This window comes from Phaseolus vulgaris, chromosome 10 (assembly GCF_051622355.1).
Source record: "Phaseolus vulgaris cultivar YP4 chromosome 10, ASM5162235v1, whole genome shotgun sequence".
Taxonomy (NCBI): domain Eukaryota; kingdom Viridiplantae; phylum Streptophyta; class Magnoliopsida; order Fabales; family Fabaceae; genus Phaseolus; species Phaseolus vulgaris.
Window position 1 is genome coordinate 37871414 of NC_143507.1, and position 72089 is coordinate 37943502.

Genomic DNA, 72089 nt, shown 5'->3' on the forward strand with positions numbered 1-72089 from the left:
AATACACTTGTTATAACTAATGAATTTCTAGAGAAGGTGAAGGAGAAGCAGTTGGAAGATTCAAAATTAAAGAACATCATGGGCTTATTAAATACTGACAAAGCTAAAGACTTCTCTTTAGGAGTGGATGGTATTTTGAGATTCAAAAATAGAATATGCATACCAGAGGATAATGAAATAAAGCAAACAGTATTATCAGAAGGTCATAAAAGCAAACTCAGTTTACATCCAGGAATGACCAAGATGTATCAAGATCTCAAGAAGTCTTATTGGTGGCATGGCATGAAGAATGATGTAGCTAAGTTTGTAGCTGCTTGCTTGACTTGTCAGAAATCAAAGATTGAGCATCAACGACCTAAATGCATATTAACTCAGTTAGACATTCCAGTGTGGAAGTGGGACAGTATCTCAATGGATTTTTTTACCCACTTACCACGTACTTTGCGGAAGCATGACTCTGTTTGGGTCATAAAGAACAGGTTGACAAAGACGGCATACTTCCTACCTATAGACTTGAGAATCTCTATGCGGAAGTTGGCCCAGATTTACATAGATGAAATAGTTAGATTGCATGGTGTACTCTCCAGCATAGTTTCAGATAGAGATCCCAGATTCACCTCCAGATTCTGGCAAACACTTCAAGAAGCTTTGGAGACTAAACTCGGACTTAGTTCAACATACCATCCTCAAACTGATGGACAATCAGAGAGAACTATCTAGTCCTTAGAGGATTTGCTTAGGACTTGTGTGTTAGATCATTTGGGCAGTTAGGATGAAATTCTACCTTTGATGGAGTTTACTTACAATAACAGCTACCAAGCAAGCATAGGAATGGCTCCTTTTGAGGCATTGTACGGAAGAAAGTGCATGACACCTTTGTGCTGGTTTCGGGATGGTGAGAGTGTGTTAATTGGACCAGAATTAATACAACAAACCAATGAGAAAGTCAAAATAATTCAGGAAAGATTGAAAACATCTCTCAGCAGGCAAAAATCTTATGCAAATCAAAGAAGAAGACCTTTAGAGTTCTCTGTGGGTGAGCACGTTTTTTTGAGAGTTACACCGTTCACTGGTGTAGGAAGAGCACTCAAATCCAAGAAATTGACTCCTAAGTTCATAGGACCTTATCAAATTCTTAGGAGAATAGGCCCTGTGGCTTATGAAATTGCTTTGCCTCCTCCTTTAGCTAATATTCACAATATTTTTCATGTATCTCAGCTAAGAAAGTACGTACCTGATCTCAACCACATTCTAGAGTCTGATTCAATCCAGGTGAAAGAAAATCTGTCATTTGAAGTGAAGCCAATCAGAATTTTAGATTCACAAGTGAAACAACTTCGTGGAAGAAGTATTCCCATGGTGAAAGTATTGTGGGATCTCATCTTTGGAGATTCCACTTGGGAAATTGAAAAGGAGATACGAGCATCATACCCTAATCTCTTTCTTGGTAAGTTCATTTTCGAGGACGAAAATTTTTGTAGTTGGAGATAATGTAACGATACTTTCTTTAAAAAAAAAAAGAAACAGAACCCTCCCCTGCACGTTTTTTTTCTTTCTTCCTTCCTTATCTCCCTTTTCTCTCTCTCTCTCTCCATATTCTATTCTCTCCCTTCTCTCTTAATTTCTCACTCCATACGTCATCTATTTTAGAATCTGATCGGACCACGTTGTAGCAAAGGAGTTAAGGAACATTTCTACCCGATCAGATTTTTAAACAGAGTAAGTTCATTTTTGCTCTAAAGATCCTTTGTTCTCTGTTTTTCCTTAGGATTTAGTCATCAATCTTGGTGGGGTTAGTTGAGAAGATTAATCCTCTCAACTTATTCTGCTATATACTGAATTTTTGTTCTGTTTGGATAACTTGCATTAGGCCTGTAAATTTTGAAGCTTATCTAGACGGTGAGGAATAAAATTCTAGAAGTTGCTTGGAAAGCAAGCAATTAAGGTAAGGAAAGCTAAATTTAATTTTTAATAACACCCTAGGATAGAAGATCTAAATTGGAAGGGACGTGGACCCAATATTCAATTTCTCTTGTAGGGATGTTGTTTGTTTATATATTGTGTATTTGTTTATATATTATTTAAACTTTATAAATATTATATTTTGATAGTTTGAAAGTTAAATATTGTTTTGATGTTGGAAAAGTCCTTGAATGGTATAATTTTTTAAAATGTTCCAATTGAATGATATGTATTATGAATGATGAAAATTGTATGAAATTGATGTCATACATTTAGGATAATGTATGAGTTGTTGTTTGATGGTACGTTAAGTATGAAAAGCCTATGTTTAACGGAGATCCTCTGGCTTCACTAATGATCTAAGTCATGTAGATTAAGATATTAGGTGGTGAGAAGCTGAGAAGGAGTTCATACACACTGGGTTTCACTGTAGACACTCGGTATTGGATGTTTGAACTTACCCTAATCTTTTCTATTGGATTCGCTGGTAATCTTTGGATCAGGTGTTAGTCTCTGGTAGGGGCATACTTAATGAGTCTTCCGGAAGATAAAGTGGGATTGAAATGAAATCCAATGATTGTGATTGAAAATAGATCCATGTGTGGTCTATATGAATGATGAAATTGATATTGAAATTTTACATGACAACATTTAAAGAAATGTTTATAAATGATTTGTTTGGTTGGTTGGTTCTTTTTGCAAGAATTAAATATGATATGCAATTTCTTTCACTAGCTTACCGTTGCTTTTCTTGCTGTGTTTGAACTACGATGACTGTACTACGTACATGAGATGATATTACAGGTGTCGGAGGGTCTGAAGAGCTTTAGGGTGTTGACTTTGAAACTTATATTGTAAATATTTATATTTCTATATGTCCTAATCATGTATTAGGAATGTTTTGAAAAACTCTAATTTTGTATAGAAATACGTAGAGCGTTTTAAATAGTTAGATGTATTTTCGGGGTGTTACAATTCTTAATATTATTTTTTTTAACTATATTTTAATTTAATGAATAATTTTTTTTCATTATATTTGAGGTAAGTTTGGAGTTCTGTCACGATTTTATATTTTATCTTTAGAAGGTGTTTCAGCATATTAAGAGAGAAGAAAATTGTCATTGACCTCGACTCTTAAATTATATAAGACTATTGAGCGTATCAGAACAAACTCTTTTAAAAAAAAATGAATATTCGCCTTTCAAATCTCGTTGTGTTTCCATAAACCATTTCAATAATAAATTGACTTATCAATAATATCTTAACAGACTTAAAATTAAAACAAATTTTAATTTTTTTTTTCTGTGTATTATGTTTTTGTTGCTTCATCTTTTAAGGTAGTTAAGATGAATCTTTAAGTTTAGCTAAGATGTGGTAGAGTTATAAAAAAATATTATCACTTTAGTTGAATATTTTGTATCCTAACTTTTTTATAATAACCTTTAAAGAGAACAATTTTAAAGAGTGAGATTTTTAAGTCTACCAAAATAAAATTTTAAAAGAACTATCTCAAACATTTTATTTATTTATTTCCACATGTAATATTAATGTTTCGATATTATGTATGATAAGATTATCACATATAAATATATTATCAATTTAATGTCAATTTACTATACCATATATTATCAAAAAAGTTGTTTCACTAAATTATGAGAGGATAATGTTTATAAATTACCTTTGATTTTAATATTTAGTAAAAGGGTTTAAATAATTCGATCACGTAGACAATGTTTTTCATAAAGTACAAACAAATGCAAGGATAAAAAAATTACTATACAATAATCACTTTATATTTTGCAATAAAATAAGTGTATACTTGATGGTAGTTTTATCCATATTTAATTGTTAAACTTAATTATTTTGAATTTAATTAATCATTAGGCATGTCGAGTCTAAGATCTGGTATACACTGAGATGCAACTCTTTTTATTTTTAATTTATTATAAAGTAATCACTTTATATTTTACACTAAAAACTAAAATGATTGTATATGTTTGTTGGTAGCTTTTATCTACTTTTAATTGCTAAACGTAATTATTTAAAATTGAGATAATAAGATGCAACTTTATTTATCTTTTTTTATTTTAGTGAATAGATTTAGTGGTTGTTATTCTCATATTTTTTTTACTATATGGGTTTTTATTTATGAGACTTTTAATTTATAATTTTCCCATTTAAAGCACAACATTATGTGTAGAAAAACATTTCTCATATTCTACTCTTTATTTCTTTCATGTCAACAATAATTTAGGAATTAAACTTTTTTTTCAGCAGAAATAGTGAGTGAAAAATCATTTATGCAACTAATAATTTATAGTTCTAATGGTTAATGTGACCATCTATATATATTAGAAGGAAATTTTTCTTAGATCAGCAAATAATTAAAAATATATGCTTAAAAGTATTGTGGTGAAAGATAAACAAAGGGAAATAGAGAGATAATATTTATTTAAAGTAATTGATTAATCTAATAATTGAAATCATTATCAAAATAAACACGTGGCAGATATTTGAAACCTGTTTGAAATAAAGGATTACAATAATGTTAGTGTTGAAATTACATGTGACAAAAAACCATGTAAAGATCCTGATGAAAAGAAAAATGAAACACATTATAAATGAACTAAGATGCAATTTGCTTTATTTATTTTGACTCTATATTATACCTGGTTAATTATTGTCATGTTTTGGAGTGTACACATCTTATATTTTAGGATATTTTTAGTTTGTAATTTGTCAAGGCCAAAACATTACCAATAGCACAAGAAAAAATTGATTTCGTATTTTCTGTAAATGGACAAAATTATTATTTTTTATTTTGGAATTGGGCAAAACATATAATAGAGAGTACTAATCGATTTGAAAGAAATCACAATTTATATTTAAAAAATCGTATATGGTGAAACAAGTTTTTTGTAAATTTTATGCGTAAATTATTATTTTTTTAAAAAATTATTTGAGAAATATGATTTTAATTAGTAGATAATCATGTTAGAATTTTACATGTGAAAAACAATTTTTACAAAAATGTTGTATAATTGAATTTGTACTTGTCATCAGTTATATCCGAGTTGTACTCAACTCTAGAGTTCAGTGATTTTTATTTTTATTTTTGAAAAAAAAACTTGCTATTTTTTAAAATTATGGAATAATTTAAAAAAGATTTTTTTTTTGTGTTATTTTGATTGAAAAGATTGTTTGAAAATTAATAAAGATGATAAAACTTTAATTTTGAGATGCTAAAAATAAACTAGAAAACTTAATCGAAAAATCTTTTACTTTAATAGATTTTTGGATTTATGTTTAGAGGTTTATGCTTTGCAGTTAAGGACTACGGTTACATGTGTCTCTATGAGTTAGATTTCTTTGATTTCAAGGTTTACGTTATCAATTTTATCACTACTATGAATTTTCATATATTCTTTTCAATCAAAATAACAGAATTAAATCTTTCTTAATTTATGTTGTCATGATAAATACGAGTTCGGAACAATATGATATAACTGAAGTTGTATATAATACGAAAGAGTTCAATTATACAATATTTTTTCAAAAATTATTTTTCACATGTACTATTTTAACATAATTATCCACTAATTAAAATCATACTTGTCAAATACAAATATAATTTCTTTAAAAATAATTTACCCATAAAATCTACATATAACTCGTATTTCCCACATACAATTTTCTTGAAAATTTTAAAAATCCTTAATGTAAGTGATGATTTCTTTCAAATTGATTTGTACTCTCTATAAACGAATTGTTCAATTTTAAAATAAATAAAAAATATTTTGTTTATCGAGAATACAAATTCAAATTACTTGAAGAAGAAAAAAAACATTTATCCATGTATAATAATACTAAGTATATAATGTTACAAATAATAATGAAAAGACATGAGCTAATAATTTATAGTAATAACTTATTTTTCAAAAGAAATTGAACTTTTTTACATTAGTTTTACTGCCCATATAGGAAAAAATTTAATAATTTACATGTAAAAAACCAAACATAAAATAATCACACAACAAATTTAATTTGGATATTTTTTTCAAAATCACAATTTTTTTTCTGAGTTAAATAAATTATTATGGACAATTAAATTTTTAAATATTATATACATATTTAAAATTTAATTTTAATATTAAGAATAACTTTGTATAATTATTTTATAATTACTTATTTAACAATTTGTCTTATAATATACTTTATGAATTTCAGTAGAAAAAAAATCAACACATAGGAATAAAGTGGTTTGGTTGAAATGTTAATAAAGTTTTATTTAATTTAATGACATGATTTGTTATCACAAAATTATAACTTAAAGTTTTTCTCTTTGAATAAACTCTTATTCAACTCACCCTCTCAGTATAACAATGCTTAGAAACTCAACTCAAATGCCACTGTAGACACTTCAATTTCAGTTAACACTACAAGAACTAAACATACTATTAAAATATATTTTTTTATAGTTTTTACGAGACAAATGTTAGATAATTTTTTAAAAAATCTGATGAAAAGCAATATTTATAACATAAAAATAGTTAAAATTAAAAAGATCGAATCACAACACAAAAGTTAGATAAAAAAAAATGGTGAGAGCTAAAAATGCAAAGAATGAATGAGAACAGAGAACATGGCAGCATGGTGGTGGTCACACTCATCAGCTCTAGAATAATCAACATGGCAAGCAAGTTCTAGTTCAACAGTTCCACGCACTTTTTTATTTTAATTTTTCTTTTCGAAATTCCACAAACGACAAAACAAAAATTAATTCAATAAAATCTACTACACTTTTCTTCTCTCTCTCCTTTCTTCCCACCTCCACTTATTCCTCTCCATTTTCCTCTGTCTGTTCCTCATTTTCTCTCCAAAAAACAGAAAAAAAAAACATTTTTTTGGCTTTCACTGATACCCCTTTTTTGTTTCTCCTTGAATTTTGCATCAAGGGACTTGGCTCTAAGCATGGTTTCACTTGGGGCTGTACATAGTGTGGTCTATGTGCTCCTGCTTTCGGTCACTTTGGTTTTGGGTGGGGACATAGTTCACCATGATGATGTTGCCCCCATAAGGCCTGGTTGTGACAACAACTTTGTTTTGGTACCAATTTTTCTCCTTTGTGTGTTCTTCTCATGAATTGTAAAATTGGTTGTGGAATGTGATACTCGTTGGTTTTCAACGTTTGTTCTTGGTCTTGATGCTTGCTTAGTGGGAAAGTTATAGAGAAGGATTTGGAAACATGGGAAAATCCCTTTGTTTTTAGGGAAATGAAAATTGGAGAGTTGGGTGGGATTTGTTTAAAAAATTCAGAAGTGTATGTACGTTTGGTATTTGATTTGAGTTTTCATTGTGGAAAGATGATCTGTTCCTTCAATGGTGCTTTGGTGTTTGCTCAATGCTTGCTTAAGTTTTAGAGGTTGCGTGCTGAGTTGTTTTGAGTTTCCTTTTTTAGATTCCATGCCATAGTGCTTAGTTGGGTACTGTAGTAATTATTTTTTTGCCTCGTAAACATCCATAGATGGTGGGTTTCTAGCTTTTCCTTAGAGATCTAAGTTTATTATGTGGTGAGAGATTGAGAGTTGCTAATTGAGTAATACACTAGCATCTTTTATTTGATACGTATGATTTTTTTATCGTTTTTTTTTTCTGCTTAATAATTTTTGTCATGCAAACTTGCATCTTCACACATGAAATTGATGCAGGTGTTGTTTATTAGATAATACTGAAAGAACTGAATTTGTCTCTGTTCTTCTCCAAAAGCTTTTATCCTGTAAAATTTCTGCAATTCAGTGCCCTTTTTTACTTACCTTCTTTGGTGGTTAGCTTAACGGTGAAGATAGGGATTTTTTATTTGAGTGTACCCAAAATTTAAATAAGAAAATTTTTTGACGGTAGCCAGCAGATTGGGAGCTATATTTTAATATTTGACTAAGAACGAACTGATTCTGAAAAATCTTTTAGCTTTACGATTCTAGCAACTGCTATCCAACCTATTTCTATTTTCTTGAATTTGGTACTGCCTTATATACATATATATGCATTCTTTCAACAGCTTTGATTAATTGCTTCTTTTTTGTCTAGGTAAAAGTCCCCACTTGGATTGATGGTGTGGAAAAAAGTGAGTATGTTGGTGTTGGTGCAAGATTTGGCCCTACATTGGAATCAAAAGAAAAACGTGCCAATCTTACCAGAGTTGTCATGGCTGATCCTCCTGATTGTTGTACAAAGCCTAAGAATAAAGTATTGGAATTCATTATTAAGTTGTTTATCCTGCCAAATGCAACTTTACTTGCATTTGAAATATAACTGCTCAGATTGAAAGCTCTATTTATACATTTACTGATTAGTATTTTGTATTACTTTCCACCATTAGCTCACCAGCGAGATAATTTTGGTGCACCGAGGAAAATGCAGTTTCACTACAAAGGCAAATATTGCTGATGAAGCTGGTGCTTCAGCCATCCTCATTATAAACTACCGTACAGGTGTTTGCATTTTCTTTTCAATGCTTTTTGAGATCATATAGCGTATTTTGTTCATTACTTGTCCATTAAAGTATAAAAGCAAGTTGCAATGAGCAGTTTAAGTCAATATTTCTTTCATAAATATAAAAGTATTATTTTGTGCTTGTTTTGATAAACTGTTGTCTTTTCTTGCTGTACAGAACTTTTCAAGATGGTTTGTGAAGAAAATGAAACTGATGTTGATATAGGAATACCTGCTGTCATGCTTCCCCAAGATGCTGGATTGACTTTGGAAAGGCATATTAAAAATAACTCCAATGGTATGATTGACTTTCTTTGAGCTGTTTCTTATTATGTAACTAGTGATTGCTTTTCTTTTGGCACAGGACAACAACTTTTAAAATGATGACTTTATATTTTATACCTGATCTGGTGATGTGTCTTATTTGATGCCATTTGCACTGCTGCATGTACAATTCCTGCTCTTTAGTGTCCATACAGTTATACTCTCCATTGCGTCCATTGGTTGATGTTGCGGAAGTGTTTTTGTGGCTTATGGCTGTTGGTACCATTTTATGTGCTTCATATTGGTCTGCCTGGAGTGCTAGAGAAGCAGCTATTGAGCAAGAGAAGCTTTTAAAGGTTACCTAGTTCCATTTTGTGTCAACTTTACTATGTCTCTATAGTGAAAAAAACAGGAATACTAAGATGTGGAGGATAAGATTCTACTAAGCCAAATAGAGCCAAACAAAAAAGTGCAGAAAAGACAAACATTAAAACAATAAAGCTTTTGCTTTATTTGCTACCTGTCAAGGAGGCTATATAAAACAGGACTTTATTCTCTTTTAATGTCAGCATGTTTTTCCTCCTTTATAACAAATTATTTTCCCGCATATTTGAAAATTCATTGATCTAGTTCCTAATATATGCTTAAACTTATATACTTGCAGGATGCTTCAGATGACTATATTAATACCGAAAATGTTGGTTCCAGTGGTTATGTGGAAATTAGTACCACAGCAGCAATTTTATTCGTCGTGATTGCTTCATGTTTCTTGGTTATGCTGTATAAATTAATGTCATTCTGGTTTGTTGAAGTTCTGGTGGTTCTGTTTTGCATTGGCGGGGTTGAGGTGAGTTGTTCTTGTTCCAGGCTTAGTTTTTGTTTATCTAAGTATTCTTTCCTCTGATCTAGATTATAATCACTATACTCATCGACCATATTTCCATACTTTTCTTATCATTATTTTGCATCTTCTTTAAGGCAGCTGCAATGTCTTAAATTTTAAGTGGGGGGGATCACTTGTGCTGAACTTTTAGTGACAAATTTCTTTCTATCGGAAAAGCAAGTGGTAGAATGCTCTTTGTATAATGGAAAATATATTTAGTAAGCTACTTTATGAGCATTGGTTGAGCATTTTCTACCCTATGCTTAAGGCTCATATTTTAACTGAACAAGATATAACAGATCATACTGAACTCATTTGCTCTTTAGCTCAACTTATTAATCCAAACAAGTGAGTTCAGCTGTAGAGGCATATTTCATTGCAATCATGTTCTTCCTGCCAGGGACCTGTTAATGTATAGGTCTGAAAGTTACTGAGCTTGAATGTCAATGCTTCAATCATTCTATTTGCTCCTTTAAGCTAATATGGGAAAAGTGGGTTTGATTATTTCATGTCCTTGAATTTATTTTGGTATGACTGGACAATTTACTTCTAGCTTCTTTCTCCAATTGTGTGGACGATGTCCTTTCGGAATTCAATATCCTAACATTCACTTCTAGCTTTGTGTGCTTGAATTCAAGCTTTCAAACTTCTCATCAATGGATGCAAATGAATTGCGGCTTGAAAATATGGAAGGGGATGAAAATAGTTGTTTAACTTCTAATGGCCCACCTTCACAATCCTAATTTCTACGGTTTCTATGATTTCTACGGTTGTGGTTATATCGAGTCCTAAATAAGTCATATAACATTTTCAATAACAAAATATGATATACAATTAATTATGAATTCCCTTTGATTGGTGGACATTATTATTTTTGTTATGTAGATTAGAACTTCAATATTTTTTCAGTCGTGAATTTTTAGTAATTTTTGCTTTAGTTATTACTTGGAGTTATAGTGGTACTGCAATAACAGCATGATTTACCTGTCAAACAAGCTAAATCTTTATATTCTTCATGTGCTTTCAGGGACTGCAAACTTGTTTGGTGGCCCTGCTATCATGGTAAGTCTTTTTTACACAAATGAAGGTGGTTGGACGAGAGTAGGACAGGATAACTAATCTGCCGAGTTTTCTTTTGTTATGAATTTTAGACTTCAGTAATCAATATTTTTAACGTAACTGAAAGAGGATATAACTACAGATGTTTATGGCCGAAAGATCATATTGTGGAGCATACTGTATTTGTGTTGTTAAATTGTGATTAATTGGTTTGATTATTGTTTATATAAATGGTGGCAAATAAGAGTAATAGATTGACTTAGTCAGTAATTCTTTTTCCATATACCTATTTCCTCTAAAGTATGAGCCATGAAGTGGTAAGGAATTGAATTTCATAACCAAATGTAGCAAGACAGACATATATACCTCTGACTGAACATTGCTCAAAGATGTATTTTATGTAATTTTTGCATCGGCAAGGATTTTCTGCTTTCTTTTAGTATTAAAATTTCATAAATCAATATTGCCTGAAAAAGAAATTAGTTCAGCTTGAAGCTTGTGGCTGTAGAGTACATGGTTCATTTTCATTGTATTACATTCTTTAGTTATGGTATGGAATTGACGGTAAAATGCTTATAGTTTTAGATGGTTTCGTCAACCTGCCCAGACATTTGTGAAGATACCCTTCTTTGGAGCTGTCTCATATCTGACACTTGCCATTACTCCATTCTGCATAGTGTTTGCCGTGGTTTGGGCAGTTTATCGCCGTGCATCATGGGCTTGGATTGGTCAGGATATTCTCGTAAGAATAGTTTTATCACTTTTGCTAATAAAAAAAACTACTTACTTTCACTTCGCCTCCTGGTTAATTTTTTTCTTTACATTTTCTAGTGTTTTGGACTGAACTGGTTGGCATTTCTGATTCATGGTTAAAATAAAGAAAATTATCATACAATCATAAAAAATTCACTTGCCGCTGACTTAGACATTGCTTTCTAACATTGGAACATTACTAGTATAAAACTGAAAATGTTAGCATTGAATCCGATAGTCTTCCTTTGGCTGCAGCTGTGACTAAAACAATGACTGTAGGATACCACATTTGTGTCTTGAAATGTATTGTTTTTGTTTATATATGATATAGATCCAAAAATAATTATTTATTTCATTAACACTATGTGCTGGTATGGAGTCATGAACTAAGTATCAAGAAGTGCATTCTTTTGCTATTGGTCAATGAAAAAGATATGAAGAACAGTATCAGTTTCCTAATCTCTGCTTTTTATATATGAAATTTGGCTGTCACTAGTCATTAAAATGCAACATGGTCAGAGATTATTCTTTGTCCATCCATTAATAGAGGAAAAACGAATAAAAAATAGGATGTTGAACTGATATTTGCTTAATTTCTTTCTGGATCCTATAGCACAAAATATTAATAGTAAATATGTTTTTCAAACTTGTTCCCACTCAAATGTAGTTTTGGATAGAAATTTAAGTTCTGCCATTCAGAATTATAAGCATTTATAAATCAAGAGGCTGATTGATATTTATTTAGCGTGTTTACTTATCTCTGTCTACCACCTATCATTCAGGGTATCACGTTGATAATTACAGTTCTTCAGATTGTTCGCATACCAAATCTAAAGGTATTCATTGTTGCTGTTTTCTTCCCACTACTTTTGGTTTTTAAAAGGCTTGGAAGGTATTATCTCCTTATTTACTTGTTTGTGATGCTTAGTTTAAGAATAGGAGTCATAAATGGGGCATTTCGAAGAGATAGCTTTGCAAGATCTTACTGAAGTTTTACTATGAACAAAAACACCTTCATACCTTTTTTCTGTATCAGGTTGGAACTGTTCTTCTCAGCTGTGCATTCCTATATGACATCTTTTGGGTGTTTGTCTCTAAATGGTGGTTCCATGAGAGTGTTATGATAGTGGTAAGTGTTTTAACGAAAGCTTTCTCTCTCTACCATTCTTTGCAAAGCTTGATTTTGGCTTCATTCGTGATTCTGTTTTCCCCTTCAAATTAATACAACTTTTCTCTACACAGGTAGCTCGTGGTGATAAGAGTGGAGAAGATGGCATTCCCATGCTTCTCAAGATACCTCGTCTATTTGACCCTTGGGGTGGTTACAGTATCATTGGATTTGGGGACATAATCTTACCAGGACTTTTAGTGGCATTTTCACTAAGGTTGAATTGGAATTCTTACGTTGATCATACTATACATACCTCTCCTACTCATCTTGTTTTACAGAATTCTTTTTTTTATAGCATCCACATTGTTCCCTTGCAAAAATGATTTAGATAGATGGAAAGGAGAGTGGTCTTTTATTATGTAACAATTTCAGAAACTTAATTATTCTATTGATAACTAATGTTACAGGTATGATTGGTTGGCAAAGAAGAACCTTCGTGCTGGATACTTCTTGTGGGCAATGACTGCTTATGGTTTAGGTATAGAATGTTTTATCTGGGAATAATAATAAAATGTGAAAATATTTAGACCTGTTAACTGTTATGCAAGATTCCGCAAATATTATTGTACACTTGGCTAATCTTTGATAGTATTATATTAATTTAACTCCGGAAAATTCTAGGCAACTGGTTAAAATTGCTTAACATTCTAAGTGCATCAACTTAACAAAAGAGTTCATATGAAAATTTAATGGTGACACTTACAAAACTTTTGACTTTCTCTCCGTTGAAATAGATGACATGTTGCTAACATGTGAGTTAGACATGGCTATGGAATTTGGTTTATAGAATAATCGAAAAAAGGGTTTAAAGAAGAGGTTTATCTCTACTTAATTCATTATAATGCATTTACTAGGCCTGTGCATGCACTGCTTCAATCTAAAATGTTTTTAATTTACTAATTAGAAGTAATAAAGAGCAATGATACGACCCTTTAGCAACATTAAGAGTTCTTCTACAAATCTGTTTGCTTGCTTCTTCTGTATATTCTTATCTTCAAAAATGAAAAATCACTGTTCGCTTTGTTCATCATACCTTCAATTTTGATCTGCAGGTCTTCTCATCACATATGTGGCTTTGAACTTGATGGATGGGCATGGTCAGCCAGCTTTGCTTTATATAGTTCCATTTACACTTGGTAAGTACAATCATCAGATTCATTTAAATCTAAAGTACAAGATCCAATGATTGCATGTTGGTATGTAATCTTTTACATTTTATACTTCCCTCAACATCCCCAAAAATGCTCCTTGGTGTTACATTTCAACCTATTCTATTAGCTTTTGAAGTTTTTTTGCTTAAATCATGATAATTAGTATCATTTTATTTTTTGAGTCCCAAACCAAGTGAAAATGGAATTATGTTTTAATTTGAGTTTTATGTTGACTGCTAAAGGCCTATCACAAGGTCTTTAACCAAGCTGAATGACATCCTGTCTTCCATGTAGTCAACCTCACCTAGCTTGGTTGTTGATCTATTTTAGAGCAAAATTTCATATATGGATTGGACAAAGAAGTAAAATGATTTTACTGAGAATTGAATTGTGACAGACTGCAATAACATCAATTGTTACTTAATGATAAAATCTGGTCCTTTTTCTGTAACCTTATTCTGGAATCACAAATGCAGGCACCTTTTTGTCATTGGGAAAAAAGAGAGGTGAGCTCAAGATATTATGGACAAGAGGGAAACCAGAAAGGCCTTGCTGTCATATCCAAGAGGATAATCAATCAATTAACAGCCACCATTGAACAGCAGCAGGCTTGTATCCTACTTGGTATATTAATCTATAGGAGAGTGATTTGGAACTCCAAGGACATTGTGTAACATCTGTAACTTTGTTGTAACTATTTCAGCCAAATGGTATGATAGCATGCACTTAAATCCTGAGAGAGATATCACCCAATTGTTCTGATATTGAAGAGGACCATGAATCTGTGTACTGTAACCTTATTTTTTGTGAGATAGCATAGAGGAATCCATGAGGGCCTGATCAAAACAATGCCTTTTCCAAGAAAATGTCAAGAAGCAAAGATACATGCATAGAAAATTCCGATCCAAGAGGGAAGGACTGTTGGAAAGGCTGCTAACACTGAGAAGCTGCTGTTTACTATAAGCATAAATTATGTTGTATTATTATCATCATTGCTATTGTTAATGTTGTATTGTATGGGATTTGAACTTGAAGTTAGCTAAATTTTAATTTCTGTAAGATTCTTCACGTTACCTATTTCCTTAAATCTTTCGAGATGAAGAGGAAAAACATTGATCTGTCTAGTCTTTGGTGTTTTGTATATTCTAGTTCTTGCATGAAAAGCTGGTTAGACTCCCAATAAAGACGTGCCAGTTATGAAAGTTGAATTAGTTCAATTTGAAGCAAAGTTTAAGACATGTTACATAATACTTTAAAAATTACATTTTCAGAATAATAGTTAAAATTCAGCTTCTGAGTTGAATTGAGTTAAGTTAAATTCAGACCATAAAAAATCTCATCACCAAATATTTGTAATGTCTAATCCTTTTATTTATCAACTTCACCAGTCATGGATTAAGACAGGTTTAGTTTATTCAAGATTTATTTGAATTTAAATCCTATTTCCAGTTAGATCCCATAATATATAAGCGAATGGATTTATTGACATAATATATTAAATTTTAACATTGTATGTAATTAAGTTATATAAATAAAGAAGCTATGAGTGTATAATAAACTAAAGATATGAATAAAATGTAGTTATAAAAAGTTTTATTTATTAAATTAAATTAAATAATGAAATTGTTACAAAATGTTGGAAGTAAAAATATATTTTTAGAAAAACATATTAATATGCTTTCAGAAGAGTATATTATTAGTTGTGTAATAAGTATTTCCATAGTAGAAAAATAAAATAAGATTATCACAAGTTAATTTTATAGACAACTTATCGTTTGTCTAAAATTTGATTTTAAACTTTGCATAAGTTGATTTTAGTAGAGAAAAAAAAACTAATTTTATTTTGTATATTTGTTCTTCTAAAATTACTTATAAAAAAAGTGTATAAACACCAAAGTGAGCTCTCACAAATCAACAAATAACTTGATTCCACTCACAAAATATATTGAATCTAATTTCCAAAAGTCAAATATATTAAAATTAACTTCAAAACTGTGGTGTTAGAGAAAAATAGTGGATCATACACACATCATACGCAAAATTCTTCTTCCTTCATCTTAGTTTCTTCTAGCACCGCATATTTTAGAAAATACCAAGATATGAAAGAATATTTTCTGTTTTATTCAATATGTCTTTCATCTATAGCAATGATACATATATATAACCATAGCATTAGAACCGTACAGATTCTTTTTCTAACATAACATCTGTAATTAAGACTAATTATAGACCCATTAATAGTGATTATATTCCTATAATTAAGTCTAATTATAGACTCATTAATAGTGATTATATTCCTGTAATTAAGTCTAATAATAATTACAGGAATATAATGATTTTGTCCGGTAATACGGAGGCCATATAGAGACTTTTGAAGCTTGCACACTGCCCCTGGTTGAGATTCTTGGAAGCCAGGAGGGAGTTTCATATAAACCTCATCATCAAGATCACCATGGAGAAACGCATTGTGAACGTCCATCTGATGAAGCTCCCAATCTTTTGCGGCTGCTACTGCTAGAGTTGTGCGAATGGTTACCGTCTTTACGACAGGAGAAAACGTCTCGTTGTAATCCAAACCCTCCACTTGATGATTGCCAAGAATTACCAATCGAGCCTTGAATCTTTCAATTGTTCCATCCGAGTTGTATTTGATTTTGTAGATCCATTTACACCCAAGTGCCTTCTTTCCAGGAGGGAGAGCGGTGAGTTTCCAGGTGTCATTGAGTTCGAGAGCATGAATCTCCTGTGCCATAGCATCACGCCACCGGGGTTCTCGAACCGCTTGAGAAAAGAACAGGGGTTCCTGCTCGGTATGTAAAGAGGCAAGAAAACTTTGATGATGTTTAGAAAAGGAATCACAATTCACAAAATCATGTATAGGATACGAAACACCTGAGGATTCTGTTGAAGAAGGTGACGGAACAGAGGGGCTTGACGGTATCGTGGTGGCTGCGAAAAAATCGCGTAACCGTACGGAAGGCAGCTTCGCGCGATGCCATCGCCCAAGGGGAACCGCGGCCGTCAGCGGTGGTGAAGAAACCGACGGCGCCGTCTCCGTCGAACGCGGCGGTGGATCCGCGGGTAGCGTCGAGGCTTCTATACACAGATCGGAGTCGTTGATAGTGTGGTCGAAGTCATCTATGAGGGTAGCATCCTCCTTGGCTGGGATGGGAGATGCAATGGGTTGGTTGACGATGCATTCATCTAGGTTTGAGGAGGCAACTTCATGAAGAAAATGTGGGTCCGTTCCAGTTTCTAAAGAGTTGGCAATAATTGGGTTTTGCAATGGTGGTGCAGTGTCCATCTTTTTGGCTTCAAAATATGGAAATTTATTTTTGAAAAAATGTACATCACGAGAGACAAAGAAAGTTTCTGTTTCCAAATCAAATAATTTCCATCCTTTTTGGCCATATGGATACCCGACAAACACACATTTTCGGCTACGACTATCAAATTTATCCCGCTGCCTATGTTGATTATGAGCATAACATAATGAACCAAATACTCGTAAGTGCACGTAACTGGGTACACATCCATGGATCACTTCATAAGGGGGTTTTCCTTTTAGAATGGAGGATGGTGTGAGATTGATTAAGTAGCCTGCAGTCAAAACGCATTCCCCTCAAAATTTAATGGGAAGATTGCCTTGAAACCGTAATGACCGAGCAACATTCAGAATATGCCGATGCTTGCGTTCGACGCGTCCATTTTGTTGCGGGGTCCCGACACAGGAAGTTTGGTGAAAGATACCTTGTTGAATGAAATATTGTTTTAGACACATGAATTCGGTTCCATTGTCAGAGCGAACCATTTTAACACATTTGTTGTATTGCCTCTCAACGAGTGTGAAATTTTTTTTCAAAATCACTGATACCTCTGTTTTTTCTTTTAACAAATAGATCCAAACTGCCCGTGAACAATCATCCACAATTGTCAAAAAATATGAAGCACCACAAGATGAAGGAGTTTTATAAGGACCCCATAAGTCACAATGAATTAAATCAAAAATATTCAAAGCTTGATGCGCACTTAAGAAAAACTTATCTCTCATTTGTTTCGATTTTTCACAAACTTTATTCAACTCATCACGAGTACATTTCCCACTTATATCAGGAAGCATTTGCACAATCTTAAATGACGGATGTCCTAATCTTTGGTGCCAAAGTGCTAGTTGATTTTCCATCTTGACATGACATGCTTGAGTCTTCCGTACCCCACGATACCAATAAAACCCATCTTTCCGTTCACCTGCTCCAATCAGCGTCCTCGAAGTGCGATCATGTATAATACACAATTTATCAGTGAATGTTACAACACAATTTTCTTCATCCGTCAATTGAGGTACTAAAAGTAAATTGCATTTTAATTTGGGAACATAAAGGACATTTTTCAATTCAAGTCCTTCTTCAAGAGTCACTGTTCCCTGTTCGCAAGCTAGAACACGTTCACCATCGGGTAACCCTACGGGGCACCCTTGTATAGTTTCCTTTTCACTCAAATTTTCCAGTGACCCGGTCATATGGTTTGATGCCCCACTGTCAATAATCCACAAACCCCAAATGCTCTTACCAGTCATTTTCTCTGATTCATTTGATTTTTGTTTGCTGATCATATCAACCAGTACCTTCCATTGTTCATTGGTTAGACCTGCCATCTCAAGTTTCTTGTCGTCATTGTTGGCTTGATTGTTGCTTCCACTAGCGTGTGCCACATTTGCACGTGTCGGGTTACCTTTGTTTCGCATCCCTTGACGTCCCCTGCCGTTCCATTTGTCTTCACTTTTTGGTCTGTCACCCCACCATTCGGGATATCCGATCAATTGGAAGCATCCCTTCATGTCGTGACCATTTTTACCGCAATGACTGCACGTCATTAATTTTTCTACCATATCTCCACGCCCTTTTTCTTTGTAGTTGGCCTGCATCGCGAGACCCACGACCAACCCCTTTCTTCCGTTGATTTGGCCATCATTCTCACTCTTTCTTCTTGTACCAACATAGCATATACGCGGTTCAAAGACGACAATGGGTCTGAGGCCAGAATGTTTGATCTTACTGTCCCGTAGCTTGCGTCATCCAACCCCATAAGGAGTTGATGAACCTTCTCCTCCTCCCTTCGTTTTTTCAACTGAGCACCAATCCCACACTTGCATCCACCACACGTACAAGATGGAATTTTGTCACTGTTAGCAAGCTCATCCCAAAGGACCTTCAATTTTCCAAAGTAAGTTGCCACCACCATTCCCTCCTGCTTGCATCTTGACAAGTCCGACCTTAGTTGTTGAATTCTAGGTCCATTCACGACCGAGAATCTTTCTTTAATGTCTTCCCACAAGTTATGTGCAGTCTCAGCATATGGTTCAATGGTGTTTAGAATCCAAGAGACAATCATGGACTGCACGGTCCACCAATCTTCAAGGTCGGGTGCCTCATCCTCTGGTTGGATATGTGTTCCATCAATGAAGCCCCATTTTCTCCGGGCACGAAGCGAGATCTTTACTGCTCTTGCCCATTCGTCGTAATTTTATCCGCGCAATTGGACTTGCGTGATTATGTTTTCGGGATTGTCACTCGCGTTGAGATCATAAGCACCTCCTCCTTCGTGCTCTGCTTTGTTGGCATTCTTTTCTGGTGCATCTGTCATGGTTGTGCACCGTTGCCTTTGCTTTGTGTTTGTCGGGTATCAGAGTTTTGTGCTCTGATACATGAAAGAATATTTTCTGTTTTATTCAATCTGTCTTTCATCTATAGCAATGATATATATATATATATATATATATATATATATATATATATATATATATAACCATAGCATTAGAACGTACAGAACTGTACAGATTCTTTTTCTAACATAACATCTGTAATTAAGACTAATTATAGACCCATTAATAGTGATTATATTCCTATAATTAAGTCTAATTATAGACTCATTAATAGTGATTATATTCCTGTAATTAAGTCTAATAATAATTACAGGAATATAATGATTTTGTCCGATAATATTCCTTCATCTCTTAGTTTCTTCTGGCACCGCATATTTTAGAAAATACCCAAATTATCCATTTTGAATTCTATACTTCAGGAAATTTTACGTTTTAAATTGTAGAATTTAAAATATAAAATTTGTATTTTAATTTGTTCAATCTAAAATACAAATTTATATTTCAAATTATACAATTTAGAATATAAATTCTGATGTGTATTCCAAATTCAAAATACAAGATATTTCAGATTATATAATATATTTCAGATTATACAATTATGAATTTTCAAATTCTAGAATTCAAAATACAAATATAAGGGAAAGATGAATGCTGATGAAGAGCCTAAAATTATCTTTATCGATGGAGGTGTAGGAAGAATTTCCCCACATCATAACTTCATTTTGTTCATAGTTCACCCTAGAGCTTTTTCTTCCTGCGCCCTTAGAATTACTAACTACAGTCTCACATTTAGAGAAAATATATATTTTTCTGATATAAATCATAACTTAAAATATTACCTAGATAACACTCTTTTAACTTTATTTAACAAAATGAACCTAATTATTGTATACTTATAAAATTTGTCTTCTCATGAATTAATTTTCTACCTGTTAACATTTTCGTTTGTAACATCCATCCTTCTGAAAATCGGTCCCTCCCTTATAAGCCAATTTCCGGGCAAGTTTTTTTTTATATATATATTTAGTAAATTTAATAAAAATATAGAAATAAAATTATAAAATTAATAATAATAATTTTATAAATATTTAATAATATATTGAAAAAGTAAAATTACTTAAATTAAATATGAAAAAAAAGAATGTTATAAAATCAATTATAAAATTTTCAAATGATTAAACATTTCTATATAAAGGTAAAATTAAAATTTAAAAAATATATAATTATTTATAGTTTTTATCTAATAATTATTTAATATAATATTTATTTTAAATATTTATTGAAGTATAATAATACATTTATGACAAAATATTTGGATAACTAATTTAAATGATACATGTACCATTTGTATTTGATTAAAAAAATTAAATATTTTGTGAACATTAATTGAAATTAAATTTATTTTACATTGTGCATGGAGAGAAAGCACATGAAATTGACACATAAAAAATATAATCTAAATCAAACACATTATGTCACGGATCATCTTCTTAGGTGTTCCCTGACTAAATCTTTGGTTTAGATAATCCAGAATAATATTCTTAATTAAGTAATGTAAAATAAGGTAATTTTTAATCTTAAATTACATAATTTAGAATGAGTTATCTAAAATATATTGTATAATACGAAAATGTAGTTAATCATGTATTCTGAAATTTAGTTTTAAAATGTGATAACAGGATTAGGGGTGGTCATTTCTTATTATGGGATGGAAGAAGAAATTATGAAATTAAAGGAGAAAAAACTTATTTTGATATAGGGTACCCTAAAAATCCGCAGATTAAACCATTTAATGGGACCTAGAATAAAAAAACTCATACTAAAAAATGCAACCATGCATTTCACAGCCAAAATAATTCAAATTTAAATTCAAATTTTGAATTGTACTTTTCCAATTCCTAAACTTTATATTGTAATTCAGATTGTATCTTTTTAGAAAGTGTAGGGATTTTAAGGTTATTGTAAAGTAGACACTTTTAAATTTCCAAAAATATTCTTCATTCTGTTATAGAAAAGCATAAGAGATTATTGTGATCCGAAAATAAAACTCAGAATAAAGTTCAAAAATCAAAATTCCATTACTAAAAATTGTTCCAGAAAAAAAATCCGGAATGTATTTTTTTCTGCAGCCCCATTTTACTTAAAAGTAATTGCCTTTTATATTTTGGATTGTCTTTTCAAAATAGACATTCTTGGAAAGAAGCTTTCCAAACAGTCCATTCCAAAAATCTTCTGAAAACACCATTTCAGAGAATCTGTGAACATATTCCATATTGAAACTAAAAAACTAACCAAAATAGAGATACATAACACTCTTCCAATGAAACACAGTGGCCAGTAAAACTTTGCTTATCATCTGATGAGAAGGATGTTGGAGATGAAGGAAGAAGTCAAACTGGAAAAGGGTTTTCTGATCTTGGAGATGAGGATGCAGGCTGAGGAATCAACTGCCATTTGTATGTCATGAACAAAAAATAAAGGATTTGGTTACTTTAAAATTTCTTGCTCAATCTACAAGAATGCATAAAAGAGTATCTCCACAAATAAAACTGGTGGACAAGTAAACATTTTACTTTTGGCAGGTTAATTCTTACCTTCTGTATTCCTTTTTCCCTCTGTAAACACATTCTTACTTCTGATTGTAGGTTTTTAATGGAAAACAGACACAGTGGTGGCCAAATAATTCTATTATGTCAAGTATCAACAAATTCACTGCCTTATTTCAACTAAGCAATGTGTTCAATGTAACAACAAATAGAAAGGAAAATGGATAGCACATACATAAACTACACAACCAAGAGAGTAAACCCAGATTCAGTGTTTGAGATGAGAGATTGAGAATGAGTAATCTAATTATCTTCCAAGTTTCTCTACTTTTTACTGTCCCAAACATTGCATTATTTGCAGGGTAGTTAAAACAATAGTTATAAATCATATTTCAATATTTTCTCACTAACTGGATAAAAAGTATTAAATGTTTTTTCATTTAATTCTTTCTAAAGATTAACAAGATAACATTATTTGCAAATTACAATGAACATTTAAAAATCACATGGTTTAAGTTGCTAAACCGAGTTTCATGTAAGTGAATTTTACTCACAATGAAGTTAAGATTAATTCTTATCCCACACCAAATATCTTGACAGAAAATCAATGTATTCATACAAATGAAAGTGCAAAACTGCGAAGGCACAAAAATAAAGATATACTATTCCATACAAACTAAGAGATTGTTTTTATTTGACCTTAAAGTACAAGAGAGTCCCCAGAATAAAATTACCACCAAAAATGAACTGCAAAGAATAGAATAAAACAAAGGAAATGCAAAAAAGAAAAACAACTGACATGCAAAACTTTTCTTGCGCTTGCCAGCATCTCTCAAAATTGTTGAAGCCTCTGGTAAGGATTCATTTCCATAATTCCATTCTAAGTTCAGTCCTGAAGAGAGAAAGAGAGATTCAGTGAGTTGTGAATAATACTACAAGAGTTGAAAAATGAATGAATTTGGAGTAAATTTTCTTTTTCTTTTACGAAAAGAAATAAACTAGCTTAACAAGTGGATTTTTTTAAATAAATTACAGCATTTAATGTATCACTTAGGAATGCATCCCCGCCATGAATTCTAACAAAAGCTTTTGTTTATTGATTTCTTAATCATTAGCAAAACCCATCACAAACATTGAATGAATTCAAGCACAATTCATATAAAAACAAAACATACAAAACTACTAAACTATCTAAAGTTGAGATCAATATTAATTGTTAGGATATGGCACCTACAATTGACACCCTGCCCATTGATTAGCTAACAGACAAACAAGCATCACCAAGTATATAGAACAAGAAAATAAATATTGGAAAACAGTAAAACTAAAATCATGTCATCACACTAATAAAAAATGATGAAGATGTAAAAAAGAAACAAGAGTGAGATTCAAAATCAAAGGGAAATAGTGAACTGAAGACCCAAAATATATATAAATGACCTAACTTTCCAAGCAATACTAAATAAAAGTGGACAAAGGAAAATAAAAGAAAATGTTTTAGCACAAATTATTTTTGAAGTTCAGCTTGAAAACTATAGTGGATGAGAGAAAATACTGCAACAAAGGGTGAAAACATACAAGCATGTCGCCTTAAAAACCCATCTGTAGTGAAAAGCATCGTCTTCCGTTCTTGCCCTGAAGATAAAAGTTCTTGCATTCTTTCTGGCCAGTCAGAATTTAATCTTCGGGCAAAATCTTCCACTTCCCTGCATCAGATGATACGATGCAGATAAAATTTTAGTGTGCATCATGTCATCATCTTAAAAGAAATCTAGTGTAACAACCACACAAACATATCTTTATATTAAAGAGATATCTTAGGTTACTAAAATGGAATGTTAAAAAATACGGAAGGTAAATAAAGAGTGTCATAAACATTGCCAAATAGGACTAAAGTGTTCAGATATCATAGGTTTCACTCTGTTATGATAATTTCTAACAGGGGGAGGTATGATTTGTATTCAAAAAGCAAAGAAGAAAAATCCAGGAGCAAAACTCCCCGAAGTCACAGAAGATCTTTGGACTCCAATTTATCATATTTGCCCCCTGTAACAGAATTCTCTCTTCTCTAACTATCTCTCCAAAAAATAGGTAATTCTAAATAGACAAAATTGTCATTTTGGGCCTGAGTATAGACCTTAAAAGACTTCTCCAAATTGTGCTGATTCCTATAAATACCACCTTCTCTAAAATCCGCCTTGTTCTCAAGGCAGAAAGTGGGAAATTTATTTTGAATGCAAGTAGCAAGCTACCTTGATGCTTCTTCCACTGGCAGGGACGACCAAAAGATCAGCCATTCCACCACTGTGGAACCGTGGCGTCGAATCTCTCTAGTTGCTAAGAATAAGATAGCCTTTTGTGTGGAAGGTTCCACTTCACCAATCTCTACCCATTTGGGGAAAAAAAAGTCTGCAAAACCACTCTTCAAGGAATTTTGAGCTGAGAAAATGGAAAATGGTATGAATTCGAGCTGTGATGGTGATGACTGTAACTTATAGGCCACATTTCCAATGCAGAACACCATCTGGAAGGGGCCAGATTAGTGTGGAATAGCTTGGGACAGATATGGCAAACAAAAGATTGTTGCCTTTGGGGTCTGACTTTGCATACTTAATAGTTTGCTTGCTAGGAGAATGCTGCAAATGAAATTTCAATTGACTAAGAGCTTCGTCTCAGTAAAGCAACACCACACTTGTAGATTCCTATTTTGCCCTCTTGTTACTGTATCATGAAATTTAGTTAACACTGAAATAAAAAAAGTAGGAAGACAACGTGAGATGCCTGTTAAAAACAATCAACCCTCACAATAAACATAACTCGGCATGGAAGTTGGATAGGGCTGTATCTCATTAAAGATGTATCTCAACCTAGGATGTTCTATACCTCATCCCGTAGTTTCGGAAATGGACGCAATACAGACTAATGGAAATGGTATTAAGCGATAGAGGATAAGCTACTTTATTTTCTAGCCCTGGTTTATAACCTAGAGTTGGAAGTCTATTAGTTTGGGTAACCAACTATGAAGCACAAACACAAACACAACATGGCAACACTATTGATCTCCCAAATGCAGGACACGACAACACAGGTATACATGTACATATACATGCATACATAGTGGCAGATCTTCAGTAAATATTTTGCTGGTGCCAAAATAGATGTACAAAATTTTTGGAGTGCCAAATATATAAAAATACTAAAACTAAAAATATATTTTTATTCATATATTAATTTATATATGAGCAAAAAAAATTGGGAGGCCGAGGCCCACCTCACTCCCAACAAAGCTCCACCACTACACACACACACTCATATATATATTGATCATCATCGTGAATTATTTAATACATTCAAAATCATCTAAAAAATACCTAGTCAAATATAACAAATTGTTGCCTAAAACAAAAAGGATATAATTCATTCATCTAACATGCAAAAAAGTGAGAAGAGGATCTAATTCATTTAAGACATTTCACCCTTTTGTCATCTCTAAAAAAAACACCCTCTAGATTAGGTTCATCTAAAGACAAGTTAACCAAAATCATCTCCACCTACATCCACACTTTTGTCTCCTCTTCATGATATTGTGAAGTATTCCTTGAAAGAAGTTAAAGATTGTCACAAACAACTACCAAATCTTCCACTCTATGTGGTGCCATCTTGTTTCTCTTGAGAAAATGGATAAATGAATAAGTACTCTAATTTCTTTCATAGCGTGAAGATGAACAAGGTTGTTCAAGTAACTAAAGGGCAACCTTTTCAAGTATTGGAGCACTAATACCATGAACAAGACACCATGTTTTCGGATTCATGTTATGCCTATATCACTCAATGAATCAAGATCATCTAAACATTCTCTTCCATATGATAAGTTAGCAAACTCTATATTCACTCGTCTCCTGCATTCATATCAAGAAATAATCTCCTAAAGCATTTAGCAAGTTCAATGTCTCGATGTGGAGGAACTCAATTACAATCTTAACTAAGCCACAGACGACTATAATACATATAATTAAAAAAAAAACAAATATATATATAGCATAGCCTTATCCTCCATTACGTAATCCTAAAAAATATATAAATAAAAGTTAATCACCTTGGATTTAAAGAATAAGCTAAACAATGAAGAGGCATGTCACTCTTAGACTAACAAATATGGAATTAACCACTTCATAAAAGATTGAACCTTCACTTTCTTCCTCTTTCACAATCATATATGGCCTTCTTCACCTTTCCATTCATTGAAACTCACATTTCATACACTAGGTGAAGAGAAGATGCTTCCTTATCAGTTCGGCGAAGAACATCATAGATTGGTGTAATAAAAAAAACGTCTGTAATCCACCTTATCCCACCAATTATCATCTTGGTAAACAACATTTTCTTTTTAATTCTTAGTTGCACATATGTTCCTCAAAGTAAGATTTAGTATATGAACAACACATGGAATCCAATAAATAGATTGAAATTTGGCTTCAATCTGCTACTTTACAAACAACAACAATATTTGTCGCCACTTGCACGGCATTTGATGATCCAAAATCCATAGTTTTCTCTGTTTGTATGCTTGGCAATGAATCCCTTGTGTTTACCTAATTTGGACAATCTATAACTTTTAGAAACATGTGTCCGTTCTCCATGATAGCCATGAAATTAATGAGGGATCTTCTTTGAGGATAACTCCATCCATCACAAGCAATGCTCACACCCTTTTGGCTCCATGAATTTTTAATTGGCTGTAACAATTTCTCTACAAGATTCATCTCATTTTGAAGTAATATTGTCCTCCATTTATTATAATGGGAAGGTTGGTAACCACTAAGATAATTGTTGGCAAAGAATAGTAAATGCTTTCCTTATAGCAAGGATTTCTTGCTAAATGAAATGGCAAGCCTAAGAAGACTAAAATGTTCTAGAAATTTCATAGTCAAGGTGTTCTCTACCTTGCATATTAAATGCAACATTTATAGTCTTACTCTTACCGAGATAAACCACCATTTATAGGCAAATTATATAAGGCCCTCTAAATTCCGCATTAATCTTCAGTAAGTAACCTTTAATTCCCACTAATGTTGTCTTTATATCCCACAAAATGCATCATTATTACAAGATTGACCTTCTTGTAGTGTTTTTTTATCTTTCCATGTGACCATTCAACCACCCCTTAATTAAAAACATAATAAAAATTACAAAGAAAACCCAAAATTATACTGACCCCCTAAATATCATATCATTCCCTCCTTCAAGGACATTTGTCATCAAATGCCATAAGTATACTTCCTCCAAGAGAAACATAATCCCAGGATCAAAGATCATCCTTTTATTAGTTTTTCACTCCATAACTGGAATCCTTGCAAACATTATTGATTGATTGATAGCAAATGATGTGTTGTTGAGACATCTCATGAAAAATTCTTCTTCACATTGTTGAATGGACAAAACAATATTTGCATGATCATAAAAAGTATATTTATTACTATTTTTCCCCTTTTGTTGGCAATTTCTTTTTTGTTTCTTTCTCCTTTTCTCTTTTCTTCTATATTTTTTTCTTGAATTTCTTTTTCAACTTTTTTTCTTTTATTTCTTTTTCTCTCAACTCCTTCTCTTTAATTTATTTTTCTCTCAACTCCTCTTTTATTTATTTTTCTCTCAACTCCTTGTCTACTATTTCTTTTTTCTCTCAACTCCTCTTTTATTTCTTTTCCTTCACTAATTTTCTTTCTTACCAACTCTCTCCTTTTCTTTTTCTCCATCTCTCTCTCATCAAAATTACAACATGTCTTTTCCAATACTTACCAAACATTTTCTCTTTATCTCTATATCTTTGCTTTTTCTTTTTTGTCCTTGTCTCCTCAAAGTTCTCTGTCAATTTTCTCTCCATTTGTGAAACAAAAATTATCAACAAACAATTTGTGATATGCATTGAGTTGAGAAGAAACTTTAGCACTAGGACCTGTCATAAGTCCCAAAAATAATGAAAAGTAAAATAAAATCTCACTAAATATTGAGATCCACGAAGAACGGAGATTATAAACGACGACACACCACCACGGTCGAAACAGAGACGAGAACAATCAGAGCAGAGACGCAAGAGGCGACCATGAAAGAGAGAAAGCGACCACTAATGCCACCATGATCGAAACAGAGATGCACCACCACGAAGAACAACAAACCCTAATGTGAGAAAGGTGAGTTTGTTTGATTTTGGGTTCAGAAACGGGTCACTTTGGGTTTAAAGAAAAAACCCTTTGAACTCGCCAACTCAATTGGAGACTCGCGAGTTCAACCAAGTTTAGTGTGAATTTACTGAGTTTACTCCACAAACGAGTTTGCTTCCAAGTTAACTCGTCTAGGGCAAGTGGGAATGTAAAGTAAAACAAGTTAACAAGTTAACTTGCGAGTTTGATAACCATGTGTATATGCAATAGTTCATATTAGACATTCAGCAATGTGGCTGACTAGGCAGAATAAAAGTTATTGACTTGCAAGAGCAAGAACAAATATGCCAAGGACAATAATACCAACCATAAAAATACAATAGATTTTAAAAATAATACAGTAGTATAAAACATTCCGTCAGAAAATAATGCCACCTGTCAATCTTTTCTTTTAAAGCAGGATCAATCTCATCATCCATATCACCATCATCAAACTCAGGCTTAGAAGTAAAAGCATCATCCTCTGCATCATGTAAATGGGAGGTCTCACTTATTCTCTCAGCTTCAGAACTTTGGTGTCTGATATCATGACCATTTGCCTCCTATTGTATGAAAAAATTAAGGCAATAAACACTTCAACATTTGGTTGAGCAGACCATAACCTTGTTTGTTCAAAAATTGATCTAGTGCTAAATAATTCAATGATGTATACGTTATACAGCAGAACATTTAAAACAACCTTCTTGTTCAGTTCAGATGCCTCCTTCAAAGAAGAGTTCTTCTGTTGCTCTTTTTTCCTCCGGTTCTTTTTTTTATTCTTTGAAGTTTTAACTCCCTTTGGATCTGTGACAAAATTCTTCACCTCCAGTAAGAAATTCAAAAGGGGACAGAAGAAAAATATAAAAGGGCTATAGCTCTCAAACAAATACTCCCTAAAAGCATCTCAAAAAATAATTTCAAAAAGTAATTAGTAACTAACTACAACACAAATACCAAAAATCATAAAAAAATCTCGTCCTAAATGATGTGACAAAATAGTGCACTTTCACAACATTAACGAAATGTGGCACTAAGAAAATAAAAAAATACACCTATAAAGACAAAAGGAAATTCTATCTGTAGATAACTTTACTTATTTGTTTTTCTGATTAAAATGATTTAAAAACAATATTCACAGCAATTCCATAAACTTAAGAAGTCAAAGTTTGAATCCATGTTTAAGTATTTCTTATATCAATTTACATGAAATTTAGTTGAAGGGTAAAAGAAGCTAGTCAAGCTCATACAGAGAAGGAGACAGATGTAGTAGTCTTCTTGTCAATACTACTTCAGTTTGGCTAACACTACTTCAGTTTGGCTGTCATAAACTTTGTTGGAGTAGCAAGAATTTATCATCTAAAAATGCTGCCCAGATATTCTCAAATATAGAGTGTCATCATATTTACCTACACCACAGACCACCATACTTAACATCTGTGCATCCTAGCATTCAGAATTACATTGTCAATATGAAGAAACATATGCCCAATTGGATAATGGCCCAAACCAATCCATAAGCTCATCTAATGGTTCACAAGGGCCTTCTTATGACCAATGAGGTGCAAACCAATTAGGAATGAGATAAGTATACATTTAATCAATCAATAGACAAAAAAAATGAAGTGAAAACAAAAGATAAGGAGGATTAATATGTTTAATTTACCTCCATCCTTTCCATTGATAAAAGACAATAGGTCGTCAACTGAACGATCATCCACATGTTCTTCTTCAACTTCAACATTCTGAAACATGAAAACAGATTATTTAAATCAAGCTTATCTACAATTTAGGAATAAAAATTAAGCAAGAACACAAGCACCAGTGTTGTCAAAGGTTGGTGGTGCATCTTTGAAATAGAAGAAACAAATAACACGTTATCTTTCATAGCTTTAGTAGAGGCAAAAAATTTGTCACACTATGCAACCTATGCTCACTTCTATGGATTTGTTTGGAGAGAAACAACAATATTTTTAAATTTTAATCTATTATGGCACAACACTAGGTATAGGGCAAGATAAGGCAAGTGGTGTGGTTTGAGCATCGCAGCAGATTTTCCTTTTTCTTCCTTTTTTTTCATTTTTAGCTGATGATGATTGTTTATTGTCCTTTCTCTTTACAACTTTGGGTTTAAATACAACTTTAATCCCTATAACTTACTTCAGTTTTGGTTTAAGTCCCTATACTTCGAAAGTGTAGTTTTAGGTCTATAGTTTCAAAATTTAGGTTACAAATACAGTTCATACTAATAGCAATACGCCAAAACACCTGCCCTACAAGATGCACCATTTCAATCAATGTTTGTTATATTAGATGAAGTAACACCTAAAGATAAAGTCATAGGAACCAAAACCTAAACTAGTAAAACTATAAGGATCAAAAACCAAACTTTTAAACTATAAGGATCATACCCAAATCAAGGTAAAGTATAAGAACCAAAAATGTTTTAAAACATAAATTTTCTCTTCACATTTATGAAACTCTTTCAACAAAATAAATTTACATTTCTCCAACATTGCTAGCTTTGTTTCAAAAATGATACAATGCAATCTCATAAAACTATGCAAGCTAATGCAATAAAATAAACCACTAGCAACGCTGATCAGCACAGTTCTGAAATAGAAGTTCAAACACATCTACCTAATTAAAAATTATGGTTAAACAAGTTTTTAGTGCTTCCAAAACTTTTTTTTATGCCTTACATTCAATAAATATGTTAATTAGGTCCCGAGATCAGTTTTGTTACTTTTAAATTAACACTAATGGCATGTAATCACCCAATCAATCATTTGCAGGTATGTTGACATATGACATTGCCAAAATTAACATATTAACACCATTAATTTGAAAGTAACACAGTAACTGTTCGGACCAAACTAAAATATTCACTAAATGTTGGGTCTCGAAAACACTGCAAATTTTGGAGCACTACTCTCAATAGGGGCCAATTTTGGAGGTACCAAAAACTTATTTAACCCTAAGGAACAAGGGCTACAAGTGACATTGACAGAATGGCATAAAATTTGTCAAAGATAAAGAAACAATTTGGAGGCACCTTTAACCTTTCGCGCTCTCTTAGTTCTTTTCTCTTTTTGGCATACAAACGATTCAAAAGCCTGATCCTTGGATCAGCAGTTATATTTCTCAATGGCTCCAACTTTTCTTCCTGGGTCAAAAGAATGAGTGAGAAATGAAAATAGAAAATCCAAGATAATATAATTGGCATACAGAGTTCTCACAAGCACCAGACACCTCTGTAAGATCATCAGGCAAATGAAATATATCACGTATCTCCTCTGGCGTCTTCCCTTCAATTATTCGAGCAAGTGCACGGCTGGTTAGATCAACCAACGGTTTTAACTGAAGGCTGTCTGCAGCAGATGTCAATTCACAAAGCCTCTCTGTGTCTATCCTAACAAACTTCTCGTCATAAGATTTACGTTCCTATATAAAAGAACAATCCCTAAGTCAAACACTTCACACATTTATAGTTCAGACTGGGAATTGTCTTGTCAGGTATAAAGATAGTAACTAAGTAAGAGCATTGAAAAAAAAAGAAGTCAAACCTTGTTTGACCGGCCTGGTACTTGATGAAAACGACAATAATCAAGAATTAAGCTCAACATGGAAGGACTGACTTGTTGAGGAAGACATATTGCACAATTCTTGGAAGATCCCATGCCTTTTTGTATTATTTCTTGACATATAAGTGGGCAAAACATTGCAATTTCTTGTTCCACTTGTTGGATTGAATCGTCTGAAGTCTGAAGCCAGACATAAGGCTTCATCATCTGAAAATACAAAAAAGCATCAGAATAGTTTCAGTCTCAACTTAAGAAAGTAACCAATGCCAGGTTTTGATTCTCTGGTAGGGAAGTTTAACTGGAGTAAATTAAAGAATAACATTTTTTATTCTCCAGAAAAAATAGAAAAATTGGAATACAAAAGCTATTAAAGAGACTATCTGTCTAAGCTAAATGAATTCAGTGATTCAAGGAGAAGATCATGCACAGAATTTAATGAGCCACATGCAAGACTAATGCTTTCAAAGAATATCTAATGGTTTAAAAGAATATCTAGAAAGAGAGATTCACCCCTGAAACTCCCTGGTATTTAATTGATGGGTGATGCATGCACACACTGTTCAATTTTGAATCCGCAACCCCTTCCCAACAATCTCCATTGTCAGAGATTGAGGAGAAAACTACACCAGAGAGTCATTTCAATGCTAAAACAACTCATTAAAACTGAAAACTCAAAGGCAGCTTCTATTCACATAATCAAAATTTCACATCAAATAAACACAGTTTCAAATGCAATATTTGAGAGGGTGCTGGGATTCAGCAATGTACAGAAAAAAATGGCAGTTAACTTATAAAAAGGACATGTATGTTTTGCACACACAAAAAAACTTAAAAGGGAAAAGAACCTCCGTATTGATTATTTTGAAAGAGTTACGAGCTTCTCTTTACAGCATCCATATATAGACTACAGAAAATCAGTTACTAAAACCTATCGAAATTATTGAACATAGAGTAATTCCAATAATGTATTGAATATTACAGGAAAATTAGAAATGGATTAACAGATGGTATAGAAGATAGCTGGTAAATAAAGGTCAAAGCAATAGGTTAACAATTCAACCAAAAGCAAACAGGCAACAGCACAACTCAAATGAAACATTGGGCCATAACTTAAATGGTTGAAGAAAAAATAAATATTCCTTTATACAAAAGGTAGCATACCTCAGGTTTAATAACTGCCAAGTCAGTTTCTGACATCTGACAACAATTTGAAAAGAAAACAGGGACACTTGAAGTTTATTAATGGTGCAAGGGATTCCTGATTTTAAAAATAAACTTCAAACCCAAACAAGCACTTAATATTTCCACCGGTCAAAGGAATTCTTCAATCAGGATGTTGTTACTCGAGCTACATGATTCAAATGCACAAGATCCATGGGAGAATTTGCAGTGTTACACAGATCTCTATCACAAAATTTCAACCAGTATGTAAAATAGGTGTGAACTTTCCAAATAGCACAACGCGGATTGATTTGGTATGTCTCAAATTCAAAATGAGAGCTGCAAAGTTAAGGATAAGAAATCAATAACTGCAGCAGATGACAAAATAGACATGAAGGGCAAACAAATATATACTATTCCAATATTAAGCATGGCCAAAATACAAGCATTAGCATATTGTATATGTTAAGACTACATAAATTGAAGGAAATGATAGACTTTCTACAACTTTCTACTTAAAATTTTGTGATCGAAGTAAGTCAACACCATAGCTTTGTGTAGATACACCAAATGCATACATAATACAATTGTTTAATTTCATAAACTTGTAATAGTGTAGAATTGTTTAATTCTTCCTAAGAAGTGCTTTCTAAGTTACTTGTTTCACTCAAGCTCTATTATTAATATCTACGGACAATTGAACATTAAGAATTAGTGAACCATCATCACAGAAACGTCCTATATTTAAAGTTTATAGTAAAAACTAGCGTATGATGCCCACCCACCCTTTTATTTTCAGACAACCAAACAAATATTAAATAGCTATTTACACCTATCTTCGCCTGAATTGTTGTAGGAAGATTTACAGGATTATGCTAAAAAACTCATACTTGAAACTTCGACACCAGACATCACTATCAAACCTATAGTTAACATACATTAGCTAGGCTCAAGCAGCATCTTGAACCAATATCAAAGAATCAGCCTCTCAAGTAAGGTTTTCACTTCTCAGAACACCTCTAGCAAACTACTTAAAACTAAATGGCTAGTTCTTACTTTAAAGAATTCAACAAATGTTAGATTAAAATTAAAAGTTTTTCTTTACCTTGCCTATAAACCCACTTCACTGATGACACTCAGTACCAAACCAGCTCTAATGCATACTTTCATGGCCTTATCCAACAAATATTCTTTTAAATTCACAACCAAGAAGAGAAAGGAAGTTAAGAAAATCAGCAGATAAATCATCTGTAACTCTATTACAATTTTTCAAAACAGAACTTACTAACCTAAAAATTGAGTGTTTTTATCAATATTTTTCAGAGCAAATCAGAAAACAAAAATATATCCTTTGGGGGAAGAAGGACATCCCAGCACACCACAGTACCACAACAAGACATGCGCATTCCCAAGCTCATCTTGAGGTGAGAAAGAACTTAACGTTATCATTTCAGAAACCTCCCAATCATCACACAAACTTCACAGCTAAGCAGAACAAATTAAAGGGATAAGAAAAAAACAACATAAGAGTGTGAAAGCATGCTTTTTTATTGAGAAAGAACACATTTTCAAGAAAACCCACAATTCTCTAAAACGAACTTAGGGGAATGAAACGCTCAAATCAAATGCAAGAAAGAAACCGTGTGTACCTGGGAAATGGATTTGCAGAGTGACAAAACGAAGGGAAAAAGAGACAAGGAGAAAAGAGAGGTAAGAAATTTTGTGACTGAGAAATTTTTCACTTTAGTGGTCTGTAGTTGGAATCGTTGTCAGTGTCAAAGGCAAAGTGAATCCGAACGATAGGGGCAAGCAAACGACACCGTTCGCAACTGAACCCGATTAGGTTTGGTTTTGGTATGTCAGGTTAAGGCCCCTTTCTAACAAGAAGTAGCTTCTTTCTTCCTGCACCCCGATGATTTTCCTATGCACCCTCTTTTGTTTTTAAAGAACACATAGTGCCCCTCTTTGTTTTATACTAATTAGAGCTTCTTCCTTCCTTCTCCATTTCTTGTGGCTTGTTTGAAGCATTGGTGGCATGAGTATTCGTGGAGTCAAAATTCACTATGGATTACATATCTATGTGTAGGTAAGTGTTTTTTTTATATATTTCAAAAAAAAAATGGAGAATTATAAAAGGTTAGTTTGAATAAGTACATTCATAATGTATTTTTTATTTATAAACTATATGATATAAAATAGAAAATTATGGTTTCAATTGTATAATTTGTAATTATATGTAAGATATTTTTTAAATTATATGATTAGATAGAAGCGTTCATTATTATAATTATGAATCACACAATTCAAAAATTATAATTAAACAATTCAAAAATTATAATTAATCAATTCTATAACACGTGATCAAATGTTATGATTAGCAATAAAATGATGAGTAGCAATTGTGGAACACATATAATTTTAAAGTGTTAAATTTAAATTTATTTTTTATGAATTTCAAAAATATTCTTTAGTAGTTATGGATGACATGTTCCAATATATATTGTAAATTACAGTTTGTATTTCAAATTTTGTTAGGGGAGGATGCATAATTGTCTTGATATTAACGTGTTATAATTTGTATGACAAAGTTGCAAATGAATGGGAGTTCTCAAATAAATTATTTGACGAAGTTGGTATATTTTATGATGTTGAGGGAATGACTAATTGTCAATTGTGATTCAATTATTGAAATAATTAAAAGGGATTGCATTCATGCATTTACAACATGAGGTAATACACATTTTTTCTATATTTATTTTCAAAATGAGAAAAAGTTATAGATAGTTATATTTAAATGTATTTGTGTAACTTTTTACTACACATGATGACTTACTGGAATACGTCAAATGGGTTACCTTTAAGTTTGAGTTTGTCATTGTCATAATGAGATCATATATAAAAAATGGTCAACCAGAAATAAAAACACGTGTTGTTAGGTTGTGAAAGAGCTGAACAAATATATACAATACAAACAGGATTTACAAATAGTTGTTATTGGATTAAGATAATGTGATTGTCCCTTAGAATTTGAGGAAAACTAGGGAACGACAATGGAGGATAGAGTGTGAAGTTATTTTATGGATGTCATGATCACGACTTGAAAGATATGTTAGTAGGTCATCCATATATGGACATGTTAACAACTAATGAGAAATTCATGCATGTGGAATGACGAAAAATTTGTTATAGCCTACAAGTATTATTTTGACATTGAAAGAGCACAATGAACAAAGTGTGACCACCATAAAGTTAGTATACAATACAATGTATGCATATCGAAGAAAAAAAATGGTCATAGTATCAAAATGGAACATCTAGTGAAGTTACTTGAGCATGACATGTATATTCATATTATAGGTCAATTGAAGGTTCGGGACATATCTGGATTTAATTTAATTACTCAATGCATTTAACATAGTATTGTTGATAGATAATACATACAAAACTAACACATATAGGTTGTCTTTACTTAAGATTATTGGTGTGACATCCATTATGATGACTTTTTTCACCGTGCTTTGTGTTATTGGGATGTGAATGTGAAAATAGTTTTACATAGGCTCTTGAAGGACTTAGAGGTGTATTTTTAAAAGTCAATTCACTCTCATATGTTTTGGTAACTAATAGGGGTCTAGTTTAATGAATTTAATTACAATTGTGTTTCCTGAAGCGTGCAATATTCTACCTTGATTTTACACAAACAAGAATGTTAAAGTAAAATATAAAATGATTAAAAACTCATGGTATTGTGTTATAGATTGTCCTATATGTGATGTATTTGAAGATCGTGTTATTACTATTAGAGTTGTTTGTTCATTGTGACTTGTATTTGTTAAATATGTGAGTGATAGATGGGTAATCCTACACAAAGAAATGTGTTAACGCATAAATTGATAAGGTGATGCATTAGGGAACATAACAAGTAACAAATATGTTAGTTTACATATTTCAATTAATTTTGTTCGTTGAAGTTTGTGGTATTCCAAAATGAAAGCCTCTTATTTCTTTAATATGTAAAGTTGATGTTTTCCAATAGAACCTTAAGAGGTTGTTTCAAAATAGTTTGTGAGACTTGTATAATTGTTGGGATGCAATGAATAGCCTGATAACATTGTAACATTATGGAAAAAAAAAACATGTTGGGTATCATACCTATAACATCACCTTGTACAAAAGATTGTTGGTTTTTTGTCAAATATATTGAAGTTGGCACTTAATGTTATGGTTGCACACTTAAATGTGTTAATGGTCTTTTATGTGATTGTGAATAAGCTAAATATGGCCTTGGTAACATACCACTAAACTAAGTACATGTAATATGAACAAGACTTAGCTTTTATAATATCTCATTAGATGTCCTACCCACAAGGTTTTATATTCAATAATAATTTAATCTAATTTTAAATTGTTTCAAGAAAGTTGACATTGTGGGTAATCTAAAAATGTTCCATTGTCTATTGTCTCATAGTTGGAATGTAAAGTGGTAACAATCCACATTATTTGACTGCAACCTCTATGTGGTACATGGGGCCCATAACTCATTCGTTCTAAGTCCATACAATACTAACTTTAACTTTGAAGAATCCTAAAAATAAAAAGGAAATGATAATAATAATAATAAATCATCTTAATAAGTTATTTTATTCCATTATTATGATTTTTTTTTAATTTTATCACACTATTTTAAAAATTATTAATTTAATTTTTAGATGATAAATTAATGCAATACAAATATAACATTGACCTGACTCGTTTTGACCTTTATGAGTGGATATTATTCTTTTTTTACAACTCAATTAAAAGACACATGAGTACTTTCGAAAATCCATGAGATCATTATTGTCATCTTCTTGCATGCTTTATCTTCCTCATATGCCCCATGCCTGAACAATTTTGCAATACATTTCTTCGCTATGCAAAGATGGTTGAATGTGTAAATTCATTCTCCCACTTGCACCTTCAAATCCTTACCCAACTAAAAAAAACTTTTTTTCTCTCAACACAAGTTTGTCAAATCCAAACTAATCATTATCTATGCTAAAACATGCACCACATCTAATGTTGCAATGCACCTCTTTAGCAATTCACAATGCTAAAACAATTTTTTTTCTGAATCTCCATTATTAATTTGTACATGTGAACAAGATATTGTGAAAAAAGCTTTTGGATTATATAGAAATGCAAAATTGTGGGTTCTTACCAAAATTAGGGATGACAACGAGTTGGAATGGTGTGAGTTTGACTATGTTCATTTTTGTTCTTAAAGTAAAAACTCATCATGTATTTTGTCTCTAATATTCGACGGGTGTAAAACTTGTGTCTCGCTTTCACTTCCATCGAATAATGATTGTATTGCATCTAATATTTGTATTGCATTGGTATCCTCCTAAATATTGACTGGATAATTATTTAAAAATCAAAGGAAATGAAAGATAATATTATCAATAATTGAATCCAAAAGGATGCATGGAGAATTCATGGTTGCATACAAAATTTGAAATAGAGTACCAAGTAAACTAAAGGTATTTTAGTAATTCAAAATAGGGACGAATGTAGGAATCTGAAAGCGGCGGATTTGATACTCATCATCATACTAGTTTAAAGAGTTGGGTATTACCCATGCTTATATTTACATTCAGTCAATCCATATATCCTTATTAACACTAGGAGGAGTTTGGACAATACTCGAGAGTACAAGTTTATTTCTCATCCCTACTAACAACTTTGTTCTCCCCAATTATTTGAAGGCTTGCAAGTTTCTTCATTATGTTGGATTTAGTAAAGGGGTTCACGCATCCCTCCTTTACAATCCATCTAGATAAATATGACAAAGTTCTCTTTCTCTTTTGTCATGACTTCCAATCTTTAAGCCGTTTAGAAAAGGGGTAAGGATAACACGGGATAGATGGGGTATGAGATTGACTATACATGTCCATTTTTTGAAGTAAAAATTTATACTCATCATCATCGGGTATAAAATTAATGTCTCATCTTTATCCCCATTTGGCAGCGAATATACTCATACCCGCTTTTGTAGTGTCCTAAATATTAATTAAATAGTTTTTTCACGCACAAAAATAAAAGCAAAAAATGGTATTATAAAAAATTTAATGTCAAAATGACACATTTTCTTTTCTTCAATATAAAGTTTCAAGGAAAAAATTACAATTGCACAAATATTAAAATAGAGTATAAAACAACAATTTCATAAATATCAAATAATTATTAAAAAGTAATTAATCACATGTAATTGAAATTTCATAACAAATACAACATATAGTATATTTTATTTTCAGATGTTGACATGGAAAGTATCTCAGGGATTTAAATGAACACAATGAATATTGAATGAGTTAAACAATTGAGAGAAAGAGGATGAAAAATTGTGTAGAAAAAAAGAGTTTATCAAATGAAGTGAATCTAAGAACCAAAGGAAAAAGAATAAGATAAATTTTGTAGGCTACTTGATAAACTAAAAGGGGTTTACACAATTTGATACTCAAAATTAATATTCATACATTCTCACATGACAAAGAATAAAAAACAAATAAATATATTAAAAATAAGCATGCATGATCAAGGGTGTGCCCTAAAACTAATTTAATTCGATAAAATTAAAATTTATATCTTTTGAAATGCATTACATCCTCTAAAGGAAATCGTACAAAAGAAAAAAAAATGTGTATTTTAAGTTATGATGAAAGGAAAAGTACATTGTGGATCTTAGTGAACTTGGTGAATAACGAATAAGTCGAGTAATTGAGAGAGAAAATGAAAAATTGTTTACCAAAAAGAATGGTTTTTTAAGTGAAAAGAAATAAATGATCAAATAGAATGAAAATAATGTTTATAGGTTACTTAATAAACTGAATGTGTTTTAATAGTTTAAAATAAGGATATGTATCATAATAGGGATGAGACAATATATATATATATATATACTCATCTCACCCTCATGTCGAAATTAAAAAATCGGTATGCCAGTCAATTTGGGATTCCCCATCAAAATTATAACAAATTCAAACAATATTCACAATTGCTAATTTATCTGTCATCCCTAACAAGGGGTGATCGGTGATTATGAAAATGAAAAATAAATAGTAAAATAGGGTTAAGGGTTGGTTTGGGTGAGAGATAAGGTAATGATGGTACCAATATCAAGGACAAAATAAATAAAATAATTCATTAAATTAAGATAATGTTTACATATAAGAGAGGACTAAATATAATAGCAATATAGTAACAACCTTGAAGAGTAAAAAAATAAAATAATTGATAATATATCATGTTTATAATATCTAGGAAACAAAATAACTAATAATATAAAATATCTAATTATATTTGATTTTAATATCCCTCAAATTGGAGAATATATATTTATGATTCCCAACTTGTTAATGAAACTATTAAAGCAATAGTAAGAAGAGTCATTTTGAATATATTAGTTATTTGATTCTCAATTTTGACATGAATAAAAGTGAATAGTTGTTTTAGAACAAGCTTACGAGTAAAAAGGACATTCAATATTTATATGTTTGGATCTCTTATAATGGGAGGAATTATAAGCAAGGTGCATGAAAAAATGTTATAACAAAATAGCATAATTGTGTCAATTGAAACATCAAAATGTTTGAGTAATTATTGAATTCAAACCACTTCACTAGCCATTAATAATAAGGCATAATATTCTTATTTTGCCGAAGATTTGGGCAGAGTACTTTGTTTGGCTTACTTTCGAGAAATCACATAATCATTAAGGAAAATACAACACAAAAACCAATGGTTGATTTTTTGGCGTTTAAACAATTGTTCCAGTTTGCATCAACATAGGTTGAAAGGTGAAATTTGTTGTTGGTCAGGAAAAAGAGACACTGACCTAAAGTAAGCTTCAAGTGTTGTAACAAATGATGGACTTTGGTAAAATGTGTAGTCAATGGATTTTTCACTATTGACTTAGTTTGTGAAATACAAATAATGTTTGGTCTGAAAATGGTTAAGTACATAAGTCTTTCAATGAAATTTTTTATATGTAGTGTAATTGGTTTGCTAACTAAGAAACCAATATCATCAAGCAAATATAAGTATGTTCTTTTCGACTCAGGGAAATACCCTTGTTGGATGGCAATTTCCAAGCCTGAAAAGTATTGGAGAGAACCAAAGATCTTTAGGTTGAGCAAGAAATTCAATAGCAATTGTAAATTGTTAACACAATAAAATTTAGGGCATGCTAATATAATGTCATCCACGTAAACAAGCAAAATGACCAATGAAAAACAAGAACTAATCATAAGTGAATAAAAAATATTTTAGATTGTAAAACCATGTTGCAGTAATGTTGAGGAGTGAACTAACAGGACCATTATTTAGAGGTTTGTCCATATATAAATTTATTTAACTAGCAAATTAATCCTTTTGTTTTTGTTTTGTAGTCTTAGGAAATATATATGTATACTGTTGATTTTGGCTTAATCTCAAGTCTCACATCGGTGGGTTCATTGTTTGGGAAGGAGGTTTGAGGGCTATAAATTAAACTCTCCTCTTTCACTGTTATATATCCCAATTTGTAATATCTTATCCCATAATAATAAAAGTGAGCTGTTTTTGTTGTGCTCGGAGATTAGGCTAAATTGGCCGAACTCTGTTAACAATTTTCTGGTGTGTTTTTTCCTCTTTATCTCTTTTATTATTCCGCTCTGTTTATTCAATATTATTTGTCGGGTAGCTATGTTAGGGTTTTGTTTTAGTGGGGAAATTACCCGTTTTTTCCAACAAGTGGTATCAAGAGCCGAAGGTTTGCCTTGGGTTGTTTAAATTATTTGTAATATTGAATACTATATTTTGATTTTGTAATGGCAAATCAAGAAGAAGAAGCGAAGGATGTATCCAGAGTGTCGAGCTCCTCGTCATCATGGTCGAGGTTCCCGGTGTCCACTTTGAAATTGGCGGTGGAAATATTTGATGGCACTGGACATTTTGGTATGTGGCAAGGAGAGGTCTTGGACTCTCTTTTTCAGCAGGGTCTTGATATTGCTATTGAAGGAGAGAAACCAGAAGAGGTAGAGGAGAAAGACTGGAGCATCATCAACCGGTTGGCATGCGAAACTATTCGATCCTGTCTGTCCAGAGAGCAGAAGTATGCTGTAAAAAACGAGACTTCTGCACACAAACTGTGGAAGGCATTGGAGGACAAGTTTCTGAAGAAGAGTGGTCAGAACAAGCTCCTGATGAAGAAAAGGTTGTTCCGATTTGACTACCAACAAGGTACTACTATGAATGCACACATCACTATGTTTAATCAATTAATAGCAGACCTGTTGAATTTAGATGTGAAGTTTGAGGATGAGGATTTGGCTTTGATGTTGTTATCATCTCTTCCTAATGAATTTGAACATTTGGAGACTACGCTCCTTCACGAGAAGGAGAATGTGTCGTTAGATGCTGTTTGTTCTGCTTTATATAGTCATGAATTGAGAAAGCAGGATAAGATGAAAACCAAATCAACGACATCAGAAGAAGCATTGGTAGCAAGAGGTCGTCAGCAAAGTCAGACAAAGGGGAGAAGAGGGAGGTCTAAGTCTAAAGGTCGAGCCGTTGCCAAAGATGAGTGTGCTTTCTGTCATGAGAAAGGACACTGGAAGAAAGACTGTCCAAAACTGCAGAAGAAAAGGAAGGCTCTGCAAGATGCAAATGTTGCAGAATGCAAAAATGATGTGGAAGCAGATATCTCTTTAATTGTCTCGCTTTCAGCATCATCGTATTTAGATGAGTGGATATTGGATTCAGGTTGTACCTATCATATGTGTCCCATTCGGGAATGGTTCTTTGAATTTCAAGAACTTGATGGCGGGGTTGTTTACATGGGTAATGATAATCCATGTAAGACAACTGGGATAGGTTCAATCAAGTTGCAGAATCATGATGGATCCACCAGAATTTTGCGGGAAGTACGGTACGTGCCAAAGTTGAAGAAGAATCACATCTCATTGGGGGCTTTAGAATCTAAAGGCCTAGTTGTGACGATGCAAGATGGAATTCTTAAAGCAACTTCAGGAGCACTGGTGATGTTGAAAGGCGTGAGAAAGAACAATCTGTATTACTATCAAGGTAGTACAATAGTGGGGATAGTAGCGACATCAACTTCTAGCACTAAGAAAGATGACGAGGCAACGAAGTTGTGGCATATGAGGTTGGGACATGCTGGAGAGAAATCCTTGCAAATTCTTACCAAACAGGGATTGTTGAAAGGTACAAAGGCTTGCAAACTTGAATTTTGTGAGCATTGTGTTCTGGGAAAACAACGAAGAGTGAAGTTTGGCATTGCAATTCACAATACCAAGGGTATTCTGGATTATGTGCATTCAGATGTGTGGGGACCTGCCAAGACTCCGTCAATCGGAGGTAGGCATTATTTTGTCACTTTTGTGGATGATTTTTCCAGGAGAGTTTGGGTGTTTACTATGAAGAACAAAAATGATGTGCTTGAAATTTTCCTTAAGTGGAAAGCTCAAGTTGAAAACCAGACAGGAAGGAAGATTAAGGTTCTGCGAACAGACAATGGAGAAGAATACAAGAGTGATCCGTTCCTGAAGGTATGTCAAGATTGTGGCATAGTTCAGCACTTCACTGTTAGAAAAACACCACAACAGAATGGGGTGTCGGAGTGTATGAACAAGACACTTGTTGAGAAAGTTCGTTGTATGCTGTCTAATGCTGAGTTAGGTAGAGAGTTTTGGGTTGAGGCTGTGACATGCGCTCAACATCTCGTCAATCGTTTGGCATCATCTGCTATAGATGGCAAAACCCCGTTAGAGGTATGGTCTGGAAAACCTGCAACTAATTATGATTCTTTGCATGTTTTTGGTTCTATTGCATATTATCATGTGATTGAATCAAAGTTGGATCCACGGGCAAAGAAGGCTCTTTTCATGGGCTTTAGTCCTAGAGTGAAGGGATACCGTTTGTGGTGTCTAAAGGAAAAGAAGACGATTATCAGCAGGGATGTTACCTTTGATGAATCTTCCATGTTAAAGAAGGTAAATCTAGAAGGAGCTAATAATACTCCACAACAGGTGGAGTGTGCTCGGAAGTAGGTGGAGTTTGAGCCGACAGTGGTGATCCCAACACGAAATACCACAAGTGACTCTCCTATGGTAGAAGAAGAGTCAGATGAGGAAGAGGTTCCTACCCAAGAATCTCAACAACAATCAGCGCCAATTGCAGTTAGAAGACAGAGACGAGATATTCAAAAGCCTGCTCGTTTCATGGATATGGTTGCCTATGCACTTCCAGTTGTTGATGACATTCCATCCACTTACCCAGAAGCCATTCTGAGTTCAGAGAGTGGTAATTGGGCAGGTGTAATGAAAGAGAAGATGCAGTCTTTGAAGAAGAACAAGACGTGGAAGCTGACACAATTACCAAAAGGTAAGAAGGCAATTGGGTGCAAATGGGTATTTGCAAAGAAAGAAGGATTTCCTAATAAAGAAGATGTTCGCTACAAGGCAAGGTTGGTTGCTAAAGGCTTTGCTAAGAGGGAGGGAATTGATTATAATGAGGTATTTTCTCCAATTGTTAAACATTCCTCCATTCGAATTTTGTTGGCCTTGGTAGCACAGTTGAATTTGGAGCTTGCTCAACTTGATGTAAAGACCGCGTTCCTACACGGTGATTTGAAGGAGGAAATCTATATGACTCAACCAGAAGGATACAAGGTTGATAGTAAAGAAGATTGGGTTTGTAAACTTAGCAAATCGTTGTACGGACTGAAACAATCTCCGAGACAGTGGTACAAACGATTTGATAAGTTCATGAAGGATCAGAAGTACAAGAGAAGCAAATATGATCACTGTGTGTATTTGCGCAGACTTGAAGATGGTTCCTACATTTACTTACTCTTATATGTTGATGATATGTTGATTGCAGCAAAAAGCCAAGTTGAGATTGACAGGTTAAAGGCTCAGTTGAGTAAAGAGTTCGAGATGAAGGATTTAGGGGAAGCCAAGAAGATTCTCAGCATGGAGATAAACAGGGACAGGGAGAGGGGAAAACTTTGGCTGTCACAGAAGCAGTATTTGCAGAAGGTACTACAACGTTTTGGTATACACAAAGATACAAAACCTGTAAGTACCCCACTTGCTCCTCATTTGAAATTGAGTAGCCGTTTATCTCCGACGACTGATGAAGAACGAGAATACATGGCGAAAGTCCCATATGCAAATGCAGTTGGAAGCTTGATGTATGCAATGGTGTGTACAAGACCAGATATTTCACAGGCTGTGAGTGTTGTTAGCAGGTACATGCATAATCCGGGTAAGGGACATTGGCAAGCTGTGAGATGGATTCTACAGTACCTCCAAAATACCTTAGATGTTGGATTGACATTTGAGCAAGATGAATCACTTGGTCAATGCATAGTTGGATATTGTGATTCTAATTATGCAGGTGATTTGGATAAGCGACGGTCTACAACTGGCTATTTGTTCACTTTAGCAAAAGCGCCAATTAGTTGGAAGTCTACCTTGCAGTCTACGGTGGCTTTGTCTACAACAGAGGCAGAGTATATGACGATTACAGAGGCTGTGAAGGAAGCAATTTGGCTTCATGGGTTGCTTAAAGACTTGGGAGTTGGTCAGAAACAACTTGAGTTATATTCTGACAGTTAGAGTGCTATTCATTTAGCAAAGAATCAAGTCTTTCATGCACGGACGAAGCACATTGATGTTCGTTATCACTTTGTACGTGAGATTCTCGAAGAAGAGGAGATTGTTCTCCTTAAGATTCACACTACGGAGAATCCTGCAGATATGCTCACCAAGGTGATTACAAGGGCCAAGTTTGAACATTGTTTAGACTTGGTTAATATCTTGCACATTTGAAGTTGGCGCCCGGAGGCGCAAATTTGAAGCACTGCAAAGTTTGTTTTTGTTATGTTTTGAGAAGATTTGTATTAGGTAGAACTTGAAATTAAGCTAAGGTGGAGATTTGTTGATTTTGGCTTAATCCCAAGTCCCACATCGGTGGGTTCATTGTTTGGGAAGGAGGTTTGAGGGTTATAAATTAAACTCTCCTCCTTCATTGTTATATATCCCAATTTGTAATATCTTCTCCCATAATAATAAAAGTGAGCTGTTTTTGCTGTGCTCGGAGATTAGGCTAAATTGGCCGAACTCCGTTAACAATTTTCTGGTGTGTTTTTTCCTCTTTATCTCTTTTATTATTCTGCTCTGTTTATTCAATATTATTTGTCGGGTAGCTCTGTTAGGGTTATGTTTTAGTGGGGAAATTACCCGTTTTTCCGAACATATACTTCCTAAAAAAACTTATCATTTAATAATGGATTGTTGATATGTAGGTGTTCTAGGTTCCATTTTTCTGTAACAACAATAACTAATAAAACCCTTACAAAAAAGTAAGTTTGACCACTGGTGAAAAAGTGGTATAAGAAATCAATCCTAACATGTTGCGTGTAGCCTTTGTCAATTGAAGAATCAAAATTTTGTATTTCAATTTGAAAACTAATATGTTCCTATGACATATTTACCTTCAGGTAAAGGAGCTAAATCTCAGTATTATTAACTTCCAAATCCTTGATCTATTGAGTCATACTATCTTTCCATTTAAGGTAAGGTACTGTATTGTTCGAACGTGCTCGGATCCTCAACCCAAACACTTAAGTGTAGTAAGCTCGGTTAGACAGGTTATGTGAGAAATACCCAGCTCGGCTTGGGGATGGTATGGACCCAATGACACGTTATGAGGTCAACCCAGATGTTTGGTAGTCTATATGGAAAGAAAAATTAAAGTAAAAACAACAGAAGGAATAACTGAATTAGTTAAAGTGTATATATATTTTAAATGCAAATAAAAGTTGTTAGGGATGATGTGGCATTGTACCAAAAAATAAAAGGTACACGTTAACAGAATGTACTTACCGTGAAATTATATTATTATTATTGAGATTATATTCCTGTTGTTGAAATAATATTCTGGTTGATGAAAATCGTTGAAGGAATGTTTATAAAAGGGGTTTAAGACCCTGGGTAAAGGTAAGTTTTTCTAAACCCTATATTGATACAAATTGATAGCTTGAATACTCTTAAGACTTGATCGTCGAGGTGTGATCAACAGTTGGAGCCCCCTTTGTCACAAAGCGTCTTCTGCTCAGTTCAACACCCCAAGCAAAGTTGCTTCAGCTTGGAGTCACTTCCAAGTCCGACCGATGTTAACAGGCAATAACAGGTACTACATAATGATAGAATTGAGACTCGTAAGTAGTGGAGTATGATTGATAAAGGTTTTGTATTTTGGACTAAGTTTGTCCAAAAAATGAAAATTTTGAATGGGACAAGTATGTGAGGTGTTAAAGCACTCATAGTTAGAAAAATAAGAGAGTTTCTTAAACACTCTCGATGATAAGCAAAGGCTTCAAATTCATCAATTAAGGAGCAAGAATAATTAGAAGAAGCCCTTCCTTGAAAGTAAAAATTGCTTCATGAAAAAACATACCTTTTAAGTAAGGAATTGTTTAGTCTCTAGATTGTATAATTTGTATCCTTTATAGTCTTTAGGATAGCCGACAAAGATGGATGGAGTGGCATGATGAGTAAATTTGTTTTTATAGAAGGAAAAATTCCTCCATAAGTCAAACACTTTAAAGTTATTAAAGAGTGATAGTCTAAGTTTGGATCCATACAAAACCTAGTAAAGTAATTTATGTTATAGTACTAAAGAGGCAACCTTGTTAATTAGAAAGGTAGTGGTGAAAACACACTCCCCTCGGAATTGGATTAGAAACTTGAATTAAAAAATAAAAATTGAGTTACATTCAATAGATGTTGATGTTTTTTCTCAACTATTGAGTTTTGTTGAGGTCTCTCCGCATAAGAAAATTGGTGTTGAGTGCCTTGTTATGTTGGGAAATTAGCAAGAGCAAACTTTTTTGCATTGTCAAACCTAAAATACTTAACCTTGACCCCAAACTGAGTTTTAACCATTTGAAAATAATGTTTTATAATATTAGCAATTTCAAATTTGTGTGTGAGAAAAAAATCCAAATAAAGCAACTACAATAATCATTCAAAGTTAAGAAACAAATGTTTGTCATCATAAGTAGGTTTATCATAACACTCTCAAACGTTGCAATATAATATATCAAATAATGACTGAGACACCTTGCTTAGTGAAGTGAAATATAATATTCTAAACTTAGCAAGAGGACAAATTTAAAGATTGAAAGTAGAAAAATCATATGAAATCTAAAAAGTAATTTCATTACTCAAAAGTTTAATGTCTTTATCATATATATGTTCAAATTTATAATGTCAAACATAAACATTCTTACAATGATCAATATTGTGGAAAGAAAAAATAGTATTCGTACTAGTATTAAAGGAAATAAGATTATAATCATTTTGTGAAAAAGTTGAAGGAGACAACACTACAATCTTTCAATAAGATTACCACTGACAATCTTCTTGGATGGAAGCATCTCCTGGGGATTTTTAACAAAGGTGATGGACAAACTATTATCAAATAATAAAACACTAACAAACAACAAATTAAAATTGAATTAAGGTAGAAAAGAACATTATAAAGCACTAGTATATAAGAAATTTAAATAGTGTCAAAAATTATTGTAAGAATAATATATTGGGTAATATAAGAGTTTTATCATTGATATATATGTAAGATTGAAAATATGAGAGAGAATGACTAAGACGAGTATTGACACATGAATAATAATTCATTTACTTTTAAACAAATGATTAATAGTAAAAGCAAAAAATAACTAAACAATTTAAAAAAAAAAGATTAACATCTATGATAGACATAATCATACTATTAGGAGCAATCAAATGCGATACATTAGAGTTTTCATCCATGACATCCATGGGAGAAGTAAATTATTAGAATGAATGTGAAAAAATCACTTATGATATTATTGACTTTAAGTCTAACTTAATTAAACCCTACAAAATTGACTTGTAAAGTTATGCTTGCATTTATATATGATAATTTTATCTCAACTTCAGTCAATATAAAATCTTCAACATACTCTCTCACATCATGAACTCAACGTCTGAGAGAGCATGCAACTAAATATGAATGGTAAGTAACACAATAAATCAACAAACCTATTAGACTTTAAATCATATTAAAATGAAAAAAAAAATCATTAAGTCAATATGATGTTTACATGTGAGATAATATTATATATAGTAGCAATATACTAACAAAGCAAATAATAAGATAGAGAAAAAATGATAATATATAATATGTATAGTGTATAGAAAATAAAGTAATTAATAATATATAATATCAAACTATATCTGACTCTAATAATTAAGTCACCTCAATGCATTATGTTACTTCTATTACTTAAGGACGTTGGCAAAAAATACTACATCCACTCATGTTAAAAAAGTTGACCAAATTAAAATCTTTCAAAATAATAAAATAAAATTGAAAAATTCAAGTAATATTAACACACCATAATATGTTAAGTTTAACAAATAAAATATATTACCTTAAAAGTCATTTTCAATCTTTTCCAACTCACCAAAAAAAAGTCCACTCTAATGTTCTTCTGGTTTTACTTTTTCCCTTTTTTTTCTTATAATCTGAATAAAGCATGAATATGTCATTAATTTTTTATCCTTTTATTCGGCCATTAATTATTCGGCTACTATGCCATCAATGAATATGTCTCATTACATGTTTTTTTCCCAATAGCATTAAATATATCTCACGTCAAGGGATAATTTATATTATATTACCCTTTTTTCTTATATATATGTAAGTTTCATTCAAATATTTTCTTAATAAAGCTGATTTAGTTTATAAATAGTACTAGATATCAAGAATTTAATAAATTTAACTCGATTAACAATAATTTTGGCTAAGAAAATGTTTATATTATAGCAATACATTAATAAAAAACAACTTTATATATATATATATATATATATATATATTACTACTAGTACTATTTTTTTAATATTTATATACTAAAATAAATCATTAAATAAAAAATAATTTTAAAAATAAAAATAATTAGTTATTATACTAAAATTTTAAAGACTCAAAATTAAATTAGTATTTAATTAATTACCAATATTTTAGCTACCAATTATTTTAGATTTAAAAATTAGTAACTAATTATATATTAATTAATTAATTATATAATAATTTAAAAATTAGTTTAGATATTAACAATTTTTTAATTTTAAAATAATATTTAATTTAATCAATCTAATATTTTATTTTTAAAATTGATTTCTATTTAATATATTGAATTAATGTTTTTTAGTTTTTTTTTTACCAATCCATGTTTAAATGTATATGATGGTTGGATATATTATTATAATATGAATATAAGAAAGGGACATTATAGCTAGGGTTGAACTTCATTTTCTTTGCATTCAAAGTTAGATAGGGCATTTAAGATTGAACTTAATTATTCCAAACACTTTACCTTTCTGGTTGGTAGATAGATGCACCACCCAAAACAACCCATTCCTGCTCTCAAATTTTTTCAACTTCTTCAACAACCAATGCGTATTCAAGAAAGAGTATAAGAATAATATTTTAATAATCTAACTTTTTTATATCTTTTTCAGGCACAATAACTTTGGTTTTGTTTAATTTAATTTTCTTAATATTTATTGCCCAAAGTGTGCATGAAAAGTATTTATTCATAATTGTTCCAACTATTTTTTAATTGTATTTTTTTTTACGGTAAAAAATTTGGACATGTAGGTGGAAAAAAACATATGTTAATTATAGCAGTTATTATACTGTTGTTAGACCACAAAATTAAATTATACAACAAACTCATAATCCAACTATCTTTTAAAGGAATTTATTCACTTTATTTTTTGTTGAACTTGAGTTAGACTATAATACATTTTTAAACTAAATTCATATTAGAGTATCTTAAATTTAGTTAGATTAAAATAATTTTCTGTTAATTAGAGTCCTTAACACTGCAAGAAAATAATTAAATAAAAAATATTTTTAAAAAATAAAAATAATTAATTAATATAATAATTATTTATTTTTTATCTTTAAAATTTAACGATTTTATTGTATTAATACATTGATAAGTGATGAAAAATCTTGAAAAGGTGTCAAATAAAAGTTATTTAATGTTTTGCATTGCACAAGATTATCTTGACAGGTTCATGAAGGCTTTCAACTACTCCAACTAACAAATTTCAATTCTATCTTACCATTCTCCAAAACCATATCCTAATAGTTGACCCTCTAATATTTAATAAATGTATCTATCTGTGGTTTAATTGGTTTGTGTTTTTATTTAAAATGTTTATTATAATTTGTACCCAAAAAATATTTAATGTAACTGAATGTTTATACAAGTTAGATATAATTTATAATATAGGAACACGTTTGGTTTAAATATTTTTTGGATTTTTGTATTTATATTAATGGAAATACATACTGTCTTATACATATATACCGAATAAATTAAATATTTTGGTTGAATAAATTGTGTTAGATGTATTCATTTTGCCATAGACGTATCAGCGTAATTAAAACGTAGATGATAAATCATTTGTATTCTCTACAATAAAAAGCAAGTTGAAGGATTAAAAACATATTAAAAAGTATTTTAGAGATAAATCAAAAGAAACAACGTAATATTAAAGAAAAAATATACAAATAAATATTTTTCAGAAACTTAAACTATAATTTCATAATTCATTATTTACTGTAATCTATATTTTTTTCTTTTGCGTATTTATTTAATTTCATAGGTTAATCTTTATATCTTATAATATATTTTTATATTAAGTTATTTTCCCTCACCAGAAATACGTCTATGTATATTATTTATATAGATAATATAGTCTATATATATTATATAGGATATTGCAAAACATAGGAACTATAAAGTTTCTAAAGGAATATATGTACAAAATTTGCATTTAACTAAAAACACTTATAGTTATCTGATCATATTCTAACTATAAAATATAATTACAAATAATATAAAATTTATTATTTATAAAAGATTTAAATATTTTTTTTACAATAAATTAATTTTTATTTTTAGTTTAAATTTTAAATTTATTGTGTAAAATGATTATTGAAATGAACCATTATAAATTTTATTATAATATTATAATATTTACGTCGAAGAATTATAAGTATACATTAATAATCCTTCAATAATTTTATTATTATAAATATTCAGATATATTATTAAACTTTAAGTTAAAAACAAAAATTAATTTCATATTAAAATAATAAAGAAAACATATTTAATCCTCAATAAATCATATCCACAAAACTCATTTGATAGAAGGATAGTATAACAGTCATGTACTTGAACTACTACTAATTAATATTTTATATCATAATTTTGTAACTTTACATATATCAGTTTTATTTTAATATGCTTTTAAAAGAATGAGGTAAAATACTATTTTCCATTCATTATGATTGTTATTTATTGGTCTTTTTCTCTTGTGGCATGAAATTTGAAGATTTGGTATTGGAGAAAATAGAACAAGCATTTGCAGCTGAAAGTAATAAAGATTTGGGTGGTGAACCAACAGGAACCAATTTATCTACTTTATTACTTTTGTTGCCTACTTCAACCACATTTCATAAATTAAAATATTTCGTTTAAATCATTTCATTTTTTAAAATAATTATTCTTCTAAATTTAATAAAATATTATTTTTTAAAAAAAGAAACGTGTTAAATTTGTTCGAAAATTGTTATTTTTAAAACTTTAAAAATAAAATTTAGATCCAATTCAGTGTTAAATAAATAATTTTAAAATTAATTTTTCACCTATTTATTTACTATAATTTGATTATCTTTGATGAAATGTGAAATTTACAGCACATTTATTCATTTTGAGGAATCAACATATTATACATGCCATTTAAGGAGGATCTATGAGTATTACAATAAACTCAACTAACTTAACTTTAATAAACTTAAATTTATATTTACTTATATATTATAATTTTACCATATTTATAATCAAGATAAAATATTTAACAAAATTAAATATATATTTTTTTTTAAATAATTAATGATTTTAAATTATTGAAAAAAGTTTATATAAATTTAAAAAATAAGAAAATAATTATTTATTTTACAAGGTATACATTCAATAAATTTACCTTAAACATAAATACGCTATACAGTAAATATTTCAGAAGTGATAGAATGAGACTTAAAAAATAAATTAAAAATGAATTATTATTTATATTTAATAAATGAACTTTTTATTTACTTATTAAGTTAAGAAATACTGAAACGTTTAAAATTTATGTCATGTCAATGATAAAAATTTATAAGATCTCGATATTAAATTTATAATTTAAAGATGTGCAAATACATATATTTGATATATTTTAAACAAATTATTATTTTTATTATAATATATAATAAGTGAAATTATATTTTAAAGGAAAAAATGTAAACACATTTAATATGTTTTTTCACCTGTAACAAGTGACAACCAATTAAATGAGAAAGATAAAAATCGTAGTTAATGTAAGAAATAGTGAAGGATAATTTCGTAATTCAACTCCGCAGAATCAACATTTAAAACTCAGCTTTACCCACTCTTCGTCATCGTTCTCTCTGCAACTGCAATATTCATTCACAGCTGTCACGCGTGAGGAAAATGGCGACAGCGAGACGAAACTTCCCGTCGATAACAGAATGCAACAGGACCAAGTCGTCGCCGCCGGATTCCGTTGCCGCTGACCTCGACGGCACGCTCCTCATCTCCAGCAGTTCATTCCCGTACTTCATGATGGTCGCCGTCGAAGCCGGCAGCCTTCTCCGCGGCTTCATCCTCCTCCTCGCCGTTCCGCTCATCATCTTCGCGTACCTCTTCATATCCGAATCCCTCGGCATCCAGATCCTCATCTTCATCTCCTACTCCGGCCTTAAGATCCGTGACATCGAACTCGTCTCACGTGCGGTGCTCCCTAGGTAACAGACTGACTCACACATTTGCTCGCATTCTCACATGCGTTCCATTCTGTTGTGTTCTGACGTTTGTGCATGCGTGCAGGTTTTATGCTGCGGACGTGAGAAAGGAGAGCTTCGAGATGTTCGACCGGTGCAAGAGAAAGGTCGTGGTGACGGCGAATCCAACAGTGATGGTGGAGCCGTTCGTGAAGGACTTTCTTGGTGGAGACAAGGTGCTAGGAACGGAGATCGAGGTGAATCCGAAGACGAAGAAGGCTACCGGATTCGTGAAGAAGCCTGGCGTGCTCGTGGGAAAGTTGAAGCGTCTTGCGGTTTCAAAAGAGTTCGGCGAGGATTCCCCGGATATTGGACTCGGAGATCGTAAAACTGACTTCGATTTCATGTCTATTTGCAAGGTTTGTTTTCTACTTATTATTATTACCTTTTTTTTTTCTTTTACACAGTAAAATTTGTTTGTTTCTGATTATTTACTTAGTAGTGTTTACATAAGTAGAAACTCTGACAATGTTAATTTTATTGCATCAAACCTAATAGTCTACAAGAATACAAATTATACGTTGTGAAAATTAATTAAAATTTTGGATAATTTGTATGAGGTTATAGAATTAAATTGTTGAACTCATAAATAGTTGTGAAATATTGAAGTCACATGCACATATTTTTTTTTAATATTTGAACCGTGCTTGTAAATGATGAATATGTTTAATGTATTAAAACATAAAATATTAAATGTCTTGAAGATTAATAAAATAGTACAAGAGAATAAAGCATAAAACCATTCATTTTAATATGACCAACTCCATTTTGTTTTGTTAAAAATATTGAATATAATTCTAAATGTTTAGTATATTAAACTATATGTATATAGTTATTTTTACATAAAATATTTAAAACTAAGAGTGATAATATGTGAGACGCTTCTTCTTAAATAAAATATTTATTTCTTTATTTTCAAAACCACCAAACGAATTTATTATTAATATATCTTAATAGATATTTTATTATTAAAAGCAATTATCAAAGTAGATGTCTGTGAAAAATATATTTGTCCTATATAAATCTTCTTTCAATTTCCAATATACAAACTTTACGGGACAAGAATAAAACATAGAACAAAGAGATAAAGAGGAAAAAAAACAAAGAAGAAACAACTCAAAAAAGTTAATGTTTATCGCTCAAAGTAAAAACTAAAAATAGGAGAACCAAAAGAACAGTAAACATTTTTATATTAAACGAGTAGAAAGAAGAAAGTGAAAAAAATGAGAAAATTGTATGGAAGAAATTTGATGATAATAATAGTAAGTAGATGGAGATGGAGTGATCCATCATTGAATAATGATGTGAATAGGGTCATTACTTAAAAAGCCTCTGTTTCCTTTACCTTTATTTATGCCTCACGCGAATTATATATTAATTACGTGCTTGTTAGGTAAAGGATAGCATAGTTGCACAAGTTAACAACGTGACCTCATGTGGTCATGTATTGTAAACACAGATCATGTAATGCATATTACTACCATTAGCCCATTAGTTTGGTTTCCTTCTAATAAAACGTAGATCAATTGATTTACAGATTAGGTTACCTAAGAAGATTAAGCAGGTTCTTTCTTCTTTTGTGCATAATCTATATTTAATGGGTTAACTATGGAGGTGGTCAACCGTGTAGGCAATGACAAATTGGGTAGGTCTTTTTACGGTTGAGTGTAAATGCATGCCATTTTATTCCGGTTCCTGACCCCGTGGGACCCACCGTATTAACTATTAACCATTCCCAAACAACCACCAATAATGCCTTTTGTGGTCCATTGACTCCATTCACACTCACAAAGCATGATGCTTTTTACGACAGTCATGATCCATTCATACTGTTTCCCTCTTAACTACCACGGAGGCTACTACCTAAAATTTTCTTCTCAATTAATACAGTCATTCACCGGCCCACCGCCACTCTGTTCCCTTATAGTATCGCTAGTAATAGAGGGTCCTTCATTTAAATTTAAGATTTAGGTTTTATAAAAACAATTTTAACATACTCATATAGAATTATATGAGTATCTTAAAAAGAAGTATGTAATACATTTAAGAAATGAAAAATATCTAACTATAAATTAAATCAAATTTTTAAGTTGTCAGAAATTAAAATATAACTAAAAAAAGGACAAAAGTGCGTTATGCACTCGCACAATTCAAATCACGTGACTTACACAGTAACTTTTGGTTTGGTTCATCATTTAGTTACCTCTTGACACAATTTCTTTATCTTCCCTCAGTGAAAGGAGTAGTGTCTGTGTGTTGATCAAAATTAATTATAAAACTAGTGTGCTCTTGATATCATATTATATAGTATCAGAATTGCTCATGTAATTATTCACATATTGTTTTTTATGTCATTATTCTTTATCATATTAATAATACTATCTTGCACCTTTCGTTATCTCAATTCTCTTTTCTGTTATTTTCCTATCTCACTCTTAATGTTTTTAAAAAAATGTACAAATAAATAATCTAGCAATATAGTAGAAAAAGGATACTGAATTTATATTTGAGAAACCAGCAAGATGTGAATGATTATAGGTTGTTTGTAGCCCTTATTGGGAGATTGATTTCATACTAGTAGGTAGTTATTGTACATTGAATCATTTGTGGATAGACAGACAGTGAAATGTCGCTATGCAATTAAGGTGGTGAGATTGAAAAGAAAAATATGAAGTAGTGGCAAATAAGGTTATGATGGATGGCTTAATTAGTAGTGTGGGTACAATTTCTCTTCTGTTTAAAAAAAAAAGGCCCAAATACAGTGATCTAACAACAGTCAACAAATGATGAATAACAGGAGGGTTACATGGTGCCTCCGAGCAAATCAGCAAAACCAGTACCACAGGAGCGTCTGAAGAGCAGGCTCATCTTCCACGATGGTCGTTTTGTGCAGAAGCCAGACCCACTGAACGCTCTCATCACCTTCCTGTGGCTACCCTTTGGTTTTATCCTCTCCATTATAAGGGTCTACTTCAACCTTCCCCTCCCCGAACGCATCGTGCGCTACACCTACGAAATGCTGGGCATCAAGCTCGTCATCCGCGGCCACCGTCCTCCCCCACCGTCTCCTGGCACTCCCGGCAACCTCTATGTCTGCAACCACCGCACCGCCCTTGACCCCATCGTCATCGCTATCGCCCTCGGCCGCAAGGTCTCCTGCGTCACCTACAGCGTCAGCAAGCTCTCCCGATTCCTTTCGCCGATCCCCGCCGTCGCCCTCACTCGCGATCGCGCTGCCGACGCCGCCCGCATCACCGAGATCCTGCAGAAGGGTGACCTGGTCGTGTGCCCCGAGGGCACCACGTGTCGCGAGCCCTTTTTGCTTCGCTTCAGCGCCCTCTTCGCCGAGCTGAGCGACAGAATCGTTCCCGTGGCTGTTGACTGCAAGCAGAACATGTTCTTTGGGACGACTGTTCGCGGTATCAAATTCTGGGACCCTTACTTCTTCTTCATGAACCCTAGGCCAGTTTACGAGGTTACCTTCCTTGACCCCTTGCCGGAGGAGATGTCATGCAAGGCAGGGGGGAAGAGCTCGATTGAGGTGGCGAATCATGTGCAGAAGGTGCTGGGGGATGTGTTGGGGTTCGAGTGCACGGGGTTGACTAGGAAGGATAAGTATTTGTTGTTGGGTGGGAATGATGGGAAGGTGGAGTCTCTGTATGGTTCCAAGAAGTGAGAGATGAAGAACATGAGATTAGGAGTTACTGGTTTGATGATTGTTGAGCGAAGTGCAGATTGATATAGAAAAAGGTTAGCTATAGCCATTGCTACTTTATTATTTTTGCTGATCCTTCCACTTGGGATTTTGTCACGGTGTTTTCACTCTTTTTCAAACTTTCTCCATGTCCCTTCTTTTCTATATTAATGATTTCTTTCAATCATGAATAAGGAAAACAAGTTATAAGATAAAGAAAAATTAAAAAACTTATCTTGTTTTCAAGAAATATATTCTATGTTATTAATTAGTTTTTTTTTACGGTGTTTCGTTGACGACTTTGTTGGTAAGAAGCAAGACAATTTCAACTTTAATTAGATGAAACATTAAATTCATGTCATGGTATGATAACTTTGATTTAAATTTTTTACAAAGAAAATCTTGTTTAGTAGGCACGATTTTAGTTAAAACTTTGATTAGGATTTAATTGAATTCGTATATATGGGTGGTATGACTTTGAAGTTAAATGAAAAATAAATAAAATTATGCTCGTAGTTATTTTTGTTTAATATAGTGTCAACCATGCATGACTTCTTTAATGTTTAATTTTTTTATAAGACAATATCTATTTGAATTTTTTATTGTGTAATGAAAATACTTAAAATATGGTGTCATATTTATTAAGGATTTAGGCGATGTATCTTAAAATATTGAATTGTATTAATAAAATATTTGACAAATTAGTGACTTTGAAATTTGGTAGGATTGATTTGGAATGAAATTTGGAATTAATTTATTTTATGTGTGTTACATGAATAGACAATTTAATGGACCTAAATTATATGTACAAAATATGTTGTTGAAAAAAAAGGCTTAAAAGTAAAAGAAATAAAGATGTTAGGTTAAGTAATGATATTAAAATAAAGTGAGTACAAATTTAGTTATGGATATATGTAATTATTGATGTTTAAGATTTCTTACTTCTCATGTGGAGGTTATGAATGAAATTTGATATAAATTAAGCAGACTTATAATATAAAATGGACGATAAGCGTCATTATTAATTAGTTGCAAATATCAATATATCTAGTAAATACATTAAAACATATTTTATTGACATCAAACATCTAACTATTTCATGTCAACTATAGAGAGTTGTATATCCTTCAAGATTATGTGACTAATCATTGTTATAGTCAATTCATTATTATAGTCAAAGTGTCGTACATTTACTTATCATAAGATTTAACATGAGAGAATCAGTTGCATTATGAAGATATTTTCCGAGGATAATTATGTAGGTTTAAGTCTCTACCAAAATCTTAGTTCACACATTGGTAGAAGTTGATTAATTTTTTGTTTGATGATAAAGATTAATGACATATAAAGCTCTTCCATGATTTAGAAAACATATGACAAATTGCGATGTTTGACTCTGAGTTATATAGTCTTGAGAAGAATATACAAAATGGATCACACATCTAGTATTGTTAAAACTAAATGGTCATTGACTAGTGTTATAACAACATTGTCGTCTAATAGTCAGTATGTTTGGAAAACGCATGAATCTAATTTACTGACCTAGTACGTCTATCATTAAAGCATACTTTGTTTAAACCCTTAAACAATGTATAATGTTTATTGCTTTAAATGATTATCCATTACACTTGAGTTTTATATAAAAAGCCCTATTTAACACATGTGAGCTCATTGTATTTGATATGTACTATTAAATTGAAGCAATTTTTTTTTCTTTTATTGTTTAGAACCCAACAATCTCAATCCACAACTTGTTTGATTAACATTTCTCTAAAGAAGAGAGAATCAATACAACTCTCTCACAATACTTTCACAATATAGATAATTAATTAACATATTCCTATTCTAAACTTTTAGAAAAACGTTGAGTGTCCAAACTATAAAAATATAGAAAATTACTTGTTGAATGTTGAGTTTCTTAGTTTAAATGACTACCAACATTCAAATAATAAATTTTTACTACAAAGTTAAATATCACTAATTACATTTTACTTAAATAACCATCTTATTGATTGACCAATCACATTGTTGCTGGCAAAAAAAAAATATAAATACCATTTGGGCAGGCAAGTCAAATTTTCATCAACAACAAAATTTATTTTCCTAATACGAAATTAGACATTAATTATACTAATTCACACATCAAAATTAAAGTAATTCATTTACTCATTATATAAATAAAATGTTTCAAGGAGGTCTCGATGACACACAAGAAAAATAAAAATTTAAAATTATTTAACAAAAAAATATAAAAAAATATATTTGTAAAAATTAATAATTTATTCAAGAAATGACCTTCTCATTGAATGAAGGTTGTTGTTCAATATTATCAACATATGATGCATATCATGATTTTTTTTTTAAATAACAAATTAATTTTAATATATTTCCAACAAAATATTTTTTTGAGCAATCATATATGTGTTTTTTTTTAGTTTTTTAAGAAATATAAAATTATAATGATTTATGAATTTTTGTTCTAAATATAAAAAACAACTATAAATAGTAGTGACCACATGTTAAATTGAAAGAAGTTTACTTCAATTGCTTCATGCAAAGATTTTTCTATATTTGTTGATTCACAAAATCGATGGTTGGTAAATGTGATATTTAAGTTTGATGAGGAAAAATTAGGTTAATAATTCGAAACTGCACCTTTTAAAAAATACACAATTCAAAACTATGGAAGAATATTAATTGTTTTATTTTTTTTATTAAGTTATATCTATTCAACATTTTACGTTTGTCTCATTTACTAAATTGCTGATAAATTAATATCAATCACAAAAATAAATTACACTTAAATATGTAATTAAATTAAATTCTTAAAAAGTATATAAAACACTAAATGAAGAGTATTACAAAAGATCAAAATTCACAAGAAACAAAAACATTGACAAGTACCCCCCTTTCACTCCAAAAGATAATGACAAGTGCCAGTGAGGGGCAGAATATTCTAAGCATGACTTGAAAATACCATCATTTTCTAAACACACTCATAAAAAAAATATAAATATAAATATATATATATATATATATATATATATATATATTATATGTGTATTTTTTATATCACTAGTGGAAATATATTATGTTAATATTTTCAATTTATATCACTAGTGGCACTACAAGAAAATAATGAAATAGAAACCAATTTTTAGAGACTAAAATAATTAGTTGCAATAGTAACTAAATTAGAGACCATTTTAGAAACTAAATAAAAAATTGAAATTGGTTTCTAAATTAGTTTCTATTATTGTTAAATAGTTTCTAAATTGGTATCTAATTAGCAACTAAGGTTTTAACTACCAATTATTTAGTTTCTAAATTTGGTCTCTAAAACCTTGGTTGCTAATTAGATACCAATTTAGAAACTATTTAACTATAATAGAAACTAATTTAGAAACCAATTTTTTTTTTAGTTTCTAAAATGGTATCTAATTTAGTTACTATTGCAACTAATTATATTGGTTTCTAAAAATTGGTTTCTATTTTATGATTTTCTTGTAGTGCGGAAATATATATGTATTATGTGTATTTTTTATAATAATAAAAATATATTTGTAATTATAAAATTAACTAATATAATAATTATCAAAATGAAAAAGAATGTATATGAAAAATATTTTTTTTAATGTTGTAATTAAAAAACAAGATTATTTAATCTATAACTATAAAATTAATAAAAAGGATTGTACACGTATTCTTACTAATTTATTCTTTGACTAACTATTTTTTTAAACTAAAATTATTATTTGTGTATTGTCGGATAGTCGAAAAGGTCGAGATGACCGAATGGTCGAAAAGATTGAATAATTCACCTAATCTAAACAAAACTTATAAATTCACAATTAATTGTGATTAAGCCAGCTTATCTTTAAAACTGATTAAGGTACGATTGAGTCCTCTTTTGGACCTATGAGCGGACTCATGACAATTGAGATCCGTCTAAAAGGTATAAATATCATAGGAAGTCACTCGTCTGAGGTATACTTTTTTTTCTCGATTCACCTGCAAATTATGTTTAGACTAACTTGATCGTCAAGTGCCTTTGCAGGTTTCCCTAATTCGACAAAAAAGAAGAACCAATCGGAGACCATCCTAAAGGCCTAAGATTGAAGCAGAAGATAAAAATAGTCATTATATGAGGAACCATGTCACAACAAATTGTATAAAATAATTACCTACAAAATGAAAAAATTGTCTAAAAACTATAAAAATTAGTTATATATTTTTTACTTTGACAATTTTATCTTTTAATAAAAAAATAACTTAGCTTTTCTTTTTTAAAATAAAGACTATATATTATTTTTATAAAATTATATATATATATATTAAATTATTTTTTTAATTAATTATTTATATATTTTTTAATCTAATAAAAATGTAATACATTTTTTACAATACATCTGTTTTTTGCTAGTTTTTTTATTAAAGTAGTTACTATTTATAATTTCTTATTTATGATTAAATTAATAAAATTAGTAAGTAGTTTCTTATTTACTATTAAATTAATAATTAGTTTTGTTTAGTGCAAAAGAATTGTACATTAAATAATTTTTTTAAGAAAAATTGTTAGAGATAAAGACAAAAGCAAAAACTGAAAACATTTCCAACCCTACAACACCATGTCCAGAGGGTATCTTAGTAGTTTTCGCCAATTAATATTTTCTTGACGCCGATGACACGCCATGTGTAACGCTCTCAACCCTTAGTCTTTTTTATTTTTTTATTTTATTATTATTATTATTATTATTATTATTATATTACTTTTTTTTATAAAAAATGATTACACACAGGATTTCAGTTTTCACGTCTTTTACACTAGGTTAATTTTTTTATACATTCTTATTATTACATTTTTAAATTTTTCACACATACGTACAAACATTTCGAAATAAAACGATGGTATTTCTAAAAATATGTCAAATTAGTTAAATAAAAAAATATATTTAGTATAATCTCAAAATATTATTATTTTAAAATTAAATAAAAAAATAAAAAATACGAGAAACAATTATGTTTTATTTGGATCAGAGAGTGAATTTGAGATGGTTTGAAAGAAAAGTATAAAGAAAGTGATGTTGTTTGAAATGAAGTGAATAAAGTAAGAACAATAGAAAAAATTTATGAATGATTTGATAGATATAATTAAAATTATATTTTTAATTGATAAATTAAACTTATATTTAAAAATTGTTAAAAAACTAATTTAATTGATTTATATCTAAATTATAATTATTTTTAATTAAATAATTATTTTTAGTGATTAAAATACTATTTTTGATAATATATTAGAACTATTTGATAAAAATACAAAATGATATAAAATTTAATATATTTTTTAAATATTTATAACTATAAATATTTGATAAAATTTATTTTTATATTAAATAACATTATTATTTTTATCTTTATTTTTTTATAATTAATATAATTATTACATAATTTTATTTTCTTATTATAAAAAAAATATTTATTATTATTAATAAATATAAATTATAATAATTATTAATTATTATATATTTTTCTGACATAAATTTATTTAAAATTTAAAATTTTATTTTTTAAATATTATTGTATTATATTTAATTGCGTAATTTTATTTTTAAATTAAAATAAATAACAATTTAAGTTTAAAATAAAAATAATAAAATAAATTATAAACAATTAATTAATTACATATATATAACTTTTTCGCATGAGAAGAAAGTTTCAAAAGAAAAAACTGTTTTTTATTTACGTGTTATTTTTATTATATTTTTAAATTTGTTGTGTTTTACCCGGACAAAGTAATTACTTGTCTTTCTCTCGTCTGGAACAAAGAGGTCCTAGTATTTAAAAATAATAAATTATTATTATAAATGTAGCGATAAAATGTATAATTTAATAAAATAAAATAAAATAAACGTGAAGATAGTTGACAGTTGCAAAGAGGAGGAGAGGCAAGTTCTGCGCCGTTGCCTTTGCCTTTGCTTATCCTCTCCGAGGAAGCAGTACAGAACAACACAACAGAGTTTATTCCTCTCTACTTAATACGACGTCGTTCTGCTTCGCTTCGAACTTTCATCTCTCCTATCTCTCATGCTTTCACAGTAACACCAACCTTATCTCTCTACGAAAATGTCTATGAGTGGCCTAATTTCAAGTCGCAATTTCGGTTCCTTTGTGCCATCAGGTTCACGCTCCCTTCATTTTTCGTTTTTCAGTTTTTCGCCGCATTTTCTCAATTGCTTACCATTTCCTTCGATTTCTTGCTAATTCTGGATTCGTAGTACGGTTCACTGTCTGAATGAGCGCATTTTAGTGGAAACTGGAGTTTCATGCATTAAATAAAAAGAGGTTTAGCTCATACATTTGGTAATAATTATCATTTTCCATGGACTAATATTCTTGTTTTCGCTATTTATTCCTTTTTTTGTATTATTTTTAGCTTGTGCACACTGATAAATCTTGTTTTTGATAATATACATGTGTTGTATGTAATGAATTTAATTTGAAATGCAGTGATATTGGCAACGGTTTTAATACTATATGTAATCACAGATGATAACCATGATAATTCTGTTGATTTTGTAATAATCATCTTGAAAGTAATTTTAATGATACTGGAGATATTTTACGCATGAAAATCAAACTGGTGTATTTTTAGTTTATTTCGATGTATGTTTGGTTTTCTTGGAGCCTCTAAGCTTGGATTATGTTGAGAAAGTTTTAGCTATTGTCTGATATTTGCAGGAAATGTATATAGATCGGGGAAGGATATATCCGTTCAAACAGGGGGTGGATCTGTTGCACAGGATCCCTTTTCAAGATGGCAGCATAAGATGTATTTGCCGGTGGAAGATAGAATTTGGAAGCCAATGCGCAAGTCTCATAACAAAGGGGAGCATTGTTCTCTTGTATCAAGGCAGTCCAGTCTGTGCTTAAACTTTAAACTACAGGCTAGCGGAAGAAATGGTTGTTCCTTCGTTTCGTCTGCTCCTTGTAGCAGTAACAATGTTGAACAAAGGGAGGTGTATGGTCTTGGTTTGAACAGAAGAAAGCATGCACAACCGGAGGTTGCCAAAGCAAATAAATTCCGTGTTAGTTACAAGTCTGAGGGATATAACATTTCAGAAACGAAGATCGATCCACTGCAATCAACTGAAGGGACCGGGGAAGCCATTCTTCTGGAAGGAAATCTTCAGCAAGCATCACCTTGGTGGCAGCAGTTTCCCAAGCGCTGGGTTATTGTATTGCTGTGTTTTTCAGCTTTTTTGCTGTGTAACATGGATCGTGTGAGTAACTTTTCGTGGTATTTATACTATAAATTATGATCTAGTTTATATATTCATGTTTTCCATGTCTCATTCCAATTTGTATATTCGTTCTGCCATATTCAATTGATTTTCGATGAAGGGTTTTGCTAGAATAAATAAAAATATCTTAATTTATCCTCTAGGATTAGTTTTCCTATTTTCTCTTGATCTCTTAAGATTGGTTACCATATTTCCATACGTCATCATGATTGGATTCCACTATAAGTTAAGATTGTGACTAGTATAAATAAGGGCTAGTGCTCTAGGTTTTATGAACATGTCAGACAATTCAGCAGTGTCTAACACTTAGCTCATTACTAATCCTAGTAGTAGTACCTTAGTTTGTTTCTTTTTACTTTCAATAAACGAAAAATAGAAAATATCATATGATATTTTGTAGCCGCAGATGTTGTCAGCTTTAAAAAATTGTTCGTAGAATTTGAGTTGCTGTTTTCAAAACTCCATCGTTGTTTTGCAGGATTTATTTATTTAATTTGATAAACTGCTTTCTGGAAATTACTATTAAGCCTTTTCCTCCAATGATGTCAATTATTTACCTTAAATTTGATTTCCATATTCTTTCTAACAAAATGATACTGATGTTCCTTAATTATTATATACATTACGTTTTCATTATATTTTATAGGTAAATATGAGCATAGCAATACTACCGATGTCTCAAGAATTCAACTGGAACAGTGCAACAGTTGGCCTAATTCAGTCATCTTTTTTCTGGGGTTATCTGCTTACTCAGGTGTGACTGATATATGCAAAACATGTTAGCATAACAAGAAATTGCTTCATATTAATCTTCAAGTACGCATTTAAACACCACTTCTGGTTGAACATGCCATAACATATACTGTTCTAAATAGTGTATGTTAGCAATCTAAGACGTTCTGCTCTCCAAACTGTCTCTTCATTACATCCAGTGTGCATAAAAGATTCCAGTTACATTCCTTTCATATTGACTGAATTCTTTTTTTGTTTTAGATTGTTGGTGGAATATGGGCAGACAAAATTGGTGGGAAGCTAGTACTAGGTTTTGGAGTTATCTGGTGGTCAATTGCAACAGTTTTAACACCTATTGCTGCAAAACTTGGGTTGCCATTTCTTCTTATTATGCGTGCGTTTATGGGAATTGGCGAGGTTGGTCTATTCTATAGTCATACTATTATTTCATCATCTATTTGGTGTCTTTATCATATGGTCAATTGTAACACAAAATAAACTGCCAGTTTTTACCAGGAATTTCTAGTAATCAAGTATTAAAAATGCTTCTATTATCCTATCCAGTAAGCAAGAAGAAAAGCCTGAAAAATAATCTGACATCATAGTTAGTTCCATACCTCTCCCCTCCCACGTGTCACCCCAACCAGACTCCAAAAGTGATGTAGAAAGATGCATATTTGAGATTAAGATATTTCCCCTTCATTATATTTGCTTTGATCAATGATACAATCAAATGAAATATATTTTCTCGTTGGAGCGGTCAAGTCCTTGCCTAGAATAGAGATGATTTTACCTTCTCCAATTCCAACAAATTGTGTTGATTTTTATTTTCAGGGTGTTGCGATGCCCGCAATGAATAATATACTTTCGAAATGGATTCCAGTATCAGAGAGAAGCAGATCACTTGCGCTAGTATATAGTGGAATGTACCTTGGTTCTGTCACAGGCTTGGCATTTTCACCTGTGCTAATCCAGAAATTTGGGTGGCCATCAGTGTTTTACTCATTTGGATCCCTTGGGAGTATCTGGTTTGTTTTATGGTTGAGTAAAGTAAGCCATCTTTTGCATAAATTCAGTTAAATCCTTTTTATATATCTGTTCCTGATTGTAAAAATATTGAGAGGAGGCCTTTCTACTTTTCCAACTAGGTGAGGATGTTTTCCTGTTTTGGGCTCATTTTTTAACGGACTGTTGTCTCATGAAGTGTTGCATAACTTGATTTCATTGTTATGATTCTGCAAGAAATAATCAATTAATGTTGCATTGACTTGATATATGAATAATTTAGTTTCCTTGCACAATATCTTGAGATTTTATCTTGTAGCAACACCTTAGCTTTGACCATCACAATTATAAATTATAAATGTGAAAGGGAACTTTGTAATTCCTCATAGAAACTAGATTCTCATATATTTTCCCTTCTTCTGTTGGACTCCTTTCCAGGCATACAGCTCACCAAACGATGACCCAGATCTTGGGGCAGAAGAGAAGAAGCTCATATTTGGAGGCAACGTATCAAAAGAACCTGTATCAGTTATTCCCTGGAAATTAATTTTATCAAAGGCACCTGTATGGGCTTTAATAATCTCTCACTTCTGCCACAATTGGGGGACATTTATTCTATTAACCTGGATGCCTACGTACTACAATCAGGTGCTTACTGCTATTATAAGTTTTTCTTTTTCAGAATTCATAATTGCCTTCCGGCATTTTAGAATTCACATGTCCTTGATAAATACTGTATAATATTCCAAATCTTTGTGAGCAAGAGTGGGATCACAGTGCTTATACCCATATTTACAAATTGGAGTTTTTTAATTTGTAGATCTATTACATCATATAATTTTTTCACAAATGGATGTGGGGGATAGCCATCAAAACTGTCCACATAATGCTGGTCTTGTTTGCATAAAACTTTTAGGATTTGTACGTCACATTGTCCCATAGTGTTATCAAGTTGTTCTTTAATAACTGGCTTCTTGATTGTGTTTAAAGATAAAAAATGTTTGTAATTTGGAACTTCTTGATGTTAAAGTACGTTTTAATATTTACACGCAATCAAGTTAAACTCAAGTCCTGTGCAGACAACTAATTTTATTTCTTGGTAATTACTATAAAGACAAATTTTTAAATTTTGTTTCACTCTTACTGCTGATATTATCAGATTACATCTAAAATGTGATTGTCGTCCTGATCTATAGCTTGAATGTTAGGTGATATAATGAAAACATTGCATGCAATATTTGATCCATTGACTGAATTTACTAACAGTTCATTTTCTCAGGTTCTGAAGTTCAACCTCACTGAATCTGGGCTATTTTGTGTCCTGCCATGGTTAACCATGGCTATTTTTGCGAATATAGGAGGCTGGATTGCTGATACACTTGTGAGCAAAGGCTTTTCCATAACAACCGTTCGAAAGGTAAACAAGTCAGGGGCCCTTAATAAAGCTAATCTTGATTAATTAAATAAATTGCTCTTGATGAAATTTTTAAATCAAATAACAGTACAGGAGCATTCACTACAGTCCCCAGTATAAACAAAATTTTATTGTGAAAATTTTCAAGTACTTGTCCAGGATAATAAATAATACTCTGATAAACATTAAGTAAAGAAATTTAGACTTGGACTGTTTCATTTTCCTTTTTTAACCTTTAAAATGATTTCGCCTTTTAAAAATTTCCTCTTTTGACAGATTATGCAATCAATCGGGTTTCTAGGTCCTGCATTTTTTCTTACACAGCTAAGCCATGTGAGAACACCCGCCATGGCGGTACTTTGCATGGCTTGCAGTCAGGTTTGAGCTAGATTGATATATATCTTCCCGAATTTTAGATCCTTCTATTTTTCAATTAATGTTTATGCTCTGATTAAGTTTCATTTCTGATTATAAACCATATGTGCCTATACAACATGTCTCTTTCAGTTTTGAATGTATGCAAAGTTGCCTAATATAAAAATAATTTGCTATTTCTTTTACAGGGATCTGATGCATTCTCACAGTCTGGCCTATATTCCAATCATCAAGACATTGGACCACGCTATGCTGTGAGTTACCACTATTTTAGTTTTTATGTACCAAGATCAACAAACTGTTAAATATGGCTTAATAGTGTTTGGACTTTTCATACTTTTTTTATATAATAAAAGAGATCAGCAAGCCAGCAAAAAACTGGTTGATCATCATTACAGACCAAAGGCTGATAACTGTCTTCGTTGCTTGAGTTGTATTTGGTGATACATGTTGTGAGCTGAAGCTCAGAAATTTTTGGATTCTAATTAACAGAACTGATGCTAAAACTGTTCTACTTTAAGTACCAGGAAAAAAGTTCAAATCACTTCAACAATCTGTGACAGCTCTAAATTTTGTTTTCACCACTAAGAAGTCATTCATGAATACTGTTAAGTTACTGATAGTCAGTACCCTATACAAGTACCTTGTCAATATATTTATATTCATTTGATATGCTTTCTGTTATACTGGTGTCTACTCGTCTAGATGTTTCATATAATATGCTTCCATAAGAATGCTAACTATTTTAAATTTCAGGGAGTATTACTGGGACTGTCAAATACTGCAGGAGTGCTAGCTGGTGTCTTTGGTACAGCTGCAACTGGCTACATACTCCAAAGAGGTAAGAATATTACACTTGCATTCTGAAGTCTAAGCCATATTTTTTTATGATTATTCACTTATATGCGACTGTTGACTGTTGTGCAGGTTCTTGGGATGATGTGTTTAAGGTTGCTGTTGTATTGTACATAATTGGTACATTGGTCTGGAATATCTTTTCAACTGGAGAGAAAATTCTTGACTGAAGGATGTAATGATGTCAATGAAGGAGTAGGCTATATAAGCCATCGAGTTTAAAAGAAAAAGAAAACATGGAGCAAAATTAAAGACTAAATTTGTCAAGCACTTGGAAGCGTAAAAGAAGCCTGCAGAAATGAAAGAGAGCCACAATCACAATTTTCGATCAAATAGAGGGACTTCTATATTTTCTCTTCCCAAATCTTGGATTACCTTGGCACCTTTTGCAAATTCCATGTACCGATCTAAATGTTTTCTGTATAGAAGATAGTGGATAATTTCAACTTCTATAATTTAAACATACTTATATTTAAAAATATGATCAACTCTGCTTCATCATACTAGACTGAGAAGATTGGTCATAATATTCTTTCTGATTCAATGTCCTTAACAAAATTATCAAGAATCTCCTTTTATTGTCGATTCAATTTATACATTTCAACTTCTATCATTGTCAAGCAAGAATCTTAGAAACAGAATCTAAAATTACAGATGAAAATACTCATACACAAAAAATACAGATGGATTATAGAGTTGAATTTTTAACAGTTTTAAGCTTGTCACTCAAGCATCACCCAGAATACATTATAGGCATACAACCAAGAGCAACACAACAGGCAGGGCAGAAAAACCCCAATCATTTATACTTTCATAAAACTTAAGGCATTCTTTTATGAACATCAACATTGAACATTGTAAAATGTGAGTTTAGATCTCACTACCAGTAAAATCAAATAGAAACATCAAAACCAGCAAGAAATAAAGAATACGATGAATATTTGCAAGGATTCTACAAGGAAGATGGGCTGAGAAAGCAATCATCCATCCCACAACCCTAGAAAAAGAATCCATTCACAATTACCATATGAATGATAAATACCCTGAATATACCCTTTTTTCAAAAGGAGATTCTGTTCTCTTCCTCTATAAGCTAAAGCCCCAGTGTCTGAATTTTCCTCCTCTGAACTTGACTCCACATGCCAAAGCTTCCAACATACTCTGCTCCACCAAGTGAAACTGTTACAGGACTAACTTTCATTACTTCTAAAACCAGCATCTCCCTCTTTTTCTTTTTGTATACTTATAACGACCCCTCTCAAGTCCCTCTCATGCACATTGACCTTGAGTCCATTTTTCATGAACAAAGTGAGTGACATCTTTTGCTCCACCTGGTGGCCAGGCACCAGCACAAGGCGGTGCCGGAGCAGCACCGCGGCAGCAATCGACTTCATCTGAAGGTAAGCCAAATCCTTCCCCAAACATATCCTTGGACCAGCATTGAATGCCACAAACTTGAAAGAATCATGCATAACGAACTTCGTCCCATCCAATGACAACCACCTCTCAGGTCTAAACTCCATGCAATCCTCACCCCACGTGGACTTCATCCTCCCCGCTGAATAAATGGAATACGTCACGGACGACCCCGCCGGCACAAACGTGCCGTCCGGCAGCAGGTCATCGGCCACCACATGCTTTGAGTCCTCCGGCACAGAAGGGTACAACCTCAGTGTCTCAGACAATGCAGCCTTTAGATAAACCAAACGGTCAACCTCCTCAAAGGCCAATGGCTCATCCAACCACTTTGCAATGTCATCGCCACGCGTCTCCATCAAGACTGTACAAATTTCACGTAGAATTTTCTCCTCCACTTTGGGATTCTGCATCACCAACCAGAAAAACCAGCACAGAGCCACCGATGACGTGTCACGCCCAGCTAGGATAAAGTTCAGAGCCACCTGCTGTAGAAACTTGTCTGTGTATGATTCTTTCTTCTTCATAAACCTAGTCAACAAGTCATCGTGAAGAGTCCCATCTTTCTGCAGATTCAGCAACTCCACCTTGCGTTTCTCAATTACATTTGACAAATGGTCGTCCACATGGACAAGGCTTCTGCTCAAGCTCACTTCCATTCCAAGCCTCAGCCATTTCTTCACCTTCCACAACACCTCAGGCAAAATGAACCTTTGAAGTGAGGCTTCGGTGGCTCTGTCAAAAGCCATTGCAAAACGGTTATCCGGCAAGCCTGACACACAGGTTTGTGGGTCTCTTCCAAAAGCTAACCCACAAATATTGTCAAAAGTGAGGCGAAGCATTAGGTCTTGCAGATCAATGGGCTGAGCTTCTTCTTCAGCTTTCTTTAGGATCAAGCAGAGGCGGCTGATAGCTCGGCTCACCCATCGAGCCATGGCTTGACGCAATGTCCTAGTGGTGAATTCCAGGGCTGCTGTCTTGCGCTGGAAAAGCCATGTGTCACCGTCAGAATTGAAGATCCCATCACCCAGAAGATCATGAAAGACAGCATGCCACGTGGGGCCTTTGGGGTAGTTGTCGAAGCGGGTCTTCAGTATGTGCTCCAAGTTCCTCGGGTCGCAGGTCACAGTCACCAGACCTTGCTTTTTGGCGAGGAAGGGGATTGCACAGATGCAAGTCTGGTACGTGCCGCCACACGCGCGTAGGTTGTCGCAGATCCAGTCATGCATGCGGTCACAGTTGTCTATGAGGCCCGGGAGACTGCCCAACAAGGCCCAGACACGTGGACCCTTCAGCGACCGTGAGATGAACGTGAACCATATCAAGTAAGCTGTGATCGCCGTTAAAAACAATAGAGCCGTGGAAGTTTCCATATTGCAGAAACCAGACAACCCAAG

General features: G+C 31.9%; 5 protein-coding genes across 13 annotated transcripts in view; 3 read left to right on the forward strand and 2 right to left on the reverse strand.

Moving 5' to 3' along the window:
- Positions 1 to 6721: 6721 nt before the first annotated feature.
- LOC137818375 (signal peptide peptidase-like 4) lies at positions 6722 to 14937 on the forward strand. Of its 2 annotated transcripts, XM_068621762.1 has the most exons (14): positions 6722 to 7068; positions 8050 to 8208; positions 8342 to 8453; positions 8633 to 8752; positions 8923 to 9074; positions 9383 to 9565; positions 10629 to 10663; positions 11240 to 11402; positions 12196 to 12249; positions 12450 to 12542; positions 12656 to 12798; positions 12992 to 13062; positions 13637 to 13720; positions 14212 to 14937. In XM_068621762.1, exons 1-14 carry the CDS (start codon positions 6934 to 6936, stop codon positions 14331 to 14333), a joined length of 1626 nt encoding a protein of 541 aa, XP_068477863.1. In that variant the 5' UTR covers positions 6722 to 6933; the 3' UTR covers positions 14334 to 14937. The 2 variants fall into 2 exon arrangements, with proteins under 2 accessions (XP_068477863.1, XP_090152514.1); XM_090296388.1 differs by lacking the exon at positions 8923 to 9074 and having other exon boundaries at positions 6777 to 7068.
- Positions 14938 to 21451: 6514 nt separating this feature from the next.
- LOC137818602 (SKP1-like protein 21) lies at positions 21452 to 34813 on the reverse strand. 8 transcript variants are annotated; one of them, XR_016516349.1, is made up of 12 exons: positions 34172 to 34533; positions 33988 to 34072; positions 32883 to 33221; positions 31704 to 31928; positions 31390 to 31581; positions 31193 to 31303; positions 29804 to 29882; positions 28841 to 28944; positions 28537 to 28703; positions 23522 to 23649; positions 22743 to 22835; positions 21452 to 21844 (listed from the first exon to the last, which is right to left on the reverse strand). XR_016516349.1 is itself a non-coding variant. In XM_068622124.2 (10 exons), coding segments are annotated over exons 2-10 (1044 nt in total). In that variant the 5' UTR covers positions 32919 to 33221; positions 34532 to 34796; the 3' UTR covers positions 22500 to 22833. The 8 variants fall into 8 exon arrangements, 3 of the variants coding, with proteins under 3 accessions (XP_068478225.1, XP_090152701.1, XP_090152700.1); XR_011082101.2 differs by lacking the exon at positions 33988 to 34072 and having other exon boundaries at positions 34532 to 34813; XR_016516352.1 differs by lacking the exon at positions 33988 to 34072 and having other exon boundaries at positions 31377 to 31581; positions 34532 to 34671.
- An 18674-nt stretch (positions 34814 to 53487) lies between these two features.
- Positions 53488 to 57759, forward strand: LOC137818505 (putative glycerol-3-phosphate acyltransferase 8). The gene is made up of 3 exons (XM_068621967.2): positions 53488 to 53864; positions 53947 to 54259; positions 56698 to 57759. Exons 1-3 carry the CDS (start codon positions 53551 to 53553, stop codon positions 57574 to 57576), a joined length of 1506 nt encoding a protein of 501 aa, XP_068478068.2. The 5' UTR covers positions 53488 to 53550; the 3' UTR covers positions 57577 to 57759.
- A 5723-nt stretch (positions 57760 to 63482) lies between these two features.
- On the forward strand, positions 63483 to 69866 carry LOC137819702 (ascorbate transporter, chloroplastic). The gene is made up of 11 exons (XM_068623623.2): positions 63483 to 63772; positions 64333 to 64874; positions 65542 to 65649; positions 65889 to 66044; positions 66462 to 66677; positions 67071 to 67280; positions 67912 to 68049; positions 68323 to 68424; positions 68610 to 68675; positions 69178 to 69262; positions 69349 to 69866. Exons 1-11 carry the CDS (start codon positions 63718 to 63720, stop codon positions 69444 to 69446), a joined length of 1776 nt encoding a protein of 591 aa, XP_068479724.2. The 5' UTR covers positions 63483 to 63717; the 3' UTR covers positions 69447 to 69866.
- Positions 69867 to 70050: 184 nt separating this feature from the next.
- The window catches only part of LOC137819703 (cytochrome P450 86A8), a 3344-nt gene continuing 1305 nt past the window's right edge, over positions 70051 to 72089 (reverse strand). Inside the window, exon 2 of the mRNA XM_068623624.2 lies at positions 70051 to 72089. This exon is cut by the window's right edge and continues 884 nt beyond it. Coding sequence (XP_068479725.1) covers positions 70467 to 72065 — 1599 coding nt within the window. The 5' untranslated portion in view covers positions 72066 to 72089 and the 3' untranslated portion in view covers positions 70051 to 70466.

What these genes read in the sequence shown, in the direction of transcription:
- LOC137818375 (XM_068621762.1), top strand. Translation starts at nt 6,934, where the DNA reads ATGGTTTCACTTGGGGCTGTACATAGTGTGGTCTATGTGCTCCTGCTT. An exon ending in CATTATAAACTACCGTACAG is followed by an intron (nt 8,454 to 8,632) that starts GTGTTTGCATTT and finishes CTTGCTGTACAG; the next exon opens with AACTTTTCAAGATGGTTTGT. An exon ending in TTAGTGGCATTTTCACTAAG is followed by an intron (nt 12,799 to 12,991) that starts GTTGAATTGGAA and finishes CTAATGTTACAG; the next exon opens with GTATGATTGGTTGGCAAAGA.
- LOC137818602 (XM_068622124.2), bottom strand. Translation starts at nt 32,918, where the DNA reads ATGTCAGAAACTGACTTGGCAGTTATTAAACCTGAG. An exon ending in GAGAGCGCGAAAGGTTAAAG is followed by an intron (nt 29,883 to 31,192) that starts GTGCCTCCAAAT and finishes TTCATGTTTCAG; the next exon opens with AATGTTGAAGTTGAAGAAGA. An exon ending in CATCTGAACTGAACAAGAAG is followed by an intron (nt 28,704 to 28,840) that starts GTTGTTTTAAAT and finishes TTCATACAATAG; the next exon opens with GAGGCAAATGGTCATGATAT.
- LOC137818505 (XM_068621967.2), top strand. Translation starts at nt 53,551, where the DNA reads ATGGCGACAGCGAGACGAAACTTCCCGTCGATAACAGAATGCAACAGG. An exon ending in TCACGTGCGGTGCTCCCTAG is followed by an intron (nt 53,865 to 53,946) that starts GTAACAGACTGA and finishes GCATGCGTGCAG; the next exon opens with GTTTTATGCTGCGGACGTGA. An exon ending in ATTTCATGTCTATTTGCAAG is followed by an intron (nt 54,260 to 56,697) that starts GTTTGTTTTCTA and finishes GATGAATAACAG; the next exon opens with GAGGGTTACATGGTGCCTCC.
- LOC137819702 (XM_068623623.2), top strand. Translation starts at nt 63,718, where the DNA reads ATGTCTATGAGTGGCCTAATTTCAAGTCGCAATTTCGGTTCCTTTGTG. An exon ending in TGCTGTGTAACATGGATCGT is followed by an intron (nt 64,875 to 65,541) that starts GTGAGTAACTTT and finishes TATATTTTATAG; the next exon opens with GTAAATATGAGCATAGCAAT. An exon ending in TTGTTTTATGGTTGAGTAAA is followed by an intron (nt 66,678 to 67,070) that starts GTAAGCCATCTT and finishes ACTCCTTTCCAG; the next exon opens with GCATACAGCTCACCAAACGA.